The sequence below is a fragment of the Bubalus kerabau genome, chromosome 6 (genome assembly GCF_029407905.1).
Source record: "Bubalus kerabau isolate K-KA32 ecotype Philippines breed swamp buffalo chromosome 6, PCC_UOA_SB_1v2, whole genome shotgun sequence".
In the NCBI taxonomy this organism is placed as follows: Eukaryota; Metazoa; Chordata; class Mammalia; order Artiodactyla; family Bovidae; genus Bubalus; species Bubalus kerabau.
The window spans coordinates 32,961,652-33,033,740 of NC_073629.1; the positions used below are offsets into that span (position 1 = coordinate 32,961,652).

Below are 72,089 nucleotides of genomic sequence, written 5' to 3' on the forward strand. Positions count from 1 at the left end.
GGTTACTTTTAAAGAAGTAACAATAAGCCTGGAGGATGAATTCTTAAGAGAAACGAGAAACTAGAAAACAATGGAATAGTATCTTTAAGTGCTAAAGAAATAACAGTAAAAAGGATGGAATACATATTCCATATGAAGACTAACAAAAACAAAGTTAATGTATGTGTACCAAGGATATGAGGGACAAAGAAAAACTGAGCAATTACTTCAAATTGAGGTATACTGATGAACACAGTGTAATACAACATTTAATCCTGGATAGGATCCTGGGTGAGATAGGAAAGATACATTGTTGGGACAACAAATTTGAATAGGGTGTGTGGATTTAAGAATAGTGTATCAATCTGATTTTCAAATTGAAAGAGCTGTTCTGATCATGATTTATGAGAATCTCAGCGGGGGTAAACAGTAGAGTTTTTAGAGGTGATGGGGAATCATTGCAGAAAAAAAGAAGATATATATATGGAAAAAAATAGAAGCAAAATTTAATAAGTGAGGAATTTGGGTGAATGGGGCTGAGGGAATTCTTCGTACTGTTTTGAAGCTTTTTCTTTAGATTTGAAACTTTCAAAATAATAATTAAAAACATGTCTGTATAATTATGGGTGAGAAAGGAAGCCAAGATATGAGAGAAAATATAAGCAAGTGAAAGTGTTAGCCTCTCAGTTGTGTCTGACTCTTTGCAACCCCATGGACTCTAGCCCACCAGGTTACTGTCTATGGAATTCTCCAGGCAAGAATACCAAAGTGGGTTGCCAATCTGTAACGTACAATAAAATATCCACTACCCATATGTAACTACTGAGCACTTGAAATGTGGTTAGCCCAAATTGAGATGTATGTAAGTATAAAATGCACACTAGATTTTAAAAGCTTAGAATGAAAACAAAGTGTACAAACTATGATTTAAGTGTCATATTGGTTACATGTTGAAATGATAATAATTAGATATATTTGATTAAATAAACATATATTTAAGTTAACTTCATATTCTACTTTTTGCTCTTTTAAATGTAACTGTTAGAAAATTTAAACACATTGTTTGAGTTGTATTTCCATTGGATAATGCTGATCTCTAGAAATAAAACATTTACAGATCAATAAGGAAAAACAACCTAATTTTTTTAAGTTGGTAAAATGCTTGAATGCACACTATAGACAAAAAGAATATCCAAATGACTAGTAAACATATTAAAAACTGCTCAATATCAACAGTCAAAAAGGAAATGCAAATTAAAACCACAATGACATACCCACCTGATGGCTAAAATTATCAGGATGGAGAAGAGTGCTAAGGACGTGAAATAGCTAAAAACCTTTAATACACTTTTAGCATAAGTGTAAATTGATATATTCACTTTTAAAAATAGATAGTATTTGCTGAAGCTGAACATAGACATCTCTATGATCCAACAATTTCTACTCCTTGGTATGTTCTCAGCAGAAATGCATATAGTTGTGTTCCAAAGACATTATAAGAACATTAAAAAACATTACCAATAATACTCCCCAAACTAGAACAACTGAATGTCCATTAACATTAGAATGGAAAAATATGTTGTGCTATACTCATGTAAATGAACACTATACAGGAATGAAAATGAATAAAATCCTGCACATTTAATAATGTAGATTAATCTTACAGAGTTGAATGAAATAATTCAGACATGAATATTTACACACTGCATGAGCAAATTTACATGATGTTCAAAAATGGGCAAAGCTAATGGAGAAGGAAATGGCAACCTACTCCAGTGTTCTTGCTTGGAGAATCCCATGGAAGGAGAAGCCTGGTAGGCTGCAGTCCATGGCGTTGCACAGAGTCGGACACGACTAAAGCGACTTAGCAGCATCAATCTATATGTTAGAAGTCAGGATGGGAGTAGCTTTGTAAAAGAGAGTGGAAGGAATAACTAAAAGGGAACTTGAGGAACACTTGGAGTGAAAGCAATGTTCCATTTCTTTTTTAATTGAGGTATCGTAGATTTATAATATTATATTGGTTTAATGTGTACAATATAGATGCAAAGTTTTAACAATTATACTCCATTTATAGTTATTATAAAATGTTGACTGTATTCCCTGTGCTGTATGACATATATTTGTATCTTATTTATTTTATACATAGTAATTTGTATCTCCCAATCCCCTACCCCTATTTTACCCAGCCTTACCCCGCCCCCTTCCCTCTCCCCACTAGTAACCACTGGTTTGTTCTCTGTATCTCAGTCATTCTTTTTTGTTATTTCATTATTTTATTTTATGTTTTAGATTCCACATCTAAGTGATGTCATACAGTATTTGTCTTCCTCTGACTTATTTCACTTAATATAATACCCCCTCATCTCCATCCATGTTGTTGTAAATAGCAACATTTTGTTATTTTTCATGGCTGCGTAGTATTGCTTCCATACCTTGGCTATTGTAAATAATGCTGCTACGAACAATGGGGTACATGTGTCTTTTCGAATTAGTGTTTTTGTTTTCTTTGACTGTATACCCAGAAGTGGACTTGCTGGATCATATGACAGCAAGTGACTAACCTAAAATTGGCATTTAACAAATATTAATGCATTTTCAACCTACCACCCCCATGCCAGGGCTATATCTAACTCTAAGGGTGCCTTTGTGCAAATTTTTTAATGGTGCCCTTTTATCTGGATGGGTATTACCCCTAGTCAAGGTTCATGACTTGTTGAGTGGAGCACTGACCCTGTCCCCACTGGGATCAAGGTTCCTACCCCATTGCTTTCCAATTAGACTCCAATACTGAAGGAATGAATTTTCATATATGTGCTAGAGTTCAAGAATATGATTACCATTATCGAAGTCCCAAAGGAATGGCTGGGTGATCTGTAGCATAATGTTGTTTTCCTTCAAGCTCCTGGATAGGACAGATGGCATGATCTTTGAAAATCTCCGAGAAGCTCTGGACCATAACTCTTCCCTATAGGGACTTTCAAAAACCCTGGCTCTCTCGTGTATTGACTCCATTAGTGACAAATTTTATAAGTGGACTTTAACCAAGACTTTGGACAGTGTAACTCAGACTGGCTGCTAAGCAACAGCCCCACCCTTGAAGTCACCTCTTCAAGTCATTGTGACAGAGCTTTCTACAAGGCAACATTATGGTGTAGAGGAAGCCAGAAAGGCCCAATTTTGAATATAAGCTCTGCCATTTATTATAACTTCATCATCTTGGACAAGTTTTCCCTCAGTTTCTTTACCTGTAACACCAGGACAATATTCACCATGCAGGAGATAACCTATATAAAGTACCCAGTCCAGTGCTTGGCTTACTTAACTTGTTCACCATCTCCCTTCCTGCCCTCATTGATTTATTCATTCAATAGGTATGTACTAAACTCTTATAATATGCTCTAGGCATTGGGAATATAGCCATGATCAGAGGTTCACAGAGGTTAATCCTCATTGACCTTAATTCTAGCAGGGGAGGCAATAAAAATGATAAACACATAAAATGCATGTGATATCAGGTATTGATAGGAAAAACAGAGGAATCAGAGGGAAGAAGGGAAAAGGAAGTTTCATGGCCAGAAATGGTGAAAGGTAGCTTCGAGGAAAGGCCTACAGGAAGTGAGGTAGAAAGTCAAATGGAAATCTCAGGAAAGAATACTTTAGCTTGTGCAAAAGCCCTGAAGCAGTAACAAGCCTGGACTATTGGAGAAACAGCACAGATGTCAACATAGTTGACGTAGAGGGAATAAGAAGAATCAAAGGAGGTGAGATTAGAGTGGTCATGGGTGCTGGGTTCTGCCTGTCCTCTTCTTGCACATATTAGGTATACAGTACACATTAATTTGAATGACTAATTAATATGTAAATGTACCACAAAAATAGGGGGCTAACCAATTTTTTAGGTTGCCATGATTTCTGCATTCTAGAAATGGTGACAGGATTAATCTTTGCAGGAAAATAGTGGCATTAGTCTAGGAAACCACTTTGATCTAGCTGGTAGCCATTGTGTTGTTCAAAAATGCTTTTCCTCAAATTCAGCAGTATTTTTCATGCTCTTCATGAAAAAGGTCAGTTTTCATTCCAATCCTAAAGAAAAGCAATGCCACAAAATGTTCAAACTACCACACAATTGCACTCATCTCACACGCTGGCAAAGTAATTCTCAAAATTCTCCAAGCCAGGCTTCAATAGTATGTGAACTGTGAACTTCCAGATGTTCAAGCTGGATTTAGAAAAGGCAGAGGAACCAGAGATCAAATTGTCAACATTCGTTGGATCATCAAAAAAGCAAGAGAGTTCCAGAAGAACATCTACTTCTGCTTTATTGATTTTCCCAAAGCCTTTGACTGTGTAGATCACAACAAACTGTGGAAAATTCTTAAAAAGATGGGAATACCAGACCACCTTACCTGCCTCCTGAGAAATCTGTATGCAGGCCAAGAGGCAACAGTTAGAACCAGACATGGAGCAACAGACAAGTCCCAAATTGGGAAAGGAGTACGTCAAGGATGTATAATGTCACCTTGCTTATTTAACTTATATGCAGGGTGCATCATGCGAAATGCCAGGCTAGATGAAGCACAAACTGGAATCGAGATTTCTGGGAGAAATATCAATAACCTCAGATATGCAGATGACACCACCCTTATGGCAGAAAATGAAGAGAAATGAAAGAGCCTCTTGATGAAAGTGAAAGAGGAGAGTGAAAAAGCTGGCTTAAAACTCAACATTCAGAAAATGAAGATCATGGCAACCAGTCCCATCACTTCATGGAAAACAGATGGGGAAGTAACAGAAACAATGACAGGCCAAACTCACTGCAGATAGTGCCTGCGGCCATGAAATTAAAGATGCTTACTCCCTGGAACAAAAGCTATGAGCAACCTAGACTGCACATTAAAAAGTAGAGACATTACTTTCCTGACAAAGGTCCATAGACCTATGGTTTTTCCGGTAGTCATGTATGGATATGAGAGTTAGAGTCTAAAGAAAGTTGAGCACTGAAGAATTGATGTTTTAGAACTGTGGTGTTGGAGAAGACTCTTGAGAGTCCCTTGGACTGCGAGGAGATCCAACCAGTCAATCCTAAAGGAAATCAGTCCTGAATATTCATTGGAAGGACTGATGCTGAAGCTGAAACTCCAATACTCTAGCCACCTGATGTAAAGAGCTGACTCATTGGAAAAACCCCTGATGCTGGAAAGGATGGAAGGCAGGAGGAGAAGGGGATGACAGAGGATGAGACAGTTGGATGACATCACTGACTCAATGGACATGAGCTTGAGCAAGCTTGGGGAGTTGATGACGGATAGGGAAGCCTGTTGTGCTGCAATTCATGGGGTCACTAAGAGTCAGACACAACTGAGCAACTAAACTGAACTGAACTGCATGCTCTTCACCAAGTCTAGTGCTCCACATCTTCACATCCCCTCCTCAGTATTATAGGAAACTCCTTTCAAAAAGACTCCCCCAAATCCCTGTGTTTTCTTTTGCTGTTGTTGAGTTGCTAAGTTGTGTCTGACTCTTTGCAGGCCCATGGAGTGCAACAAGCCATGCTCTTCTGTCCTCCACTATCTCCCAGAGTTTGCTCAATTTCACGTCCTTTGAGTCAGTGATGCTATCTAACCATCTCATCCTCTGCTGCCTCTTTCTCCTTTTGCTTTCAATCTTTCCTAGCATCAGGGTCTTTTCTAACGAGTCAGCTTTTCTCATCAGGTGGAGAACGTATTGGAGCCTCAGCATCAGTCCTTCCAATGAATATTCAGTGTTGATTTCCTTTAGGATTGACTGATTTGATTTCCTTGCAGTCCAAGTGGCTCACAAGAGTCTTCTCCAACACACCACACTTTGAAAGCATCAATTCTTCTGCACTCAGCCTTTTTTGTGGTCCATCTCTCACATCTGTATGTGACTACTGGAAAAACCATAGCTTTGACTATACAGACTATTGTCGACAAAGTGATGTCTCTGCTTTTGAATATGCTGTCTAGGTTTATCATAGCTTTCCTTCCCAGGAGCAAGCATCTTTTAATTTCATGGCTGTAGTCACCATCTAAAGTGATTTTGGAGCTCAAGAAAAGAAAATCTGTGACTACGTCTACTTTTTCCCTTTTTATTTGCCATTACATGATGGGACTGGATACCATGATTTTAGTGTTTTGAATGTAGAGTTTTAAGTCATCTGTTTCACTCTTCTCTTTCAGTCTCATCAAGAGGCTCTTCACTTTCTGCCATTAGAGTGGTATCATCTGCATATCTGAGGTTATTGGTATTTTTCCTGGCAATCTTGATTTCAGCTTGTGATTTATCCAGTCCAGCATTCTTCATGATGTACTCTGCATATAAGTTAAATAAGCAGAGTGATAGCCTTTTCGTACTCCTCTCAGAATTTTGAACCAGTCTGTTGTTATTCCATATCAGGTTCTGTTTTACTCCAGGCTTTAGCATTCTTTGGCTGGAAATGTAATTACATTAATAACCCAATTTTACTGGCTCTTGCCTTTACCTGCTCACTGAGGACACTAGTCCCCCATATCAATGTCTTCAATCTCCAAGGTAAGTCATGCAAGTGCTCAGCTATGATCATCATGAGTGCTGTTTTTCCATGTTCTATAATCCTATCTCAGCTCCATTTAGATCATGATATAATCTTCAAATTACTTCACAGTTCACTTACAATAAAATCCAAACTTTTAACCATGTTTCAACACCTCGCATGATCTGACCCTTCCCTAGTTTTCCCTGGCAACACTGGTCTCCCCCCCCCCTTTTTTTTTTACTGAAGTGACATTGGCTTATAACATTATGCAAGTTTCATGCATATAACATTATTGTTTGACATCTGTGTATACTTCTGCATCCCCACCACCAAAAGTCTTGTTTCCATTCATCATCTCACATTTGACCCTTTCTACCCATTTTTTCCTCCCTTTCCTGCTCTTCCCCCCTGGTAGCCACCAATTTACTCTCTGTGTGTATGTGTTTTGATTTTTATATCCACAATGAGTGAAAGCATACAACATTTGTCTTTCTCCATCTTATTTATTTCACATGGATGAATATCTTTAGGTTTCATTTGTATTGTCACAAATGGCAAGATTTCATTTTTGCTTAATGGCTGAGTACTATTTCATTGCATACACATACCATACCTTCTTTATCCATTCATCTGTCAGTGGTCACTCAGATTGTACCACATCTTGGCTATTGTAAATAGTGCTGCAGTGAACATATGGGTGCATGTATCTTTTCAAATTATGTTTTCATATTCTTCAGATAACTACCCCAAAGTGGAACAGTTGAGTCTCCCAGAGGCAGCATATAATTGAATCTTGTTTTGAATCCATCCAGCCACTCTGTGTCTTAATTGGTGAACTTAATTCACTTGTATTTAAGGTGATCACTGCCAAGTGAGGGCTTAGTACTGCCATTTAATCTTTTGTTTACTGGTTGCTCTGTATCGCCATTGTTTCTTTTCCCTTGTGTTTCTGTCTGCCATTTTAGTTTGATAGTTTTCTATGATTTTTTCTCAGTTTCCTCTTTTCTTACATTTTGTTTCTCTGCTTTAGATGTTTTATGGTTATCATGAGGTTTGTATAAAACATATCACAGGTAAAATAGTCCTTTTTCTGCTAATAGCAGTTTTTTTGCCTGTATGGATTCCGTCCTTTTCCTCTTCCCCTCTTATGTTTTTGTTGTCTCAAATTAACCCTTTTTAAGTTGTGAGTTCATTACCAAATTAAAGTAGGTATGGTAATTTTACTGCTTTTTCCCTTTAACTTTTACTCTATAACTGTTTAACAATCTGTTCTGAAGTTGCAGTTTTCTGATTCCATTTACCACTTTACTCAAAGTTTTGAATTCTTTTGCCTTTTTGTTTGAGTTAGAAGAGTTGTTTTCAACATCTCTTGTAAGGCAGGTTTGGTGATGATGAACTGGAGTGTCTCATATCACCATGATATTGACGTCATCCCTGATCCTTTTTCTAACATTCATCTCCATTTACACCTGAAGGACTTTGTACCTGGTGCATCTCTGTCTGAAATGCACTTTTCCCAGATCTCAAAACAATTGGTTGTCCTGTAATATCAAGGCTCATCTCATATGGGATCTCTCCAGAGAGGCCCTCCTGGAGTGCTCAAACTAAAGTTGGCTCTTCCCTTGGTCACTTTCTATTACTGTTTCATTTTTCCTCTTTTTTATTTTTTGGCTAATTTATTGCTTAAGATTCTTATCAGCAAAGTATAATCCCCATAAGGTGAACTCTTTATTTTATTTACCACTGTGCCTTTAGTACCTAGAACATTATCTGGCACATAATAATAAAGAATCATTGTAGACTCATAAATGAATACTCATTACCCAGAAAGCTGCATGTGCCTCATCATTAACACCAGTACTGCCGTATGCCTTGAGAACACTGAGGTCTGTGTCAAAGAAGGCAGTGAAACATAATAGTTAGGACTGTGACTTCTTTGAATCTGGCTCTGCAATTAATGAGAAGTGAGATGTTGGATGGGTTATTCAGTTTTAGATTAATGTTACCTTCTCTTCCTCACTAAGTTGTTGGGAGAATTAAATAATAAAATACATGTAAAACATTTAGAATAGAGTTTGACTTTCAGCAAGTATGCCAGAAAATAGGAGCCATTATATTCTTATTTTATTAGTTAGGATCCTTTTAGTTGCAAATAAAGAAACAAACAAGCCGGCTTATGTAGCAAAGAGAGATTTATTATATAGTTATAGAGGTGTTTCACAGAACCCAAAGGCAGAAATGCCTCTAGGCCTCAGGAAAGAGCTAGAATCAAGAGTTGGAAAGCCATCAATAAATGTTCTCTCTCCATCTCTCACCATGGCTTTTCTCCATAACCCGCACCCCCCCACCCTGCCTTTAATCTTCTTGCTCTGCATGTGCAGCAACTTTCCCTTCTCCTCAGCTTCTCTCTACAGAGCCTGAACTTACATATTATAGGCAAAGCCACTCTCAGACACTGACAGCCGTTCCTTGTTCTCTGTTGTTGATTCCAAGGGATGATAATCTAATTAGCCCTTGTGAGTCTGATGTCTACCCTGTCAATCAGCCAAGCCAGGGGAGGATGTGATGCAGTACAATTACAGCCGCAAGTGACCACTATATATGGTTTCAAGGAAGGGACCTCTTCTTTCACTCCTGAGAAAAGCAGGCATCCCCAGAGGAGTCCATTGCACAGACCTTCCCAATGCTGACAATTCAGAGGGTTGGACAAGCTCCAGGACTTCAGCAGGCATGGAGAGAATGCCCTGGCTTTCTATTCCTTGTGCAAGTCAAGAGGCCTGTGCCCCTAAGACTCCTAGAATCACTTTGGCTCCCTACCGAGGACCCTCACCAAACTAGAGACCTATCTTCTTCATGACTTCATCCCCTGCCAACACCAAACATGCATAAATTTCCTTCTGACAGCTTTCAACCTTCATAAAGGTCAACCTAAGCAAATAAAAGACTTGTGAGGTTGTTGGTGCCATGACTTCCTCACACACACTCTTCTGCCACTCCAAGCCCATGCACAGCCTATATTTTCACATCTAGAAAGGTCTCCACCGAAATCACTTAAAACCAAGGACACTCATGTTTTAACTGATGCATTTTATTGCAGAACTCTGGGTAGGAACAAGGTGTGCTAGGCAAAGGAGACTTGTACCCTAGGAAATGGAGACACAGGTCAGTTTTATGCCCAGTTGCAGCAGTGACAGCTGGTGTCAAAGACAAGCCCGGTTGGGCAATTTTGCTTGTATGTGATTCCATTTACGCAGTTCCAGAAGGCATTTCTGTTATCCGCCACTGGGTAGAGGCCATCGGCTTTGCCAGCACAGTATCCTCTACCCTCAGAGCTGCTGCTCTTATTTCCACTCCCACTTTCTTTTCCAGGACTGCTGTTGGGCTCACTGGACTGAGTGGAGGCGTTACAGGCTGAAACAGCACAAAAAGCAGACCTGGCAGAGGCTCCCAGATTCACCTAGAGGTGAAGAACTAGCAGGCCTGAGGTGAGGTCTGGAGATGGGTTGCTGTTCGCTCTGGGTCCTGACACCTGAGAAGCTCACAAGGTAACTCCATACTTAGGAATTAAGAGCAGCTCTAATTTCAAGCCAGCCCGGTTTTAAATTTTAAAAGTTCTCTCTTATGATGCTAAAATCATTTAAAAAAAATTTTTACTGAGCAATCAGTATATGCAAAATGCTTTTCTAGGATTTGGGTTTAAGTGGGAAGCAGATAGGCTCTAAAAGAAAATCTGGACAAAATTTAGAGAATTGGTACTTCCCCTGAATTATAGATTTAGAAATATGTCAGTATGGGCTTCCCTCTTAGCTCAGACGGTAAAGAATCTGTCTGCAATGCAGGAGACCTGGGTTCTATTCCTAGATTGGGATGATCCCCTGGAGAAGGAAATGGCAACTCACTCCAGTATTCTTGCCTGGAGAATTCCATGGACAGGGGAGCCTGGCAGGCTATAGTCAGTCCATGGGGTCACAAGAGTTGGACACAACTTAACGACTAAACCCTAAACCCACTCCAGTACTGCTTAGGGTTTGTTATTCAGTCTCCCCAGGCAGGCTGAAGGAGACTTTTAATAAGGGTTTCATAGAAAAGTAAATGCTAATATTGAAGGTCAGCCTAATTTCTTGAGGCTTTTCCACACCTTTAAAACTTAACAGACCTGGAAAACCCTCCCAGCAGAACTGGTTTCTCATTAGAGCATACAATTTCTAACAAGGAAAGAATATAAGTGCCTCTCTCTCAGCCAGGCAACAGCAGTGAGGAGACTCCTGGGGGCAAAGGGCGTGGGAAGATGTTAGGCTGTCTTGAGTTGGAAAAGGAGCATCTATACACCCTGGGCATTCCCCCACTGTCACTTACTTGCATTCTTCAGGCCAAGAGCATCTTTCAAGGTATTTATCAGGGGGAACTTGCCCTGGTTGCAGAAAGTGCCTGTGAAATCATCCAGGTCAATGGCCCAGACCATGGCTCCTCCAAAGTTGTTCTCCTTAAGCCACTGAGCCTATTTAAGGATCGAGGACACCAGGAGTCATTTTTATTTCTTGAGACTCTGGGCTGAGCTGAAAGCATATTGGAGGGGCTGACCTTACCTTGATTCTAAAGCTGTTAACATTGTCATAACCAACCCACTCAGTGCCCTTGTAGGCATAGGGCACGTTCTGAGAATCATCCCATGCCTCAGTGGCTCCATCTTTCAGGAAGGTGCAGATCTTTAAAAAGTCAAGAGATTCAAATCCTTTAAATATGACTCCCATGAAAAATAAAACATACACCTTCCTCTTTGATTATTTTTTTTCTGTCGTGTCTCCAATTGGGGTTTTCCACAGGTTTCTAATTATGGCCTTTTATCTGCAGTAAATAGCAAAAAGTTGTTATTGAAATACTCAGATGTTAACCTTATTCTTAGTGCTTGATTTTGGGAACCCACATCAGTATGGGAGATAGTTACTTAATTCCCTTATGTGTTAATATAAATGACCTTAAGTATGCAGTCTGTTGTTTGAATGGGCTTCCCTGGTGGCTCAGCAGTAAAGAATTCACCTGCAATGCAGGAGATGTGGGTTCAACCCCTGAGTTGAGAAGATCCTCTGGAGAAGAAAATGGCAACCCACTCCAGTTTTCTTGCCTGGAGAATCCCACGGACAGAGGAGCCTTGCAGGCTACAGTCCATGGAGTTGCAAAAGAGTCAGACATGACTTAGCGACTAAACAACAAACAACAATTGTAGTTTGAAAGGATATTGCACGCTATAAATCTTCATACTGGATTAGGTAAATGAATAGGTTACTTATACATCTGAAGCATCTGGAGTAATATTTGTGTTAAAGTAGGTAAATAGTGGACTGAATGAACATTCAAGTTTCTTGCAGGTTCTAGCCCTAAGGCTATTGTGCAGCCCAGGACATGGCATTCCTAGAGTTCCATGTACAGCCCAGCCTACCTACCTCATAGTAGGCCCAGAACCCAGCCTCCCTAGTGTAGGTCCCGGCAGGACCAGCACCAGAAATAGGGGCACCGATGCCATTGTTGGAAGCGTCTCTTAGGATGAAATTGTGTCCATAGGCAGGGAATCCAACGATGAGCTTCTCAGCCGGGGCCCCATTGTTCTTCCAGTAGTTCATGGCGTATTCCTGAAAAGGTAGCAGGTGAGTTAGAGGCCTGCCCAGCTGAAGACCCCACGCTTAGTTATGCTAGTCCACTGGCCTAAGAGGTAAAATTTAATGATGCTCATGACATAGATTAGTTTGTACTTTTTCAAAAATATTTTGGTGAGGTTATAGTTAATGAGAAAAATCGGTCACTTAGAAGATTTATCCAAATGAGACGTTTGCAGAATTTGTTTGTTTTGTCCCTGAATCTGCATGTAATTTACAACATCTCTGGTCTGCATCTGCATCTGTGTGGAGACTCACCACATTGAGGTAAGTATTGCTGCCAGTGTCAGTTGGATATTTGTAGAGAGGGCTGTTCTCTCCAGTGTAGCCTTCCCAGGAGCCATGGAAGTCATAGGTCATGACATGGATGAAGTCCAGGTACCTGAGGTAGAATAAAGGGTTGTAAAGCATTTCCCATGGCTATTTCCCACACTTACGTGGGCATCCCTGGTAGCTCAACAGTAAAGAATCAGTGATTAAGAATCCACCTGCCAATGCAGGAGACACAGGTTCTGAACCCGGGTAGGAAAGATCCCCTAGAGATGGAAATGGCAACTCACTCCAGTATTGCCTGGGAATTCCCATGGACCTAGGAGCCTGGTGGGCTACAGTCCCTAGGGTCCCAAGAGAGCTGGACATGACTTAGTGACTAAATAACAACAGTAGTTATATCCCACACTTAAGTGAGCAAAAGATACCACCTCCAAAACACCCTAAACAAAGTCCCTGGGTAGCAAGACAAAGCACAAGTCTACCTTGCAAGAGTGATGCCTACAGGAGGTTTGAGGATAAGGTGAGTCACTCACTGGGATAGCTGGGGAATCTCATAGCCAGCCTGGATATTGGAGATGCCAGCAGCTACTGCAGCAGTGACCAGCAGCCTGGGCTTTTTGGTTTGCTCGGCTTCCTGTTCAAAAGCTTCACGTGTTTCCTATAGAATAATCAAGTATAGTAAAGCATCTATGAAACTGATTTCAACTCCTTAACTATTATAAATTTATATTTGTATAATGCTTTACTTTTTCAAAATGCTTTCACATATTTTATCTTACTTTTGTTTCTCAATACTCCTATAAAGTAGACAAGATTGATGGTATTGATTGTATAGCTAATATTTGTATAAGTTAGATAATTTCACCAAAGTCTCACAGCAAGTTAGTAGCCAGGTCATGACCAAAACCCAGGTCCCAGATGATGAGTCAGAACTCTACTTATATCACTGCACTATGAAGTTATAGTTGCTGTAATAATTTATATCCAGGTTTTAGCAGTACAGAAATTTGCTTCCCTCTGTCCAGTAAATGAGCTACTTTATTGGACTGACATCCCAATAAATGAAATGTTCAATTGGTCGATGAGGAAGCTATGAACAGCCAGGTGATAGGTTCCCATTCAAGGCTAGAGGTTAATTCACCTTTATTTTGTGTGACTCTAATCTCATCCTGAGTACTGAATTCAGTTTTCATAACTGCATTATTAGGGTGTACCAGAGTGTGCTCAAGTGAAGAATGTGTCTAAAAATTGTCATATGTATGCTTGTTAAATGAACTAGGTTATTTAACTAGAAGAAAATTATTAACAAGATATTATAGCTGTCTTCAAATATTGGACCAACCAATATATTGCCAAAGGGAGAAGCTTTATTCTTTGTTAGTTCAGTGAACAGACTAGAACCAATGATTGGAAGTTATTAATTGTGACTGGAAGTATGTCTTGACTAAGAATATAGATGTTCTTTTTGATCACTAGAGCTGTTCAACAAGTAAGTGGATAGATTTTTCAACCAATGAATTACTTGATATTGAAATTATTGGATACTGGCAGACAATCGGGTATAACAGATGGTATAGGAAAAATCTCTATCTTGGGGGAGGATAAATCTATGAAAGCCTTCCTCAGTGATCAATGCAAAGAAATAGAGGAAAACAATAGAATGGGAAAGACTAGAGATCTCTTCAAGAAAATTAGAGATACCAAGGGAACATTTCATGCAAAGATGGGATCAATAAAGGGCAGAAATGGTATGTACCTAACAAAAGCAGAAGATATTAAGAAGAGGTGGCAAGAATACACAGAAGAACTGTACAAAAAAGATCTTCATGACCCAGATAATCACAATGGTGTGATGACTCACACTCACCTAGAGCCAAACATCCTGGAATGTGAAGTCAAGTGGGCCTTAGGAAACATCAGTATGAACAAAGCTAGTGGAGGTGATGGAATTTCAGTTGAGCTATTTTAAATGCTAAAAGATGATGCTGTGAAAGTGCTGCACTCAATATGTCAGCAAATTTGGAAAACTCAGCAGTGGCCACAGGACTGGAAAAGGTCAATTTTCATTCCAATCCCAAAGAAAGGCAATGCCAAAGAATGCTCAAACTACCACACAATTGCACTCATTTCACACACTAGTAAAGTAATGCTTAAATTTCTCCAAGCCAGGTTTCAGCAGTATGTGAATTGTGAACTTTGTTCACAGCTGGTTTCAGAAAAAGCAGAGGAACCAGAGATCAAATTGCCAACATCCAGTGGATCATTGAAAAAGCAAGAGAGTTTCAGAAAAACATCTATATCTGCTTTATTGACTATGCCAAAGCTTTTGACTGTGTGGATCACAATAAACTGTGGTCAATTCTGAAGGAGATGGGCATACCAGAGCACCTGACCTGCCTCTTGAGAAACCTGTATGCATGTCAGGAAGCAACAGTTAGAACTGGACATGGGCAAACAGACTGGTTCCAAATAGGAAAGGGAGAATGTCAAGGCTGTATATTGTCACCCTGCTTATTTAACTTCTATGCAGAGTACATCATGAGAAACAATGGGCTGGAGGAAGCACAAGCTGGAATCAAGATTGCCAGGAGAAATATCAATAACCTCAGATATGCAGATGACACCACCCTTATGGCAGAAAGTGAAGAGGAACTAAAGAGCCTCTTGATGAAAGTGAAAGAGGAGAATGAAAAAGTTGGCTTAAAGCTCAACATTCAGAAAACTAAGATCATGGTATCCAGTCCCATCACTTCATGCCAAATAGATGGGGAAACAGTGGCTGACTTTATTTTTGGGGGCTCCAAAATCACTGCAGATGGTGAGCGCAGCCATGAAATTAAAAGATGCTTACTCCTTGGAAGGAAAGTTATGACTAACCTAGACAGCATATTAAAAAGCAGAGACATTACTTTGCCAACAAAGGTCCATCTAGTCAAGGCTATTGTTTTTCCAGTGGTCATGTATGGATGTGAGAGTTGGACTATAAAGAAAGCTGAGCGCCGAAGAATTGATGCTTTTGAACTGTGGTGTTGGAGAAGACTCTTGAGAGTTCCTTGGACTGCAAGGAGATCCAACCAGTCCATCCTAAAGGAGATCAGTCCTGGGTGTTTCTTGGAAGGACTGATGTTGAAGTTGAAACTCCAATACTTTGGCCACCTGATGCGAAGAACTGACTCATTTGAAAAGACCCTGATGCTGGGAAAGATCGAGGGCAGGAGGAGAAGGGGACGACAGAGGATGAGATGGTTGAATGGCATCACCGGCTCAATGGACATGGGTTTGGGTAGACTCTGGCGGTTGGTGATGGACAGGGAGGCCTTGTATGCTGCGGTTCATGGGGTTGCAAAGAGTCAAACACAACTGAGTGACTGAACTGAACTGAAATCTAAAAGCCATCCTTGCTTTTCTTACTCCATTTTTCCTCGGTGATCTCTTAATTATTTAACTTTATTGACAATGTCAATAAAATATATCAAATCAAGTTCTTGTCCTGAACACCAGTTACTCATTCATCCAGTGTCTATTGGACATTCTTATGACGCCCTACAAATTCCTCTCACTCATCATGTTCAAAGACAAATTAATGAGTTTTTCTTATTGTTTCAAATCTACCTTCTTCCTGTATTTACCATCTTAGTTAAGAGGACCACAGTCAAATCAATTCTCAAGGACAGAAAACTGGAAGTTCTCTCTTTTCACACTTCCAATTGGTCTCCAAATCCTATTGATTCTACCCTCCTAATATCTCATATACTTCCTCTTTCTGTCCTCTCTGTTAGGATCTTTGTTCAGATCCTCAGCATTTCTGGCTTGAGTTATTGTAATGGACTCCTAACTCTCTCCCTGCCTCCCTACCTCCTTGTAATTCATCCTCCATGGTTAAAGTCAGAGTAATCCTTCTAAAACATGAGTTTTGCCATATGTCTAGATTACTTAAGAATCCTTCAAAAAATTAGTACTCATTAGTACCCATGTAGAACCCAGACTACATAGGTAGTTATGACACCTATTAGTTGTTTGATATTAGGTTACTTAAACTCTTTATATTTTAGCTTTCTCATTTGTAAAATAAAGGTTATTATACTTATAGTATCTTTATCATAGGGTACATATGAAGATGAAATGGGTTATGACTTTAAAAACAGCTTATAAAATTGTGTCTGGCACATAACACATGTAATGTTGTTGTTGTTATCAAATGCTGTTGAATGTAGGCATGATATCCAATAATATTTGTGATGCAAAGATCCAATAAGTCAAAACTCCAGTTTACTTTCATTCTGGAACCACTAGATTCTCCTTGCAAAGAATTCTTTGAATTTTCTTGGGCTCAATGCTGCCACCTTCCTCCTCACCTGCACCAAGACAGTGAAGAGATGCTTGTCCTGAGAAGGGCTTCCACGAGAGCCCGGGTACTCCCAATCAAAATCCAGCCCGTCAAATCCATACTGGTGTAGGAATTTGATGACTGAAGAAATGAAAGTCTTGCGGTTCTCTGGAGTGGCAACCATAGCAGTGAAACTGAGGGAGATTCAAAGAAGGCAGAGTGAGGCCTTGGTGGCCACATCTTGTTGTAAAGTCAAACTCCTATATTTTTGCCTCAAAGCTTTTCATTAGGACCCAAAGCCCAGATAAAAGTATATTGCTGGTTTTCTCCTGTACTTCTTTGTATAACTACTCTGCCAGCCATGGTACCTCAACGTTCTCTTTACTTTGTTATCCAACCAACTGATTTTTCTCCCAAACTGGATCTGTTGCTTTGAACACCTGTCTACCTTGGCTCACTGTGTTGTCTCTCTAAACAGTCTCTGAAGTTCATATGCCCTTAAAAGAGTCTCCTTATTTATTTTCATGACTTTCTCTTCCTTTCTTCCAGAAGGTAAATGGAGAAAAGTGCTATAACGCTCTTCTCAGGCGTTGTGCTTCTGAAATACTTTAAGAAGAGATTGTTTTGAAGTCTCAGTCACTGAATCTCTGTGAATGGAGTCCTGGAATATCCATCTAAATGTAAACATATACAATAAATTGTGTTCTATTTAGTATTGAGATTCTGGTATAGTAATTTATTTAAGTAGCATATTTGTTTAATATACATCCTTAATACCCCATCTTAGGTTATGAAATCTGAAGGAAACGGCAACCCACTCCTGTATTCTTGCCTAGAGAATCCTGTGGACAGAGGAGCCTGGTGGGCTGCTGTCCATAGGGTTGCACAGAGTCGGACACGATTGAAGCGACTTAGCCTGCATGCATGGATTGGAGAAGGAAATGGCAACCCACTCCAGTATTCTTGCCTGGAGAATCCCAGGAACAGAGGAGCCTGGTGGGCTGCCTTCTATGGGGTCACACAGAATCGGACACGACTGAAGCGGCTTAGCAGCCGCAGCAGCGGGTTATGAAATCTGAAGGGACATGGGTCACACTGGGCTAACCTGTTACCCATAGCAAATTAAATGAACATCCAACGCTCTCATAGAGGACTTACGGGGCAGTTCCAAAGTTCCAGCCTCCAATGGCCAGGAGAATTTTCAGCTGGCTGTTCCTGTAAAACAAAGTAGAGAAAAGAAAAACTTCAAAATCCATGAATCCCTCAATTTAAAATAATAATGCTTTGTATCGGGCCTGATTATAAACTTTAATGCTGTCTTGATAAGATATTCTGTAGAACAATTACCCATCACTACAGAACAATTTCTTTATAAAAATTATTTGTGTTATCATTATGAATGCACAGAGTTCTTTAGCGAAATCTAAATTAGAGGACTGCTTTTTTTTCCCTTGAGAATAAAAGAACAGTTTATCCATGAGTTAAAAGGAACATGGGCTTCCCAGATGGTGCTAGTGGTAAAGTATCTGCCTGCCAATGCAGGAGACATGACAGAAGCAGGTCTGATCCCTGTGTAGAGATCTCCTGGAAAAGGGAATGGCAACCCACTCCTGTATTCTTGCCTGGAGCATCCAATGGACAGAGGAGCCTGACAGGCTACAGTTCAGATGATCGCAAAGAGCCGGACACAACTGAAGCAACTTAGCATATAAAAGAGACATATAAGCATACTATAGTTTGAAATATTATAGTAAAAATTTGAGGAAAAAAAATAGGTTGATACTTATGAAACTACAGAGCTTCCCTGGTGGCTCAGAAGGTAAAGAATCTGCTTGCAATGTGGGGGACCCGGGTTCGATCTCTGAGTTGGGAAGATCCACTAGAGGAGGAAATGGCAACATACTCCAGTATTTTTGCAAGGAGAATCCCATGGACAGAAGAGCCTGGAAGGTTACAGTCCGGTGGATGGGGTAGGGTGGGGGTCACAAAGAGTCAGACACGACTGAGTGACTAACACTATTAGGGCAGCCCCTTCGCGTGGGATGGATGTTTCAGGGCAGCACTTAATGGGTGAGCAGGATCTCCTGAATCTTGTCCTGGAAGTTCTTTTCTGCAGCTATCCCTGCTTCAAACTCTCAAAGTTCGTCTTCCTTCTCTGTTTCTCAGGCCTAATGTTGGAAGCCCATTTGCATCTGAAGTTGCTTCCAGTACTCCTGGGCTAAACTGCAGCAAGTAAGTGTCTTATAAAATTCTCCCTCTCTTCATGGTTAAGCTCTTTAAGACCTTCATTTATGAGTTCCTGTTCCATAGGACTAGGTTTTTTAAAAATAGGATTGTACTGGGAATTCTTACATTCTATCCTATCAGCTGAAATGATAAATGTTGCTTGGACATAATTACTTTCTCAGACTCTGTGATAATGAATATGAATCAATTGGCTTAGAATCATGAACATTTTCTGGACTAGTGGTTCTCAACCATCAGCTTAGATAAAAATAGAGTACAAGGACCAGAGTTGAAGGATAACATTAAAATTTCAGGTGTTAAACCCCTTTCTCAAAGACTGATTCAGTTGGATTAGGGACTGAGATTTTTATCAACTGCCTTATATGTGATTTTGATGCAAGATCAATAATAAATCACAGTTTAAGAAATACCACTTTGAAAGGCCTTGGGCTTCCCAGGCAGTGCTAGTGGTAAAAAATCTGCCTGCCTTTGCAGGAGATGTAAGAGATGTGGGTTCAGTCCCTGGGTGGAAACATCCCCTAGAGGAGAGCATGGCAACCCACTCCAGTATTCTTTCCTGGAGAATCCCATGGACAGAGGAGCCTGGTGGGCTATAGTCCATACAGTCGCAAAGAGTGGGACATGACTGAAGTGGCTTAGCATGCACACACACATCATAACTCAAATTCTAGTAGCTACATTCTAGATACTGCCACTATTGATGTTTGCAATAGCCCATAGCCTTACTTCTCCTAGATATAACTAACCAAACAAATTAGAAATTTAAAGATACCAAGATTTTCTTGCTTGTTTTGTTTCATTTTCCCACAAAGTAGAACTCTATTAAAATACAGTAAACTCTTCTGATTTCCTGACCTTTGCTATGTCTAATCTTCAGTGTCCTCTGCCTCCTGCTCTCTGATTCAAGTAGTTAAGATGGTTTGCAGTTTCCTAGGTCATAAAAAAGATATCGAGAAGATGGCGGAGGAATAGGATGGGGAGACCACTTTCTCCCCCACAAATTCATCAAAAGATCATTTGAACACTGAGCAAATACCACAAAACAACTTCTGACGCTGGCATAGGACACCAGGCACCCAGAAAGGCAGCCCATTGTCTTCAAAAGGAGGTAGGACAAAATATAAAAAATAAAAAGAGAGACAAAAGAGGTAGGGATGGAGAGCCGTCCCAGGAAGGGAGTCTTAAAAGAGGAGAAGTTTCCAAACACCAGGAAACCCTTTCACCAGCAGGTCTGTGGAGAGTTTTGGAATCTCCGAGGGCAACATAACCAGGAGGAAAAAACAAATAAATAAAACCCACAGGTTACACGCTTAACTACAACTCCCAGCAGAGAAGTAGCCCAGATGCTCGCATCCACCATCAGCAAGTGGGGCCTGAACAGGGAGGTGCAGGCTGCATTGCTTAGGGTAAGGACCAGGCTTGAATGCCCTGAGGGCAATCTGAGGGAGCTAACGTGAGATAGCAACCCAAACTCTGGGATAGCCAGAAAGAGGGAAAAAAAAAAAAAAAGAGGAAAGAGAACTTTCGGGCGAAAAGCTCTAACCTAAAGCTCTGCAGGCCCGCTCACTGAACAAAGGACTGAGCGAATACCAGAGGAGAGCCAGCTGGCAGTGAACCGGCCCACCCCCACTGGAGGCAGGGAGGCAGGTGGGTGACAGCCAGAGCTGGAAAGGGGCAATCTCCGCCCCAGAGATGGCATCCTCTACCAAACTGAGAGCAGGCTTCCAGTTGTTAACCATGTCTTCCTGGGATCCTGGATGGTTGACATCCACCAGGAGGGTCGCAGCCAGAGATCAGCTCCCCAGAGGAGACACAGACACACCTGAGACAACGCTCCCGCTGCGCACCCAGGAAACCTAGTGACTGGAACAGAGGAGGTGATAAGACGCCCGGCCCCACCTGGGGAGATTGAGCTTGCCAAGCACCTGGTCACCTGAGCTACTCGGACCTGGGAAGGGCACAAAACGCAGGCCCAACCAAGTCTGTACCTTTGTGGAGTACCTGAGAACCTAAACCTGAGTGGCTTAGACCTGGGAAGTGCATACAACCCAGGGCCTGCCTTTGATAGTTCCCTTGCAGAGCAACTTGGAGCCTGAGCAGTGTAGACCGGGAAAGCACACACATGGTAGGCGGGGGAAAACCCAGTGTGGCCCAGACACTGTGAACACTCCCCACACACGCCAGTGATATTTGTTTGTGGTGCTCCTCCCTCCCCGCAGCACAATTGAAAAAGTGAGCCTAAATAAATGGCCACCTTCGCCAACTTGTGTCGGGGCAGAAGTTAGATACTGAAGAGACTTGCAGAGGAAGCCAAAATAAACAAAGAAGAAGGAACCACTTTGGAAGTGACAGGTGCAACAGATTAAAACCCTGTAGTTAGCATTGGCTACATTGGACGAGACCTATAGACCTTGAGAAGAAGTATAAGCTGGAACAAGGAACTATCTGAAACTGAACTGACCCCATACTGCCCTCAACAGCGCCAGAGAAATTCCTAGATATATTTCACTATTATCATATTTTAATTTAAATTAAAAAAATTTTAAGTTCTTTATCACTCCTTTCTTTTTTTAAATTTTATTTTATTTTTTAACTTTACAATATTGTATTGGTTTTGCCATATATCAAAATTAATCCACCACAGGTATACATGTGTTCCCCATTCTGAAGCCTCCTCCCTCCTCCCTCCCCATACCATCCCTCTGGGTCATCCCAGTGCACCAGCCCCAAGCATCCAGTATCGTGCATTGAACCTGGACTGGCGACTCGTTTCATACATGATATTTTACATGTTTCCGTGCCATTCTCCCAAATCATCCCACCCTCTCCCTCCCCCACAGAATCCAAAAGACTGTTCTCTACATCAGTGTCTCTTTTGCTGTCTCATATACAGGGTTATTGTTACCATCTTTCTAAATTCCATATATATGCGTTAGTATACTGTATTGGTGTTTTTCTTTCTGGCTTACTTTACTCTGTATAATAGGCTCCAGTTTCATCCACCTCATTAAAACTAATTCAAATGTATTCTTTTTAATGGCTGAGTAATACTCCATTGTGTATATGTACCACAGCTTTCTTATCCGTTCATCTGCTGATGGACATCTAGATTGCTTCCATGTCCTGGCTATTATAAACAGTGCTGTGATGAACATTGGGGTACACATGTCTCTTTCAATTCTGGCTTCTTCAGTGTGTATGCCCAGCAGTAGGATTGCTGGATCATAAGGCAGTTCTAGTTCCAGTTTTTTAAGGAATCTGCACACTGTTCTCCATAGTGGCTGTACTAGTTTGCATTCCCACCAACAGTGTAAGAGGGTTCCCTTTTCTCCACACCCTCTCCAGCATTTATTGCTTGTAGACTTTTGGATCGCAGCCATTCTGACTGGCATGAAATGGTACCTCATAGTGGTTTTGATTTGCATTTCTCTGATAATAAGTGATGTTGAGCATCTTTTCAGGTGTTTGTTAGCCATCTGTATGTTTTCTTTGGGGAAATGTCTATTTAGTTCTTTGGCCCATTTTTTTTAATTGGGTCATTTATTTTTCTGGAATTGAGCTGTAGGAGTTGCTTGTATATTTTTGAGATTAGTTGTTTGTCAGTTGCTTCATTTGCTATTATTTTCTCCCATTCTGAAGGCTGTCTTTTCACCTTGCTTATAATTTCATTTGTTGTGCAGAAGCTTTTAAGTTTAATTAGGTCCCATTTGTTTATTTTTGCTTTTATTTCCAATATTCTGGGAGGTGGGTCGTAGAGGATCCTGCTGTGATGTATGTTGGAGAGTGTTTTGCCTATGTTCTCCTCTAGGAGTTTTATAGTTTCTGGTCTTACATTTAGATCTTTAACCCATTTTGAGTTTATTTTTGTGTATGGTGTTAGAAAGTGTTCTAGTTTCATTCTTTTACAAGTGGTTGACCGGTTTTCCCAGCACCACTTGTTAAAGAGATTGTCTTTAATCCATTGTATATTCTTGCCTCCTCTGTCAAAGATAAGGTGTCCATATGTGCGTGGATTTATCTCTGGGCTTTCTATTTTGTTCCATTGATCTATATTTCTGTCTTTGTGCCAGTACCATACTGTCTTGATAACTGTGGCTTTGTAGTAGAGCCTGAAGTCAGGCATGTTGATTCCTCCAGTTCCATTCTTCTTTCGCAAGATTGCTTTGGCTATTCAAGGTTTTTTTGTATTTCCATACAAATTGTGAAATTATTTGTTCTAGCTCTGTGAAGAATACAGTTGGTAGCTTGGTAAGGATTGCATTGAATCTATAAATTGCCTTGGGTAGTATACTCATTTTCACTATATTGATTCTTCCAATACATGAACATGGTATATTTCTCCATCTATTAGTGTCCTCTTTTATTTCTTTAACCAGTGTTTTATAGTTTTCTATATATAGGTCTTTAGTTTCTTTAGGTAGATATATTCCTAAATATTTTATCCTTTTCATTGCAATGGTGAATGGAATTGTTTCCTTAATTTCTCTTTCTATTTTCTCATTATTAGTGTATAGGAATGCAAGGGATTTCTGTGTGTTGATTTTTATATCCTGCAACTTTGGTATATTCATTGATTAGTTCTAGTAATTTTCTGGTGGAGTCTTTAGGGTTTTCTATGTAGAGGATCATGTCAACTGCAAACAGTGAGAGTTTTTCTTCTTCTTTTCCAATTTGGATTCCTTTTATTTCTTTTTCTGCTCTGATTTCTGTGGCCAAAACTTCAAAACTATGTTGAATAGTAATGGTGAGAGTGGGCACCCTTGTCTTGTTCCTGACTTTAGAGGAAATGCTTTCAATTTTTCACCATTGAGGATAATGTTTGCTGTGGGTTTGTCATATATAGCTTTTATTATGTTGAGGTATGTTCCTTCTATTCCTGCTTTCTGGAGAATTTTTTATCATAAATGGATGTTGAATTTTGTCAAAGGCTTTCTCTGCATCTATTGAGATAATCATATGGTTTTTATTTTTCAATTTGTTAATGTGGTGTATTACATTGATTTGTGGATATTGAAGAATCCTTGCATCCCTGGGATAAAGCCCACTTGGTCATGATGGATGGTCTTTTTAATGTGTTGTTGGATTCTGATTGCTAGAATTTTGTCAAGGATTTTTGCATCTATGTTCATCAGTGATATTGGCCTGTAGTTTTCTTTTTTTGTGGCATCTTTGTCAGGTTTTGGTATTAGGGTGATGGTGGCCTCATAGAATGAGTTTGGAAGTTTACCTTCTTCTGCAATTTTTTGGAAGAGTTTGAGTAGGATAGGTGTTAACTCGTCTCTAAATTTTTGGTAGAATTCAGCTGTGAAGCCGTCTGAACCTGGGCTTTTGTTTGCTGGAAGATTTCTGATTACAGTTTCAATTTCCGTGCTTGTGATGGGTCTGTTAAGATTTTCTATTTCTTCCTGGTTGAGTTTTGGAAAGTTGTACTTTTCTAAGAATTTGTCCATTTCTTCCACGTTGTCCATTTTATTGGCATATAATTGCTGATAGTAGTCTCTTATGATCCTTTGTATTTCTGTGTTGTCTGTTGTGATCTCTCCATTTTCATTTCTGATTTTATTGATTTGATTTTTCTCCCTTTGTTTCTTGATGAGTCTGGCTAATGGTTTGTCAATTTTATTTATCCTTTCAAAGAACCAGCTTTTGGCTTTGTTGATTTTTGCTATGGTCTCTTTTGTTTCTTTTGCATTTATTTCTGCCCTAATTTTTAAGATTTCTTTCCTTCTATTAACCCTGGGGTTCTTCATTTCTTCTTTTTCTAGTTGCTTTAGGTGTAGAGTTAGGTTATTTATTTGACTTTTTTCTTGTTTCTTGAGGTATGACTGTATTGCTATGAACTTTCCCCTTAGGACTGCTTTTACAGTGTCCCACAGGTTTGGGGTTGTATTTTCATTTTCATTCTTTTCTATGCAAGTTTTGATTTCTTTTTTTGATTTCTTCTGTGATTTGTTGGTTATTCAGCAGCGTGTTGTTCAGCCTCCATATGTTGGAATTTTTAATAGTTTTTCTCCAGTAATTGAGATCTAATCTTACTGCATTGTGGTCAGAAAAGATGCTTGGAATGATTTCAATTTTTTTGAATTTACCAAGGCTAGATTTATGGCCCAGGATGTGATCTATCCTGGAGGCGGTTCCGTGTGCGCTTGAGAAAAAGGTGAAATTCATTGTTTTGGGATTAAATGTCCTATAGATATCAATTAGGTCTAACTGGTCTATTGTATCTTTTAAAGTTTGTGTTTCCTTGTTAATTTTCTGTTTAGTTGATCTATCCATAGGTGTGAGTGGGGTATTAAAGTCTCCTACTATTATTGTGTTATTGTTAATTTCTCCTTTCATACTTGTTAGCATTTGTCTTACATATTGTGGTGCTCCTATGTTGGGTGCATATATATTTATAATTGTTATATCTTCTTCTTGGATTGATCCTTTGATCATTATGTAGTGACCTTCTTTGTCTCTTTTCACAGCCTTTGTTTTAAAGTCTATTTTATCTGATATGAGTATTGCTACTCCTGCTTTCTTTTGGTCCCTATTTGCATGGAAAATCTTTTTCCAGCTCTTCACTTTCAGTCTGTATGTGTCCCCTATTTTGAGGTGGGTCTCTTGTAGACAACATATGTAGGGGTCTTGTTTTTGTATCCATTCAGCCAGTCTTTGTCTTTTGGTTGGGGCATTCAACCCATTTATGTTTAAGGTAATTATTGATAAGTATGATCCCGTTGCCATTTACTTTATTGTTTTGGGTTCGAATTTATACACCCTTTTTGTGTTTCCTGTCTAGAGAATATCCTTTAGTATTTGTTGGAGAGCTGGATTGGTGGTGCTGAATTCTCTCAGCTTTTGCTTGTCTGTAAAGCTTTTGATTTCTCCTTCATATTTGAGTGAGATCCTTGCTGGGTACAATAATCTGGGCTGTAGGTTATTTCCTTTTATCACTTTAAGTATGTCTTGCCATTCCCTCCTGGCTTGAAGAGTTTCTATTGAAAGATCAGCGGTTATCCTTATGGGAATTCCCTTGTGTGTTATTTGTTGTTTTTCCCTTGTTGCTTTTAATGTTTGTTCTTTGTGTTTGATCTTTGTTAATTTGATTAATATATGTCTTGGGGTGTTTCGCCTTGGGTTTATCCTGTTTGGGACTCTCTGGGTTTCTTGAACTTGAGTGATTATTTCCTTCCCCATTTTAGGGATGTTTTCAACTATTATCTCCTCAAGTATTTTCTCATGGTCTTTCTTTTTGTCTTCTTCTTCTGGGACCCCTATGATTCTAATGTTGTAGCATTTAATATTGTCCTGGAGGTCTCTGAGATTGTCCTCATTTCTTTTAATTCGTTTTTCTTTTTTCCTCTCTGATTCATTTATTTCTACCATTCTATCTTTTAATTCACAAATCCTATCTTCTGCCTCTGTTAGTCTACTATTTGTTGCCTCCAGAGTGTTTTTGATCTCATTTATTGCATTATTCATTATATATTGACTCTTTTTTATTTCTTCTAAGTCCTTGTTAAACCTTTCTTGTGTCTTGTCAATCCTTGTCTCCAGGCTATTTATCTGTGATTCCATTTTGATTTCAAGATTTTGGATCAATTTCACTATCATTATTCGGAATTCTTTATCAGGTAGATTCCCTATCTCTTCCTCTTTTGTTTGGTTTTGTGGGCATTTATACTGTTCCTTTACCTGCTGGGTATTCCTCTGTCTCTTCATCTTGTTTAAATTGCTGAGTTTGGCGTGTCCTTTCTGTATTCTGGCAGTTTGTGGAATTCTCTTTATTGTGGCATTTCCTTGCTGTGTGTGGGTTTGTACAGGTGGCTTGTCAAGGTTTCTTGGTTAGGGAAGCTTGTGTCCATGTTCTGGTGGGTGGAGCTGGATTTCTTCTCTCTGGAGTGCAATGAAGTGTCCAGTAATGAGTTACGAGATGTCTATGGTTTTGGAGTAACTTTGGGTAGCCTGTATATTGGAGCTTAGGGCTGTGTTCCTGTGTTGCTGGAGAATTTGCTTGATATGTCTTGCCCTGGAACTTGTTGGCCCTTGTGTGGTTCTTGGTTTCAGTGTAGGTATAGAGGCGTTTGATGAGCTCCTGTCAATTAATGTTCCCTGCAGGAGTTCCCTGGAGTCAGAGTTTGGACTTAGGCCTCCTGCTTCCAGTTATCAGTCTTATTTTTACAGTAGTCTCAAAACTTCTCCTTCTATACAGCACCATTGATAAAACATCTAGGTTAAAGATGAAAAGTCTCTCCACCGTGAGGGTCACCCAGAGAGGTTTACAGCATTAAATGGAGAAGAGAAGAGGGAGGACGGAGTTAGAGGTGACCCAAATGAGATGAGGTGGAATCAATAGAGGAGAGAGCAGGCTAGCCAGTAATTACTTCCTTATGTGAACTCCACAACTGGACTGCTCAGAGATGTTCATGGAGTTATAGAGAGAAGAGAAGAGGGAGGAAGGAGACAGAGGTGGCCAGGAGGATAAAAGGGGGGAATGAAAAGGAGAAAGACAGATCCAGCCAGTAATCAGTTCCCTAAGTGTTCTCCACCGTCTGGAACACACAGAAATTCACAGAGTTGGATAGAGTAGAGAGGGGTTAGGGAGAAGACACAGGCGACCTGATGGAGAAAAAGGAAAGTCCAAAGGGGGAGAGAGCAGTCAAGCCAGTAATCTCACTCCCAGGTAAAAAATGGGTACTGAAGATTGGGTTCTTAAAGGTACAAAAGTGGTAACAAATACCTAAAAGCAAAAATTACAAATCTAGAGTAGAGTTTGGAATTTCAAAAATACAATATTAAAGAAAAGAAGAAGGAAAAGAAATATAGAAAAAGAAAGAAAAAAAAAGCAAAGTCACAAAAATTATAAAGAAAATATAGGTACAAAATTGATAACAAATACCAAAAAGCAAAAGTTAAAAATCTAGAGTAGAGTTTGGAATTTCAAAACTTCAGTGTTAAAGAAAAGAAGAAGAAAAAAAAGAGAAAAAAACAAACAAACAAAAACAAACAAAGTCACAAAAATTATAAAGAAAATATAGGTACAAAATTGATAACAAATACCAAGAAGCATAAATTAAAAATCTAAAGTAGAGTTTGGAAGTTCAGAAATACAATGTTAAAGAAAAGAAGAAGAGAAAGAAAGACAGAAAAAAAAAGTCACAAAAATTATTAAAAAAAAAATAGGTACAAAATTGATAACAAATACCAAAAAGCTAAAATTAAAAATCTAGAGTAGAGTTTGGAATTTCAAAAATACAATGTTAAAGAAAAGGAAAAAAAAAAAGAAAGGAAAAAAAAAACAAGGTCACAAAAATTATAAACAATATATATATGAAGTTTGCTTTTAAAAAAATAGGGTCTTTTTTTTTTTGCAAAAGTAATAGTAGATTATAAAAGTGAAAATTAAAGGATTAATAGAGGACTTAAAATTTTTTTAAAAAACTAAAAAAAAAAAAAAAGAAAGAATGATCGTAAAAATAGTAAAAAATATACCTAGGACTTTCTCTGGTCACCTTGTGGGTATTGTAGGGTCAGTTCATTTTAGGCTAGTTCCTTGGTCCGGCTTATATTTCTCAAGATCTACAGGCCCCTTCCTATGTAGTCGGTACTAATGACAGGGTTTTAATCTATTGCACCTGTCGCTTCCGAGGCGGTTCCCTCTGTTATAGTTTCTTCTGTTTGGTGGTCTCTTCAGGGTCTGATTTCCACCCTGATACAAAGGGGGCTGTGGTGGACACTTTTTTTTTTTTTTAGGCTCACTTGTTCAGTCACGATGGGGGGAGGAAGGGACGCTGCAAACAAATAACACTGGTGTGTGCTCGCAGTGCCTCAGCCACACTAGGCCTGCCCCTGTTCACGGTGCGTGTAGCCTCCCTGCCCACACTGCTCAGGCTCTAGGTTGCTCCGCCACGAACCATCCGAGGCTGGCCCTAGGCTACTTGCACCTCCCAGGTCTAAGCCGCTCAGGTTCAGGCACTCAGGTAAGTCCTCAGAGGCACAGACTTGGTTGGGCCTGCGTTTTGTGCCCTTCCCAGGTCCAAGCAGCTCAGGTGATGAGGTGTTTGGCTAATGCGGTTGCTGCGACTTATCGCCTCCCCGCTGCTCGGTTTTCTGGGTGTACAACTGGCACACCTTCTCAGGCGGATGTTGACCATCCAGAACCCCAAGAAGTCTTAGTTAGCAAAGAAGCCTGCTTACACTTTCGTAGATAATGTCTCTCTGGGGCTGCGATTGCCCCCTTCCGGCTCTGGCTGCCTGTCACCGGAGGGGGATGGTCTGCAGCCGGCTCTCTCTGTTCAGTTCTTTGTTCCGTGTGCAGGCCTGGTGGTGTCTTAGGTTAGGGCTGGCTTTTTGTGTGGTAGATATCCCACAGTCTGGTTTGCTAGCCCAAATAAGTTCGCTCAGATAGCGCTTGGGGCATTCAGGCCAGATCCTTACTCTAAGTGATGCAGCCCTCGCTGCAGCTCCCTGTCCAGCCCCCGCTTGCTAGTGGCAGGTGCAGGCATCTGCGCTGCTTCTCTGCTGGGGGAGTTACTGTTGGTCTCGTAATCTGTGGGTTTTAATTGTTTATTTATTTTTCCTCCCTGTTATGTTGCCCTCTGTGCTTCCAAGGCTCAGCACAGACTCAGCAGTGAGAGTGTTTCCTGGTGTTTGGAAACTTCTCTCTTTTTAAGACGCCCTTCCTGGGACGGAGCTCCATCCCTCCCTCTTTTGTCTCTTTTTTTGTCTTTTATATTTTTTCCTACCTCCTTTCGAAGACAATGGGTTGCTTTTCTGGGTGCCTGATGTCCTCTGCCGTCATTCAGAAGTTGTTTTGTGGAATTTACTCGGCGTTTAAATGTTCTTTTGATAAATTTGTGGGGGAGAAAGTGGTCTCCCCGTCCTATTCCTCTGCCATCTTAGCTCCTCCTCTCCACTCCTTTAATTCTTATGTTTAAAACTTACTATTACCTTGCCAAAAAAACAAACTCTATTTTTAAAGCAAATTTCATATTTTTAAAATAACTTTTGTGATTTTTTTTTTAATATTGTATTTTTGAGAGTCTAACCTCTACTCTAGATTTTTAATCTTTGCTTTTTGGTATTTGTTATCAATTCTGTAACTTTAAGATACCACTTTTCAGTTCTCATTTTTACTTAGGAGTGTGATTACTGGCTGGAGAAGGCAATGGCAACCCACTATGGGGAGACACAACTGAGCGACTTCACTTTCACGCATTGGAGAAGGAAATGGCAACCCACTCCAGTGTTCTTGCCTGGAGAATCCCAGGGATGGGGGAGCCTGGTGGGCTGCTGTCTATGGGGTCACACAGAGTCGGACACGACTGAAGCGACTTAGTGATTACTGGCTTGATTGCTCTATCCCCTTTTGACTCTCCATGTTCTCCCCCAGGTCACCTCTATCTCCTCCCTCTCCCTTTTAATCTCTACTTAACTCTGTGAATCTCTTTGGGTGATCCAAGCTGTGGAGAACACTTAGGGAACTGATCACAGGCTAGATTGGTCTCTCTCCTTTTGACTTCCTCTCCTCTCCTCCTGGTCACCTCTATCTCCTTCCTCCCACTTCTCTTCTCTGTGGAACTCTGTGAAACTCTCTGAGTGTTCCAGATTGTGGAGAGCAAATAGGGAATTGATTACTGGCTAGATTTCTCTCTCTCCTTTTGATTCCCCCTCTTCTCCTTCTGGTTACCTCCTCTGTCTTCTCTTCTCCATGTAACTTTGTGAACCTCGTGGGGTGTCCCTCACTGTGGAGAATCTTTTCACCAAAATCCTAGATGTTTTATCATTAGTGCTGTATGGATGGAGAAGTCTTGAGACTACTGTAAGAATAAGACTGAAAGCCAGAGGCAGGAGACTTAAATCCAAAACTCAAGAACACCAGAGAACTCCTGACTCCAGGGAACATTAATCAGTAAGAGCTCATCCAAAAGCCTCCATACCTACACTGAAACGGAGCACCAACCAAGAGCCAACAAATTCCAGAGCAAGACATTTCAAGCTAATTCTCCAACAGCTCAGGAACATAAACCTAAGCACAAAAGTACAGGTGGCCAAAAGTCACACCAAACCCATAGACACCTCAAAACTCACTACTGGACACTTCATTGCACTCCAGAGAGAAGAGATCCAGCTCCACCCACCAGGAAACCGATGCAAGCGTCCCTAACCAGGAAACCTTGACAAGCCACTTGTCCAACCCCACCCACAGGGAGGACCCTCCACAATAAAGAGGAACCACAAACTTCCAGCATACAGAAAGGCCACCCCAAACACAGCAACCTAAACAAGATGAAAAGGCAGAGAAATATTCTGCAGGTAAAGGAACATGATAAAAGCCCACCAAACCAAACAGAAAAGGAGGAGATAGGGAGTCTACCTGAAAAAGAATTCATAATAGTGATAGTAAAAATGACCCAAAATCTGGAAAACAAAATGGAGTTACACATAATCAGTCTGGAGACAAGGATTGAGAAGATGCAAGAAAAGTTTAACAAGGACCTAGATGAAATAAAAAAAGTCAATCTTAATGAATAACGCAATAACTGAAATCAAAAGCACTCTGGAGGGAACCAATAGTAGAATAACTGAGGCAGAAGATAGGATAAGTGAGGTGGAAGATAGAATGGTGGAAATAAATGAAGCAGAGAGGAAAAAAGAAAGAAGAATTAAAAGAAATGAGGACAACCTCAGAGACCTGTGGGACAATGTTAAAAGCCCCAACATTCAAATCATAGGAGTCCCATAAGAAGAAGACAGAAAGGCCTTGAGAAAATACTTGAGGAGATAATAGTTGAAAAATTCCCTAAAATGGGGAAGGAAATAGCCACCCAAGTCCAAGAAACTAAGAGTTTCTGAAAGAGGATAAACCCAAATTGAAACACCCCAAGACACATATTAATCAAATTAACAAAGATCAAACACAAAGAGCAAATATTAAAAGCAGCAAGGGAAAAACAACAAATAACACACAAGGGAATTCCCGTAAGGATAACAGCTGCTCTTTCAATAGAAACTCTTCAGGCCAGAAGGGAATGGCAGGACATACTTAAAGTGATGAAAGAGAAAAACCTACAACCCAGATTACTGTACTCAGCAAGGATCTCATTCAAATATGAAGGAGAAATCAAAAGCTTTACAGACAAGCAAAAGCTGAGAGAATGCAGCACCACCAAACCAGCTCTTCAACAAATGCTAAAGGATCTTCTCTAGACAGGAAACACAGAAAAGGGGTATAAACTCAAAACCAAAACAACAAAGTAAATGGCAATGGGATCGTATTTATCAATAATTACCTAAAATGTAAAAGGGTTGAATGCCCCAACCAAAAGACAAAGACTGGCTGAATGGATACAAAAGCAAGACCAGTATATATGCTGTCTGGGGCTTCCCTGGTGGATCAGATGGTAAAGCGTCTGTCTGCAATGCTGGAGACCTGGGTTCGATCCCTGGGTCGGGAAGATCCCCTGGAGAAGGAAATGGCAACCCACTCCAGTTCTGTTGCCTGGAGAATCCCATGGACAGAGGAGCCTGGTATGCTACAGTCCATGGGGTCACAAAGAGTCGGACACGACTGAGAAACTTAAATTTACTTATATATGCTGTCTACAAGAGACCCACCTCAAACCTAGGGAAACATATAGACTGAAAGTGAAGGACTGGAAAAAGATATTTCATGCAAATAGAGACGAAAAGAAAGCAGGAGTAAGCAATACTCATATCAGATAAAATAGACTTTGAAATAAAGGCCGTGGAAAGAGACAAAGAAGGACACCACATAATGATCAAAGAATCAAGCCAAGAAGAAGATATAACAATTATAAATATATATGCACACCAACATAGGAGCACTGCAATATGTAAGACAAATGCTAGTAAGTATGAAAGGGGAAATTAGCAGTAACACAATAATAGTGGGAGACTTTAACACCTCACTCACACCTATGGATAAGTCAACTAAACAGAAAATTAGCAAGGAAACACAAACTTTAAATGATACAATGGACCAGTTAGATCTAACTGATATCTATAAGACATTTCACCCTAAAAAAATGAATTTCACCTTTTTCTCAAGTGCACACGGAACCTTCCCCAGGATAGATCACATCCTGGGCCATAAATCTAGCCTTGGTAAATTCAAAAAAATTGAAAACATCTCAAGCATCTTTTCCAATCACAATGCAGTAAGACTAGATGTCAACTACAGGAAACAAGCTGTTAAAAATACAAACACATGGAAGCTAAACAACACACTTCTGAATAACCAACAAATCACAGAAGAAATTAAAAAAGAAATAAAAATATGCATAGGAAAGAATGAAAATGAAAATACAACAACCCAAAACTGATGGGATTCAGTAAAAGCAGTGCTAAGGGGAAGTTTCATAGCAGTACAAATGTACCTCAAGAAACAGGAGAGAAATCAAATAAATAACTTAACTCTACACCTAAAGCAACTAGAAAAAGAAGAAATGAAGCACCCCAGGGTTAGTAGAAGGAAAGAAATCATAAAAATAAGGGCAGAAATAAATGCAAAAGAAGGAAAGGAGCCCATAGCCAAAATCAACAAAGCTAAAAGCTGGTTCTTTGGGAAGATAAATAATATAGACAAACCATTAGCCAGACTCATCAAGAAACAAAGGGAGAAGACTCAAACTAACAAAATTAGAAATGAAAGTAGAGAAATCACAACAGACAACACAGAAATACAAAGGATCATAAGAGACTACTATCAGCAACTATACGCCAATAAAATGGACAACTTGGAAGAAATGGACAAAGTCTTAGAAAAGTATAACTTTCCAAAACTGGACCAGGAAGAAATAGAAAATCTTAACAGGCCCATCACAAGCATGGAAATCAAAACTGTAATCAGAAATCTTCCAGCAAACAAAAGCCCAGGTCCAGACGGCTTCACAGCTGAATTCTACCAAAAATTTAGAGAAGAGCTAACACCTATCCTACTCAAACTCTTCCAGAAAATTGCAGAGGAATGTAAACTTCCAAACTCATTCTATGAGGCCACCATCACCCTAATACCAAAACCAGACAAAGATGCCACAAAACAGATATGAACATAGATGCAAAAATCCTTAACAAAATACTAGCAAACCGAATCCAACAACATATTAAAAAGATCATCCATCATGACCAAGTGGGCTTTATCCCAGGGACGCAAGGATTCTTCAATATCCACAAATCAATCAATGTGATATACCACCTTAACAAATTGAAAGATAAAAACCATATGATAATCTCAATAGATGCAGAGAAAGCCTTTGACAAAATTCAACATCCATTTATTATAAAAACCCTCCAGAAAGCAGGAATAGAAGGAATATACCTCGACATAATAAAAGCCATATACGATAAACCTACAACAAACATTATCCTCAATGGTGAAAAATTGAAGCATTTACCCTAAAGTCAGAACTGGACATGGAACAACAGACTGGTTCCAAATAGGAAAAGGAGTACATCAAGGCCGTATATTGTCACCCTGCTTATTTAACTTATATGCAGAGTACATCATGAGAAACGCTGGACTGGAAGAAACACAAGCTGGAATCAAGATTGCTGGGAGAAATATCAATAACCTCAGATATGCAGATGACACCACCCTTACGGCAGAAAGTGAAGAGGAACTAAAAAGCCTCTTGATGAGAGTGAAAGTGGAGAGTGAAAAAGTTGGCTTAAAGCTCAACATTCAGAAAACAAAGATCATGGCATCTGGTCCCATCACTTCATGGGAAATAGATGGGGAAACAGTGGAAACAGTGTCAGACTTTATTTTTGGGGACTCCAAAATCACTGCAGATGGTGAGTGCAGCCATGAAATTAAAAGACGCTTACTCCTTGGAAGGAAAGTTATGTCCAACCTAGGTAGCATATTCAAAAGCAGAGACATTACTTTGCCAACAAAGGTCTGGCTAGTCAAGGCTATGGTTTTTCCTGTGGTCATGTATGGATGTGAGAGTTGGACTGTGAAGAAAGCTGAGTGCCGAAGAATTGATGGTTTTGAACTGTGGTGTTGGAGAAGGCCCTTGAGAGTCCCTTGGACTGCAAGGAGATCCAACCAGTCCATTCTGAAGGAGATCAGCCCTGGGATTTCTTTGGAGGGAATGATGCTAAAGCTGAAACTCCAGTACTTTGGCCACCTCATGAGAAGAGTTGACTCATTGGAAAAGTCTCTGATGCTGGGAGGGATTGGGGGCAGGAGGAGAAGAGGACGACAGAGGATGAGATGGCTGGATGGCATCACTGACTTGATGGACGTGAGTCTGAGTGAACTCCGGGAGTTGGTGATGGACAGGGAGGCCTTATGTGCTGCGATTCATTTGGTCGCAAAGAGTCGGACACGACTGAGCGACTGAAATGGACTGAACTGAACTGAACCCTAAAGTCAGGAACAAAACAAGGATGCCCACTCTCACCACTACTATTCAACATAGTTTTGGAAGTATTAGCCACAGCAATCAGAGCAGAAAAAGAAATAAAAGGAATCCAGATTGGAAAAGAAGTAAAACTCTCACTGTTTGCAGATGACATGATCCTCTACATAGAAAACCCTAAAGACTCCACCAGAAAATTACTAGAACTAATCAATGAATATAGCAAAGTTGCAGGATATAAAATTAACACAGAGAAATCCCTTGCATTCCTGTACACTAATAATGAGAAAACAGAGAAATAAAGAAACAATTCCATTCACCATTGCAATGAAAAGAATAAAATACTTAGGAATGAATCTACCTAAAGAAACAAAAGACCTATATATAGTAAACTATAAAACACTGATGAAAGCAATCAAAGATGACACAAATAGATGGAGAAATATACCGTGTTCATGGATCAGAAGAATCAATATAGTGAAAATGAGTATACAACCCAAAGCAATCTATAGTTTCAATGCAATCCCTATCAAGCTACCAACAGTATTTTTCAGAGAACTAGAACAAATAATTTCACAATTTGTATGGAAGCACAAAAAACCTCGAATAGCCGGAGCAATCTTGAGAAAGAAGAATGGAACTGGAGGAATCAACCTGCCTGACTTCAGGCTCTACTACAAAGCAAATGGTCATCAAGACAGTATGGTACTGGCACAAAGACAGAAATATAGATCAGTGGGACAAAATAGAAAGCCCAGAGATAAATCCACACACCTATGGACACTTTCTCTTTGACAAAGGAGGCAAGAATATACAATGGAAGAAAGACAGTCTCTTTAACAAGTGGTGCTGGGAAAACTGGTCAACCACTTGTAAAAGAATGAAACTAGAACACTTTTAAACACCATACACAAAAATAAACTCAAAATGGATTAAGAATCTAAATGTAAGACCAGAAACTATAAAACTCTTAGAGGAAAACATAGGCAAAACACTCTCTGACATAAATTATAGCAGGATCCTCTATGACCCACCTCCCAGAGTAATGGAAATAAAAGCAAAAATAAACAAATGGGACCTAATTAAACTTAAAAGCTTTTGCACAACGAAGGAAACTATAAGCAAGGTGAAAAGACAGCCTTCAGAATGGGAGAGAATAATAGCAAATGAAGCAAATGACAATTAGTCTCAAAAATATACAAGCAACTCCTGCAGCTCAATTCCAGAAAAATAAACCACCCAATCAAAAAATGGGCCAAGGAACTAAACAGACATTTCTCCAAAGAAGACATACAGATGGCTAACGAACACATGAAAAGATGCTCAACATCACTCATTATCAGAGAAATGCAAATCAAAACCACTATGAGGTACCATCTCACACCAGTCAGAATGGCTGCTATCAAAAAGTCTACAAACAATAAATGCTGGAGAGGGTGCAGAGAAAAAGGAACCCTCTTACAGGGTGGGAATGCAAATTAGTACAGCCACTATGGAGAACAGTGTGGAGATTCCTTAAAAAACTGGAAATAGAACTCCCATACGACCCAGCAATCCCACTGCTGGGCATATACACCGAGGAAAACAGAATTGAAAGAGACACGTGTACCCCAGGGATCATCGCAGCACTGTTTACAATAGCCAGGACATGGAAGCAACCTAGATGTTCATCGGCAGATGAATGGATAAGAAAGCTGTGATACACATACACAATGGAATATTACTCAGCTATTAAAAAATGCATTTGAATCAGTTCTAGTGAGGTAGATGAAACTGGAGCCTATTATACAGAGTGAAGTAAGTCAGAAAGAAAAACACCAATACAGTATATTAATATGTATATATGGAATTTAGAAAGATGGTAACGATGACCCTATATGTGAGACAGCAAAAGAGACACAGATGTAAAGAACAGACTTTTGGACTCTGTGGGAGAAGGTGAGGGTGGGATGATTTGAGAGAATAGCATTGAAACATGTATATTATCATATGTGAAATAGATTTCCAGTCCAGGTTCAATGCATGAGACAGGGTGCTCAGGGCTGATGTACTAGAATGACCCAGAAGGATGGGATGGGGAGAGAGGTGGGAGGGAGGGTCAGGATGGGGAACACATGTACACCCATGGCTGATTCATGTGAATGTCAGGCAAAAACCACCACAATATTGTAAAGTAATTAGCCTCCAATTAAAAAAAAAAAACTGCCTTGAACAATTAAAAAAAGATATTGATAGAGAAAAGAAGGAAGAAACAGAACTAATTTTTTAATACTAGCTAAAGCAGGCAATGTTCTATTTTATCTATAGCCTCAGTACTTGAAGTTCAGTTCCTGGACAAGAAGCATCGACATCACTGGGAAGCTTGTTATAAATACAGTGTCTTAGTTTCCACCTGAGACTCACTGAACCTGAACTGCATTTTAAGAATCACTTGTTTGCACATTATTTAATGTCTGGGAAATATTGGCCTGGGAGATACTAACTCAGATATCTCCCCTTTCTCTTACTTTTTTTTCAGGTCATTGAAAGAACTGTAGAGAGCCACATCATTCCATTCAATGGTGGTGATCTCACTGTTACTCATCCCAGCGAAGGCATAGATCAGGTGAGTGCAGAGGCAGGGGTCGATCTTGTCAGGCTTGAAGCTTCCCAGGCCTGGACGGTACTGGGCCCAGTTAGAGAAGTAGCATACCAGCTGGTAGGCAGAACCTGAGGATAGTGAGAAGTAAGAACAATGGCCTGAGTTAGGTACCACTGAAATGTGCTATAAGTGTTAGCCTTGACTCTGTTTGCCTCCCTTTCCCTCAAATACCTGTTCCCTGTGCAGGGTTGGTTAGTAGGAACACCTTCACAAATGAGTTCAAAGCTTCTAATGTGGGAACCAGTCACTGACTTGAGGCTGGTTATTTTGAACTTTGACAGATTCACTTTGTGATCTCAGCTAAGCTGGAGAACCACTTAAGAAAAGATGCCTGGTAGTCCTCCTATGAAACCCAGTGAATACCAATGTATACTCAGGTGATTATGCTGAAGAGGATAGTAGTGGCAGCCAATACATCAAACCCATCTGTTTGTGAAGAAGACAGTAGCTTTCTTTCCCGAGTACAGCTTATCTCTTGGTATATTTTTTTTAAGTAATATTGGGATATGAAAAATAGCATTTAATACATTAAGCAGACAAAAATTGCATTTTGTATAATTTACAGAGATTGGAGGTTTATGGTAGGGAAACATTATGTCAAGGATAAAATACAGAGTCCATGACTTACCTAGCTGAGCATTCAGCAGAAAGGCCAGACCTAGAGAGAAAGAAACAACATGAATTCTGAACCAGTTGTCTATATCTTGCCAAATATAATTCTGAGGCCTTGCGTACCATGCTATGGGTCATAGATGTTTACAACCCAAGTGGCACTCAGGGGTTATGCCAAATAGTAGGCTTTTCAAGGAAGGCAAAGGGATTCCCTGGTGGCTCAATTTGCCTGCCAATGCAGGTGACATGGTTTGATCCCTGGGTTGGAAAGATCCCCTAGAGGAAGGCATGGCAACCCTCTCCAGTATTCTTGCCTGGGAAATCCCAAGAACCGAGGAGTGTGGTGAACTATAGTTCATGGAGTTACAAAAGAGTAGGATACAACTTAGTGACTAAACGACAACAAACAATAAAGCTGCAATTCCTTTCTCTTAGTCAAAAATGAGCATGGCTCCCTATTCTTCTACTTCCATGTCAGTAACAAATGTTATTGAATGCAGAGTAGATCTACTTACTGAAACTATCCAAAATTTACTCTACTCAGTGACTACACACCCATCCGTGCTTCACTGTCCTTAACTCAGATGAATACAGCCTTCACACACAAAGCATCTTCTAAATCAGTGAACTCAGTATCTCTGGGAGCCTTGGGATTTATTTAAACCAACTTTAAGAACACTTCGGAGAAGGCAATGGCAACCCACTCCTGTACTCTTGCCTGGAAAATCCCATGGACGGAGGAGCCTGGTAGGCTGCAGTCCATGGGGTCGCTAAGAGTCGGACATGACTGAGTGACTTCACTTTCACTTTTCACTTTCATGCATTGGAGAAGGAAATGGCAACCCACTCCAGTGTTCTTGCCTGGAGAATCCCAGGGACGGGGGAGCCTGGTGGGCTGCCGTCTATGCGGTCGCACAGAGTCGGACACAACTGAAGCGACTTAGCAGCAGCAGCAGCAGTAATAACACTTATAGCAGAAGAGAAGAACTAGGAACTGTGAGGCAAGACTCCAGATGGCATTCCCTGGCTTCTACCAGAGCACTTTTTTTTTTTTTTTTTTTGCTCACAGTCACATTTTTTAATGAAATATATCTTTAAATTATACAGGGCAGTGACACAGCTTCCTGGGCCCTCTAGAGCTTCTTACTCAATGGGTGTGGGATGAAGCCAAGAACTTGTAAAGTTTAACAAGTATGCACAGAAGATTCCCAGCAACAGAGAAGTTTGGCAAACACTGAGCTAGTATTGGCCCTGATGTCCAGCACTCCTCCAAGGACTCTCTGCAGAGGAGGCAAACTTCAGCACAGCAGTCAGCCTCCTGGTCAGTTAATGATTAACTCGTGTGTACCAGAGCACTTTTGATCTGATTGTTTTATAAATTGAGTTGGAGATCTCATCTGGAAAAGCTGAAGCTATAAAAAGTTTGTAAATCTCAGCTCTAGAGCAACTAATAAGCTGTGGATACTGATTGGGTCTAAACAATGTACTGAATCTACCCATTTAAATGATTGAATTTCTGATATTTTTATAATACATCAGCAGCATAATAGAACAGTAAGGGATAAAAGAGGAATAATCCTGAAAACAGTAGGAAAAAAGACAACTTGCATAACTGTATCTGAGTTCCTACTGATGTCCATCTCTGAAAAAGATAGACCAAAAACACAAACATGTAAATAAAAACAATACCAATTAAAATGAGTTGGCGTAGGAAAATGAATAGAGAAAAGGAAACAACCCAACAAGAGATGGGAGAGTAAGACAAGCACTGGCAGAAAACTAGCCTTTCTTTCAGGACTGTGCTCATGGCATCAAAGAAGATAGAAATGCTGCCATAGTCAATTGAGAAGAGAATTAGAAGCAGACATATTTGTGCATGTCAGGATTCCCTTGGAAATTTGAAATGATGATAGAAGAATAGAAAAACGTAGAGCTATGTGTGAAGACTACTTCATGCCTTTCAGATCCAGAGAAGGAAAGAAATCAGGTAAGAATAAGGTTCCCGTGGTGGATTCATGTTGATGTATGGCAAAACCAATACAATATGTAAAGTAATTAGCCTCCAATTAAAATAAATAAATTTAAATTAAAAAAAAAAAAAAGAATAAGGCTCCATCCCCAATTACGGACTCACCTGTGAGGAAAATAAGTTTTGCCATGGTTGCTGTCAATACTTGCAGAGCCTGGATTTGCCTTTTATACCATCTGACAAACAGGTCATCACAAAGGATATCTTCCAAGCAGAGAGCATCTAATCCAGATGTGTATATAGCTAATCAGTAAGTCAACAGATCTCCTCCCCTACAAACAACCACTCATGGACTTCTAACCTGCACTTCCCCCTCCCAACCTCCTCTGCTTAATAAAGACAAAACATCATGTCTCCTAACGGGGTGGTAGAGACCATCACCATGAAAAATACAAGCTTGATAGGTTTTTTTTGGCAGTTCTCAGAGCTGATAAGCATCCATTTAAACATTATAATTAGGTTTTTATGCTGTGGACATTTCGTGCCTGGCATTAAAGCATGTATTTATTGGAAAGTAAACACTAAAAGTCCTTGGAAAGTATTAGTTGTTCTTAAATATTTTTCCTTTGTAGAATTAGTCTTATATAATTTGTACAATCAGTGCCTAAGGAACTTTCATCTTATTCAGTTCAGTTCAGTTGCTCAGTCGTGTCCGACTCTTTGCAACCCCATGAATTGCAGCACACCAGGCCTCCCTGTCCATCACCATCTCCCGGAATTTACTCAAACTCACGTCCATCGAGTCAGTGATGCCATCTAGCCATCTCATCCTCTGTTGTCCCCTTTTCCTCCTGCCCCCAATCCCTCCCAGCATCAGAGTCCTTTCCAATGAGTCAACTCTTCTCATGAGGTGGCCAAAGTACTGGAGTTTCAGCTTTAGCATCATTCCTTCCAAAGAACACCCAGGGCTGATCTCACCTAGAATGGACTGGTTGGATCTCCTTGAAGTCCAAGGGACTCTCAAGAGTCTTCTCCAACACCACAGTTCAAAAGCATCAATTCTTCTGCGCTCAGCCTTCTTCACAGTTCAACTTTCACATCCATACATAACCACTGGAAAAACCATAGCCTTTGTTGAAAAGGCTATGAAAACTAGACGGACCTTTGTTGGCAAAGTAATGTCTCTGCTTTTCAATGTGCTATCTAGGTTGGTCATAACTTTCTTTCCAAGGAGTAAGCATCTTTTAATTTCATGGCTGCAGTCACCATCTGCAGTGATTTTGGAACCCAAAAAGATAAAGTCTGACACTGTTTCCACTGTTTCCCCATCTATTTCCTATGAAGTGATGGGACCAGATGCCATGATCTTTGTTTTCTGAATGTTGAGCTTTAAGCCAACTTTTTCACTCTCCTCTTTCACTTTCATCAAGAGGCTTTTTAGTTCCTCTTCACTTTCGGTGCTACTTTATGAACATTCTACCCACACCTGTTCTTTGAAATGATCTTAGTCATGTGTGCTCAGTCACTCAAGCATGTTTGACACTTTGTGACCCCATGGACTGTAGCCCACCAGGCTCTTTAGTCCATGGGATTTCCCAGGCAAGAATACGGGAGTGGGTTACCAGAAGGAAGTAGGTTCCTTCTCCAGGGGATCTTCCCTACCCAGGTTTCGAACCCCTGTCTCCTGAATTGGCAGGCAGATTCTTTACCTCTGAGCCACCCAATGTGAGGCAATCTTAGTCATGATTATACAGTAATTTTATCTAAGAACATATGGTTCCCAAAATGTACTCTCTGGAGGTCAGTGAGAACTCCCTAATCCACAGGTCCAAATTACATCTAGAAAACGTTCAAAAATATTTTGTGCTGTGGAGAGATGGTAGTGATGATATTTAAGAGTTTCTTTTAATAGAAATATTTGCATCGTGACCTTGTATAGAATTTTTTGCTTAAAATTAATTCCAATCCACCCTCCTAAACATTATGCACTACTATTATCCTATAAAAAAAATTTATGCTTCAGCCAAAATGGTCTATTCTTTGTCCCCAACATGTTTTGCATGCCTTTGCTCACACTGTCTTTCCATACTTTGCATGTAATGTCTTCTCCATCTCTTCACTGCCTACCACAGTATTAGTTCTTTAAAGCCCAGGTCAGATCCTCTCTTTGAAGCTCAATAATCTCTCCTTTCTCTGAAATACTCATATCCTCCAGTGCATACTGCCTGTGCTTGCTTCCATGGTGCTGTCTTATGACAGTACCTGGAAAGCAGTTGGTGAACATATGAGTGCCCATCATGGGATTCCAGCAACTTAGCAGACTTATTGTAGATATAGACTAGTTTTTATTTTTATCACATTTAAAAACTATATTGTGCCGGGGACCAGCCCCGGCTGATCCAGGGTATTCGAAGGAGAGACGGCTAGGCGAGGGTCAGGGAATAACTGCTTAATTACACTTTAATTAAGGATACAAAGAGTAATAGAATAAGGATAGCTCAGTGAGGAAATTCAGTGGAGAAAAGCGGCTGAAATAAGGATAGCTCAGTAGGAAAATTCAGTGGAGAAAAGTGGCTGAAATAAGGATAGCTCAGTAGGAAAATTCAGTGGAGAAAAGAAGCTGAGTGGCTTGGTTTACGCGGAAAATCAATATAACCCGTGACACCAGGTTAGCTCTGACCACGGAGGCCGCAGGCGCCCTCTCGAATAGCGGAAGGTGCCCCACCTTAGACACCTTCTCGAGTGGGTCTTAGAAGCCCAGGCAAATAAATGGTCGCAGAGGACATCCACGCTCCAGATGGACGCTCAGCTGGAAGTTAAAGGGAAGAATGACATGGGGAGACCAAGTTTCAGTGAACAAGGCCCGCACTTTATTTTCCAAAGTAGTTTTTATACCTTAAGGTATGCATAGAGGATAATGGGGGAAGGGGTAGAGTCATGCAGCAAGCCAGGCTTTCTTCCTGCAAACTTATCATATGCAAAAGTTCAGGTGATTGACATCATCTTCTGGCCCGGAGGCCTGTTAACATTTTAAGAAACTTATCTTTCTCTAAAGGTGATTATTCCAAAGTCAGGCGCCAGCCTTCCAAAAAGCATTGGACAAAGCGGCATTTTACATTTCTATACACCCATTATATCAATCAATACACTGCCAAGGACACAGTAGGTAAGGAGTATGGAGACTTAGCAGCAAACATTGGCCCAACAAGTGAAAAACCCTTCACCAATACATTTTCTAATCAATCTTTTAACTACTCAAAGGAATCTGTGTTTAGGCAGTTTAGAACATCTCCTGCCTCTCACAGTTGGGAGGCTCTGAACAATCACATGTGGCCGGAAAAACCTATTCAGGCAGGCTAGAGGATTTCCAAAGGAGTTTGTAGGTTGAAACACTGTCACATCCAGGAATTATTAACTGGAGCTGTGAGCTAACTCTTTTTTCAGAGAGAGGTAGTGGGGGACAGCCCCCCGTAAAGTCAGAGGTGTAGGTGAAAGCACAAAGCAGAAAGTAGGCAGACTCTGGTTTTGGGGGTAGATGCTCGAGAATTTCCAGGGGGACTCCTGAGGCTCGATCCCGCCTTTGCGTATGCCGAGCCTCCTTCCTCATGACCTTTGTCATGGGCGGAGTGCCTCACGCTGGCTCCCGGAAGTGATAGAATTCCAGTTGAGCTATTCCAGATCCTCACTCAATATGCAATATGCCGGCTCCCAGCAATATTGTATCCATTCACCCAGTGATAATTAGGTTCCCACTCATAGGACCAAAGAAAGTTTGGTAGAAGTTCTGCCAGGGATTTCAGTTATAAAAATAATGTCAACAAACACTACAAGCACCTATATATGCCAGAGATCATGCTTGATGTTTATATTATTAAGAATTTATTTTTTGCAAGTGAATAAAACCAACTTTGGGCTTCCCAGGTAGCTCAGTGGTAAAGAATCACCTGCCAATGCAGGAGACAGAAGAGATGTGGGTTTGATCCCTGGGCCAAGAAGATCCCTTAGAGAAGGAAATGGCAACCCATTCCAGTGTTCTTGTCTAGGAAATCCCATGGACAAAGAAACTGGAGGGCTACAGTCCATGGAGTCACAAAAGAGTCAGGCAAGACTTAGTGACTAAAATAAACAAACAAACAACAACCAAAACCCCAACTCTAACAAGCACAAAACATTATATTAGAAGAATATGAGGAAGCTCACAGAATCAAAGATAAGAACATGGGATGTGCCACTGATGACAACAAATATCACATTTCTTAGGTTAGCAAAGTAGAAGGTGGGCCTAGGACCAATAAGCTCCGATTTTATTTTTTATTCATGTGTCAGTCCACACAAGAATCCAAGTCCTGGGAGAAATAGTCTGATTGTGTAGCTTTGAGATTGAGCCACTCTTTTGCTTAAGGAAAGAACAGGGCACTTGGACTTAAAGTTCCATCTGGATTGGCCACAAAATGAAATTCTAAAAGAATGGACAGTGAATACTGCAAGACTAAAAAACAGTGTTCGTCAGAGGGCTCCACATAATTATTTTATTTAACCTATGAAAGGATTATTACTGTCACTTCAATTTTGTAGATGAGAAAATTGATCAAACAAATCTTAAGCACCAAGTCCTGGATTCAGTGCCAAGGCTAGGGGTGTCCACAATGGAAATCTCTTAATATTTACTCTGCATTGCTTCCTTATATAAAGTGGTTTAGTTGGTGTCCTAGGTTGAACTGGGAAAGGAGATTCTTTCAGTTCAGTTAAGGTTCAGTTCAGTTCAGCCACACAGTTGTGTCTGACTCTTTGTGACCCCATGGACTGCAGCACACCAGGATTCCCCATCCATCACCAACTGCCGGAGCTTGCTCAAACTCATGTCCATCGGGTGGGTGACACCATCCAACCATCTCGTCCTCTGTCTTCCCCTTCTCCTCCTGCCTTCAATCATTCCCAGCATCAAGGTCTTTTCCAATGAGTCAGGTGGCCAAATATTGGAGTTTCAGCTCCAGTATCAGTCATTTAAAAGAATACTCAGGACTCATTTCCTTTAGGATGGACTGGTTGGATCTCCTTGCAGTCCAAGGGACTTTCAAGAGTCTTCTCCAACACCACAGTTCAAAAGCATCAATTCTTCAATGCTCAGCTTTCTTTATAGTCCAACTTTCATGTCCATACATGACTACTGGAAAAACCATAGCCTTGACTAGATGGACCTTTGTTGGCAAAGTAATATCTCTGTTTTTTAATATGCTGTCTAGGTTGGTCACAGCTTTTCTTCCAAGGAGCAAGTGTCTTTTAATTTCATGGTCCAAGTCACCATCTGTAGTGATTTTGGAGCCCCCCAAAATAAAGCCTGTCACTCTTTCCACTGCTTCCCATTCTATTTTCCATGAAGGGATGGGACCAAATACCATGATCTTAGTTTTCTGAGTGTTGAGTTTTAATCCAACTTTTTCACTCTCCTCTTTCACTTTCATCAAGAGGCTCTTTAGTTCTTCTTCACTTTCTGCCATATGGATGGTGTCATCTGAAAATCTGAGGTGATTGATATCTCTCCTGGCAATCTTGATTCCAGATTGTGCTTCATCAAGCCTGGCATTTCACATGATGCACACTGCAAATAAGTTAAATAAACAGGGTGACAATATACATCCTTGACGTACTCCTTTCCCGATTTGGAACCAGTCTTTTGTTCCATGTCTGATTCTAACCGTTGCTTCTTGACCTGCATACAGATTTCTCAGAAGGCATGTCAGGTGGTCTGATATTCCCATCTCATTAAGAATTTTGCACAGTTTGTTGTGATCCACACAGTCAAAGGCTTTGGCATAGTCAATAAAGCAGAAATAGATATTTTTCTGGAACTCTCTTGTTTTTTCAATGATCCAGCTGATGTTAGCAGTTTGATCTCTGGTTCTTCTGCCTTTTATAAATCCAGCTTAAACATCAGGAAGTTCTTGGTTCACATACTGTTGAAGCCTCGCTTAGAGAATTTTGAGCATTACTTTGCTAGCGTGTGAGATGATTGCAATTGTGTGGTAGTTTGAGCATTCTTTGGCATTGCCTTTCTTTGGGATTGGAATGAAAACTGACCTTTTCCAGTCCTATGGCCACTGCTGAGTTTTCCAAATTTGCTAGCATATTGAATGCAGCACTTTCACAGAATCATCTTTTAGGATTTGGAATTCCAAATTGGAATTCCATCACCTCCAACTGGAATTCCATCACCTCCACTAGCTTTGTTCATAGTGATGGAATTCCATCACTATGAACTCAACTGGAATTCCATCAACTGGAATTCCATCACCTCCACTAGCTTTGTTCATAGTGATGCTTCTTAAGGCCCACTTGACTTTGCATTCCAGGATGTCTGCCTCTATGTGAGTGATCACATCATTGTGGTTATCTGGGTCATGAAGATGTTTTTTGTGTAGTTCTTCTATGTGTTATCGCCACATCTTCTAAATATCTTCTGCTTCTCTTAGGTCCATACCATTTCTGTCCTTTATTGTGCTCGTCTTTGCATGAAATGTTCCTTTGGTATATCTAATTTTCTTGAAGAGATCTCTAGCCTTTCCCATTCTATTGTTTCCTCTATTTCTTTGCATTGATCACTTAGAAAGGCTTTCTTACCTCTCCTTGCTATTCTTTGGAACTCTGCATTCAAATGAGTATATCTTTCCTTTTCTCCTTTGCCTTTAGCTTCTCTTCTTTACTCAGCTATTTGTAAGGCCTCCTCAGACAACCATTTTGCCTTTTTGCATTTTTTTTTTCTTGCTCATTCCCTCTGTACAATGTCATGAATCTCCATCCATAGTTCTTCAGATAGAGTTATCAAATCTAATCCCTTGAATCTATTTGTCACTTCCACTGTATAATCATAAGGGATTTGATTTAGGTCATACCTTAATGGTCTAGTGATTTTCCCTACTTTCTTCAACTTAAGTCTGAATTTTGCAATAAGGAGTTCACGATCTGAGCCACAGTCAGCTCCCAGTTTTGTTTTTGCTGACTGTATAGAGCTTCTTCATCTTTGGCTTCAAAGAATATAATCAATCTGATTTGGGTATTGACCATCTGGTGATGTCCATGTGTGGAGTTGTCTCTTGTGTTGTTGGAAGAGGGTGTTTGCGATGACCAGTGCATTCTCTGGGCAAAACTGTTAACCTTTGCCCTACTTCATTTTGTACTCCAAGGCCAAACTTGCCTATTATCCCAGGTATCTCTTGACTTCCTAGTTTTGCATTCCAGTCCCCTATGATGTAATGGACATATTTTTTGAGTGTTAACTTAAGAAGGTCTTGTAGGTCTTCATAGAACCATTCAATTTCAGCTTCTTCAGCATTACTACTTTGGGCATAGACTCGGATTACTGTGGTATTGAATGGTTTGCCTTGGAAGCGAACAGAGATCATTCTGTTGTTTTTGAGACTGCATCCAAGTACTGCATTTCAGACTCTTCTGTTGACTATGAGGGCTACTACATTTCTTCTAAGGGATTCTTGCCCACAGTAGAAGATGTAACAGTCATCTGAGTTCAATTTACCCATTCCAGTCCATTTTAGTTCACTGATTCCTCACTCTTGCCTACTCCTATTTGACCACTTCCAATTTACCTTGATTCATGGACCTAACATTCCAGGTTCCTATGCAATATTGTTCTTTACAGTATTGAACTTTATTTCCATCACCAGTCACATCCACAACTGGGTGTTGTTTTTACTTTGGCTCTGTCTCTTCATTCTTCCTGGAGTTGTCTCTCCACTGTTCTCCAGTAGCATATTGGGCACCTACTGACCTGGAGAGTTAATCTTTCAGTGTCATATCTTTTTGCCTTTTCATACTGTTCATGGGGTTCTCAAGGCAAGAATACTGAAGGGTTTTCCATTCCCTTCTCCAGTGGACCACATTTTGTCAGAACTCTCCACCATGACTCATCTGTCCTTGGTGGCCCTACATGGCATGGCTCATAGTTTCACTGAGTTAGACAAAGCTGTGGTCCACTTTATCAGTTTGATTAGTTTCCTGTGATTGTGGTTTTCTTTCTGTCTGCCCTCTGATAGATAAGGATAAGAGGCTTATGGACAAGGTATCCAGGAGAATACTGTTGGGATGAAGAGCTAGAATTGTATCAAATTGAGGTCATGTCAAAGATATGCAAAACAAAACAAAACAAAAAAACAGCAAACCACTAGTCCCAGATTTATCCTATTAGTATTTGACTCTATCAAACCTAACTCCGTTTAGATTTAGTGAGATATTTTCCATTGAATATTGTTCTCCTGGCCCTATATAAAGACCTGAAGATGTAACATCCCTTCTTAATAGCTACTTGGGAGATCTATATGAGTCTCTGTCAAACTTTCCTTCCATCTAAGCACTTGAGTGTTGGAAAGAATTACCATGATCATAAGATTTGTAGAATAATAAAGGTTTAAAAGTGTTGGTATTGTATATTTCCTCATATTCAACTTTTTTTCAATAAGCCTATATTATGTTTAGTCTCCCTCAATTTTACAGTGCAATGTAACATACACTTGAGTTTAGGTATACACCTTAAAGAAAAATATTAAAATGAAACACCTATCCCACCACCCAGGCTTTTTTTCAGCTCCTTCTACCCCCCACCCCCACCCCAGCTGTGCTGGGTCTTCATTGTGGAGTGCAAGTTCTTAATTGTGGCACAAATGAGCCTAGTTGCCCCACAACACGTGGGATCTTAGTTCCTTGACCAGGGATCTAACACTTGTCCTCTGCTTTGGAAGGCAGATTCTTTACCACTGGACCATGAGGGAACTCCCCCAACACCTAGTTTGAAGGAGATAATATTACCTTTGAATATTATTCTGTAATGTTCTTCCCCATTAGATGCTTCTTACTCCCCTGGAGTAAGTAACTATCCTAAATTTTATGCCAACTATTTCCTTGCTTTACTGATAATTTTATGATGCATGCATATGTATCCCTAAGAAATATGTTAATTTGTTTTATAATAATCACTACAATTAGTTTATTATTCAGTTTTAATATAGTCATTAAATTTGATTTAATGTAAGTGAAGTAGTATCATATATATATTCTTCTATTTCTCATTTTTTGCTCACCATTAAGTTTCTGAGATTCATCCAAGTTGTTACAAGTGCAAACTGTTTACTTATTTTCACAATTGTATGGTATTTCATTATATGAATATGCTGCAACTTCCTTATCCTTTCTGTTTAGAACAACATGTGTTTTTGTTTTTTTTTCCATGTTCCTCCCTTACCTGCTGCTGTAAGCATTCCTCTACCCGACTCTGGGTGCACATTTTCAGATTTCTTGTGTGTGCACCTGGGAATGGGATTGCTGAGTGAAACAGCACATGCATCTTAAACTTTCAGTTCAGTTCAGTTCAGTCACTCAGTTGTGTCCAACTCTGCGACCCCATGAATCGCAGCACACCAGGCCTCCCTGTCCATCACCAAATCCCGGAGTTCACTCAGACTCACGTCCATCGAGTCAGTGATGCCATCCAGCCATCTCATCCTCTGTCGTCCCCTTCTCCTCCTGCCCCCAATCCCTCCCAGCATCAGAGTCCTTTCTAATGAGTCAGCTCTTCACATGAGGTGGCCAAAGTACTGGAGTTTCAGCTTTAGCATCATTCCTTCCAAAGTAATCCCAGGGCTGATCTCCTTCAGAATGGACTGGTTGGATCTCCTGGCAGTCCAAGGGACTCTCAAGAGTCTTCTCCAACACCACAGTTCAAAAGCATCAATTCTTCGGCACTCAGCTTTCTTCACAGTCCAACTCTCACATCCATACATGACCACAGGAACAACCATAGCCTTGGCTAGATGGACCTTTGTTGGCAAAGTAATGTCTCTGCTTTTGAATATGCTGTCTAGGTTTGTCATAACTTTCCTTCCAAGGAGTAAGCGTCTTTTAATTTCATGGCTGCAGTCACCCTCTGTAGTGATTTTGGAGCCCAAAAACATAAAGTCTGACACTGTTTCCATTGTTTCCCCATCTATTTCCCATGAAGTGATGGGACCGGATGCCATGATCTTCATTTTCTGAATGTTGAGCTTTAAGCCAACTTTTTCACTCTCCACTTTCACTTTCATCAAGAGGCTTTTTAGTTACTACTTAGCTGAACATTTCTTTTCCAAAGCAGTGGTATCATTTTGCTCTATCAACAGCAAGTTGCCGGTGCCAGCCGGCAAAGTTGATCAGGTCCCGAGAATGTGCACGGCGGGGCTGAGAAAGGAAACTAAAGCAAGAGAAATCTACAACAAAGATGGGGTCAAGAGGTTCAGACACGTCTCCACGAAGGGACGCAGTCTGACACCAACTTTATTCAGCATCTCATATTTATACAGAAGAGCGTGAGAAAGACAAGACAGTTAACATTTTCTTTGTTGACCTATACATCTTACAAACAGTCACAAGAAATCTTGAGAGCATGGGAATGGCACCCTGTTATTATTTCTTACACCAGATAACATTTCTCTGTGCGTGAGAAGTTTGCACAGAACTCTAGGTGCCTGCAGTAAATAAGCGCCTAATCTCTGGGGTGGCGGGACAGAGAGCTATGTTTGCAAGCAAACCCTCAAGGACTGAGGCAGCTCCCAGAGCTGTGTCCTTTGGACAAAGGACCCCGTTCTCACGGGCAGCTCCCCGAAGCAAGTAGGGAGGTAAATTAGACTTCGTTGTTTCTTTATTGTTCCTATAAATGGATGGGGAAACTGAGAAGAGAATTTGCTGAAGTTACACAGTAAAATACATATCCAGCACTTGGGCTCAGAGCTTCTGATTCCTAGTTCTGTGTTTTCTATTTACTTATTTGTTTATTGTTTTGCTGAATTCAATATTTTTACTAATGCAGCTTAAGACTTTTATCTCTTGCAGCAATTTTACCACAGTTTTGCTTCATATGGAACCTGTATATGAAATGGACTCAAGTAAAATGGACTCTTGCTCATATGTACTTGGGAAACTGACTTTTTGTAACCTTATGCAAAATTTCATTGTACACAGCTTTGTGTTTTGTGTCATTTCTTTATAGCCCACATCTGCTGACAGGTAAGTTCCTTTTTATTCATGTCTACGTCTCTAGTGACTAGCAAAGTTCTTGGCCTTGCAAGGAATTAATCAACTAATGTATAATGATTTCAATTTAATATAAATGAAATACAGGAGCTGATGATTATCTATTTAATTTTGTTTCATCTCTTGGGCTGCTGTTCCATCTTATCAATATCTTCTAGAATTACTACTGCCATACATCACATTAAGTTAACTCTTCTGCATTTTATCATCCAAAGATGAGACTACAAGTAAAGGTGAGGAGCATTATGACTTCTACCTCACAGAAAGGTGACTTCTTTGAATCAGGAGAAATAATGGCCACAGAGTCCTGGAAAGCTAAGAACAATTGGGTGAATCTTCTGCAGGGTGCAAGTCTCATTTGCCTGAGGCCAATAGAGGAAGATGTTCATTCACAAGGAAGAACCCCTGATGGGCACATTACATAGAACAGAAATTGTCATGTATATCCAGAATCGTTCTTCCCCGGTGGCTCAGAAGGTAAAGAATCTGCCTGCAATGTGGGAGACCTGGATTCGATCACTGGGTTGGGAAGATCCCCTGGAGAAGGGAATGGCTACCCACTCCAGTATTCTATCAACCAGTCAGTGACTATTTCCTTACTAATGGACATAAGCATTACAGGGACTGAATAAAGCCATCATTGGAAGATGCAGTACAAAGGTCAAGAAGTAACTGACTAATGACTACAACACTGGTCCCAAGTCAGTTCCAATGATCATATAGCCAGTACTATCCCAGAAGGAAGAAAATTTCTGCTCTGAGGACTACTTGGCCTTGGGACACAGGATCCTTCACTGACACTCAGTTATATTGGCAGGTAGTGAGTGGTGTAACCCAATAGAATCTTTTAGAAGGATAGTAATATTAGGAGACCCTAGAATGGCTTGCTAGCTCTCCCTGACTGCATTGTATTCTAGACAGTAGATGTAGTATCATAAAGATTAGCAGAGGCATCCACAACCTATGAGAGTTGCACCAAAGAACTCATGGCAACCTAAGTGATAACTGTCCTGGGAGGATCTAGTGAAAGTGGAAACGCATCACATCCAGCAGCTCAGGTTTCAGATGCTTCCTTCCCAACTAGCAAGGGGTTTTCTTCTTCCATAAATATTTATGTTATTTTACCCATACCTAGGTAGGAATCCTGCATCAACACTTGACCATTCCCGTGAGTCATGGAATAATTGAAGGGTTTCATTTGTACCAGCACCAGGTAAGAATGGCTACCCAGTGTCACACAGTAAGTTTTGGACCCAGAGCAGGGTAAAGGCAATGGGCACAGCTGCAGTTGGGTAGACCCTCAACATCCAGGTAAAGATAGCAGTAACCCAGGTTAGCCTCTACCAACTCTTTAGCAGAGAGTGCAGTCCTGATTCTATAGTTGTCTAGAATCAGTGTTGGGGAAATAAAAAGATTATGGAATATGTGGGAAGGGAGACCTGGATTGGGTTCCCAAATTATAGTTGTTCAGCCCCAGAAAGCTTCCTGTCCTTGGATTCCTAGGTTCCTACCAGACAGCTGGAGAATAGGTCAGCTATTTCTGGGACGGCTCTATTCAGGACGTTTATAACACTGGGCAAACAATCCACTTAGTCTACCATTTGGAAGTAAACAGCTGGCTTAAGCAGTTTGTGTTAAGCGCATTCCCTTGACCCCATCCTCTGTGGGTAATAAGACATGAAATAGTATCAGATTATGTTTGAACATTGTCTTAGTCTGCTTGGGCTGCTATAACAAAATACCATAGGCTGGGAAACTTAAAATAGCAGAAATTTGTTTTCTCATGGTTCCTGAAGCTGGAAAGTTCATGTTTCTGACAGCGTTTAGGTTCTGATGAAAGCTCTTTTCCTGGCTTACAGACAGCCACCTTCTGGTTGTTTCTTTTTTTTTTTTTTTTCGTGTTGACAAAAACAACCCTTTTTGAACTTTAATTTCCACACAAACTATCTGGGGATCTTGTTAAAGTAGAGACTCTGGATTCAGCAGGTCTTGGGTGGGTCCTGAGATTCTGCATTTCTTTCTTTTTTTTTTTTTAATATTATTTTTTAATTTTATTTTATTTTTAGACTTTATATAACTGTATTAGTTTTGCCAAATATCAAAATGATTGTTTCTTTGGTGGAGAGAAAGAGAGATCTCTGGTGTCTCTTCTTCTTCCAGTTCTATTGGATTAGGGCTCCACCCTTGTGACCTCATTTAACCTTAATTCTCTTCTTAAAGGCCCTATCTCCAATACTGTCACAGGAGGCTTAGAGCTTCAACATGTGAATTTAGAGGGACACAATTCTGGTCACAGTAAACATTGCAATAATAGAACTATCCCTTTAATGCTGATACATGTGGACACTAATTCTAATTAGAAAGCAAATGCTTCCAAATCATCAAGTCAGGAGGTGCCAGGGAATTCCTGACTATGACAGCCCCTGAGCGCTACTTCATTTGATCGAACATTTTACAGCCAATCTTTTAGAAACAAATTCTGTCCAGTAAATAGCCCCTTATCCACAAGGGATAAAATCCAAGATCTCCAATGGATGTCTAAAATTGCAGATATTGCAAATCCTAAATATTGCTGTTGTTGCTACTCAGTAGCTAAGTTGTGTTCACTCTTTGTGACCCCAAGGACTGTAGTACACCAGACTCTTCTGTCCTCCACTATCTTCCAGAGTTTGCTCACATTTATATCCATTGAGTTGGTGGTGCTATCTAATGATTCATCCTGTGTTGCCCTCTTCTTCTTCTGCCCTCAACCTTTCCCAGCATCAGTCTTCCAATGAGCCAGCTCTTAACTTCAGATGGCCGCATTAGATGGCCACTCAGCTTCAGCACCAATCCAACAGAATATTCTAATGAATATCTAGGGCTGATTTCCTTTAGGATTGATTGGTTGGATCTCCTTGCTGTCCAAGGAACTCTCAAGAGTCTTCTTGAGCACCACAGTTCAAAAGAATCAATTCTTCAGCGTTCAGCCTTCTTTATGGCTAAATTCTCACATCCATACATGATTACTGGAAAAACCACAGCTTTGACTATACAGACCTTTGTCTGTATAGTCAAACATTGCTTTTTAACTGCTTTTTAACACACTGTCACTGCTTTTTAACACACTGTCTAGGTTTGTCATAGCTCTCCTTCCAAGGAGCAAGCATCTTTTGATTTCATGGTTGCAGTCACCATGCACAGTGATTTTGGAGCCCAAGAAAAGAAAATCTGTCACTGCTTCCCCTTTTTCCACTTCCACTTGCCATGAATCTTAGTTTTTGGAGTGTTGAGTTTTAAACCAGCTTTTTCACTCTCCTCTTTCACCCTCATCTAGAGGCTCTTTTGCCGGGGTCCAGCCCCGGTGGATCCAGGGAATTCGAAGCGGGGACGGCGTCGGCGAGGATCAGGAAACAACTGCTTAATTAAACGTTAATTAAGGATATAAAGAGTAATAGAATAAGGATAGCTCAGTGAGGAAATTCAGTGGAGAAAAGAGGCTGAATAATTCAGCCAGAAGGTGAGAGAAAGGACGACATGGGGAGACCAAGTTTCGGTGAACAAGGCCCGCACTTTATTTTCCAAAGTAGTTTTTATACCTTAAGTTATGCATAGACGATAATGGGGGAAGGGGTAGAGTCATGCAGTAAGCCAGGCTTTCTTCCGGCAAACTTATCATATGCAAAAGTTTAGGTGATTTGCATCATCTTCTGGCCCGGAGGCCTGTTAACATTTTAAGACCCTTTCTTCAGAAAACTTATTTTTCTCTACCCTCCAAAAGCATTAGATAAAGTTGCATTCCTACAGAGCAAAGGTGTGATGGGCTATAACAAGACAAAGAATTAACTCAAGGGTCCAAGGTTACAAACACTGCCAGGGACACAGCAGGTAAGGGATATGGAGACTTAGCAGCAAACATTGGCCCAACAAGTGAAAAACCCTTCACCAATACAATTTCTAATCAATCTTTTAACTGTTCAAAGGAATCTGTATTTAGACAGTTTAGAACATCTCATGCCTCTCACAGTTGTGAGGCTCTGAGCAATCACATGTGGCCAGAAAAACCTATTCAGGCAGGCTAGAGGACTTCCAAAGGAGTTTGTAGGTTGAAACACTATCACACCCAGAAACTTTATTAACTGGAGCTATAAGTTAACTCTTTTTTCAGAGAAAGGTAGTGGGGGACAGCGCCCCCCCCCCCATAAAGTCAGAAGTGTAGGTGAGAGCACAAAACAGAAAGTAGGCAGACTCTGGTTTTGGGGGTAGATGCTCGAGAATTTCCAGGGGGACTCCTGAGGCTCGATCCCGCCTTTGCGTATGCCAAGCCTCCTTCCTCATGACCTTTGCCATGGGCGGAGCTCCTGCTCCTGGCACTCTTTAGTCCCTCTTCACTTTCTGTCATTAAAGTGGTATCATCTATATATCTGAGATTGTTGATACTTCTGCCACAATCCTGATTCCAGCTTCTGATTCATTCAGCTCAGCATTTCACATGATGTACTCTACATAGAAACTAAATAAGCAGGGTGACAAAATACAGCCTTGACTTACTCCTTTCCCAATTTTGAACCAGTCCGTTGTTCTATGTCCATGACCAGTTCTAACTATTGCTTCTTGAGCTGCACACAGGTTTCTCAGAAGACAAGTAAGGTGATCTGGTGCTCTCATCTCTTTAGGAATTTTCCACAGTTCGTTGTGATCCACACAGTTAAAGGCTTTAGTGTAGTCAATGAAACAGAAGTTTGATGGGTTTTTGTTTTTTGGGGGAACTTCCTTGCTTTCTATATGATCCAATGAAAGTTGGCAATTTGATCTCTGGTTCCTCTGCTTCTTTAAAACCTAACTTGTGCATCTAGAAGTTCTTTGTTCATGTACCACTGAAGCCTAAATTGAAGGATTCTGAACATAACCTTACTAGCTAGCATATGAAATGAGCCCATCCTATATATATTGGGTTTTTTTTCCTATACTTACATCTCTATGGTAAAGCTTAATTTATATTACACACAGTAAGAGATCTACAACATTACTAAGGAAATAGAAAGTTATAGCAATATACTGTATTCATGGGGTTGCAAAGAGTCAGACATGACTGAGTGACTGAACTGTAATAAAAGTTATGCAAATATGATCTCTCAAAGTATCTTACTGTATTCATACTTTTTGTGATGGTGTGAGATGACAAAATGCCTATTCGATGAGTTAAAGTGTGTTGAATGAAATAACATTAGACTATTCTTGACCTTCTGATGATATGTCAGAAAGAGGATCATCTGCTTGGGGTGATCCTAAATCCAAAGCCATGACAATGTCCATATTTGGATGTCAGGAGAAGACAATGTTGATCTTGGGGATCCTGAGCAGAACAAAGAGAAATGGCACAAGAGTTCATTACTCAAAGAGGAATGGTGCACAATTTACAACTTATGAATTGTTTATTTCTAGAATTTCCCATTTAATAGCTTTATACCATGCTTGACCAGTAGTAAACTACACCACGGAAAGAGAAACAACAGACAAGGAGGGAATACTGTATTCTGGATATGTTGTCCCTTATTTTTCTTTCCATCTTACTCACCAAGTGATCAGCCCAGTTGCACTCATCCCTTTGGTAACAAATTGTTATTTTCTTCCATAAACTAGGATAGGTACTGAGATAGTCAATTCCTAGTCAGGTTGATAAGAAGTCCGGGGGTCTCCAAGGAGAGAAGGGTCTGCAATTCTCAAGGAGGAAGAAAGGACAAACTTCTTTTTCCCCTTTACATTCTTTCAGTTCAGTCAGTTCAGTTGCTCAGTTGTGTCCGACTCTTTGCAACCCCATGAATCGCAGCACGACAGGCCTCTGTGTCCATCACCAACTCCCAGAGTTCACTCAAACTCATGTCCATCGAGTCAATGATGACATCCAGCCATCTCAGCCTCTGTCGTCCCCTTCTCCTCCTGCCCTCCATCCCTCCCAGCATTAGAGTCTTTTCCAATGAGTCAACTCTTCGCATGAGGTGGCCAAAGTACTGGAGTTTCAGCTTTAGCATCATTCCTTCCAAAGAAATCCCAGGGCTGATCTCCTTCAGAAAGGACTGGTTGGATCTCCTTGCAGTCCAAGGGACTCTCAAGAGTCTTCTCCAACACCACAGTTCAAAAGCATCAATTCTTCGGCACTCAGCTTTCTTCACAGTCCAACTCTCACATCCATACATGACTACTGGAAAAACCATAGCCTTGACTAGATGGACCTTTGTTGGCAAAGTAATGTCTCTGCTTTTGAATATGCTGTCTAGGTTATTATCCAGGATATATACAAAACTATACGTTGCTCATAACTTTCCTTCCAAGGAGTAAGCATCTTTTAATTTCATGGCTGCACTCACCATCTGCAGTGATTTTGGAGCCCAAAAAAATAAAGTCTGACACTGTTTCCACTGTTTCCCCATCTATTTCCCATGAAGTGATGGGACCAGATGCCATGATCTTCGTTTTCTGAATGTTGAGCTTTAAGCCAACTTTTTCACTCTCCTCTTTCACTCTCAGCAAGAGGCTTTTTAGTTCCTTTTCACTTTCTGCCAGAAGGGTGGTGTCATCTGCATATCTGAGGTTATTGATATTTCTCCCAGCAATCTTGATTCCAGCTTGTGCTTCTTCCAGCCCAGCATTTCTCATGATGTACTCTGCATATAAGTTAAATAAGCAGGGTGACAATATACAGCCTTGACATACTCCTTTTCCTATTTGGAACCAGTCTGTTGTTCCATGTCCAGTTCTAACTGTTGCTTCCTGACCTGCATATAGGTTTCTCAAGAGGCAGGTCAGGTGGTCTGGTATTCCCATCTCTTTCAGAATTTTCCACAGTTTATTGCAATCCACACAGTCAAAAGCTTTGGCATAGTCAATAAAGCAGAAATAGATGTTTTTCTGGAACTCTCTTGCTTTTTTAATGATCCAGTGGATGTTGGCAATTTGATCTCTGGTTCCTCTCCCTTTTCTAAAACCAGCTTGAACATCAGGAAGTTCACAGTTCACATATTGCTGAAGCCTGGCTTGGAGAATTTTGAGCATTACTTTACTAGCATGTGAGATGAGTGCAATTGTGCGGTAGTTTGAGCATTCTTTGGCATTGCCTTTCTTTGGGATTGGAATGAAAACTGACCTTTTCCAGTCCTGTGGCCACTGCTGAGTTTTCCAAATTTGCTGGCATATTGAGTGCAGCACTTTCACAGCATCATCTTTCAGGATTTGAAATAGCTCCACTGGAATTCCATCACCTCCACTAGCTTTGTTCATAGTAATGCTTTCTAAGGCCCCCTGGACTTCACATTCCAGGATGTCTGGCTCTAAGTCAGTGATCATACCATCGTGATTATCTGGGTCGTGAAGATCTTTTTTGTACAGTTCTTCTGTGTATTCTTGCCACCTCTTCTTAATATCTTCTGCTTCTGTTAGGTCCATACCATTTCTGTCCTTTATCGAGCCCATCTTTGCATGAAATGTTCCTTTGGTATTTCTAATTTTCTTGAAGAGCTCTCTAGTCTTTCCCATTCTGTTGTTTTCCTCTATTTCTTTGCATTGACTGCTGAGGAAGGCTTTCTTATTTCTCCTTGCTGTTCTTTGGAACTCTGCATTCAGATGCTTATATCTTTCCTTTTCTCCTTTGCTTTTCACTTCTCTTCTATTCACAGAAGATTGTGCTGCAATTCATGGGGTCGCAAAGAGTCGAACACGACTGAGCGACTCATCTAATCTGATCTGATCTGTGAGAACACAAGCGTGGGCGGTTGCGACACCGCACAAGCAGGGCCGAGAGGAGCTACCCCCACTTCCGAGGCCAGGGGCGGCGGCCGGGAGGAACTACCCCACACAACAATCTGCTGCTGCTGCTAAGTCGCTTCAGTCTGTGTCCGACTCTGTGTGACCCCATAGACGGCAGCCCACCAGGCTCCCTGTCCCTGGGATTCTCCAGGCAAGAGCACTGGAGTCGGTTGCCATTTCCTTCTCCAATGCATGAAAGTGGAAAGTGAAAGTGATGTCACTTAGTCCTGTCTGACTCTTAGTGACCCCATGGACTGCAGCTTACACAACAATCTAATAGAAAGCAAATCTAGGTCTAAGAGGGAGACCCTGGACTTTGGATGTTACGGTTTTTTAACTTTTTAGTTTTTAAAAACCAAAGTCTTCCTAGTGAGATTAAGGAATAGGACCTAATAGCAGAATGGTGTTGCTAAACCTTGGCTTTCAGCTCTACCCACTATCTCACTGTTAATTGATTGTGAGAACACTTGGCCTTCCCTTGGTGTGATATATATAACCCTTAGGATTACAGCACTGCTACTTGGTGGAAACTTGGCTGAAGCCCTGGTCTAACATGTCAGCTTTTTGCCAAGATAGACTGTGTCAAATCCTAGGCTACATCTGGTTTTCAGAGGCATCAGGCCAAATTTCTTTCCAGGAAACTAGTCTGCAGGGTATTGGTTAAATTAACCCTTTCCTTTCAACTGTCTTCTAGGAGCAAATGATTAAGAACCATCATAATCAAAGTGTATCCTAGTTGAGTTATGGAACTTCAAGGATAAATAAGTCACTCCTCAGGCACTGGAGAGAGAAAGGTATTGATAATTAGAAGATATGGGTTGATAAAGGCATAGTAAGTATCCATTGGCCTCAAACATCCTCACTACTATATTCAGTGCCAGAACACAATGGACCAATACCTACCATCTAAAACCAAGTTTACCTGAAAGCAGATCATGTGAGAATAAATTATTTGAAAGTGGAATTTGGAGCAGGAGGAATAGATGGAGGAGTGAAACAGGAAGAAGGAGGGCCAATACAAAAGTATATTTTGAGTTGCCCACTAATTGGGACAACTGAATGCTCAGTCCCTTGGGACTCTCTTAGGAGTCCTTGAAATGTGTTTTAAGACTATCAGGGAAGAAAGATGGAGACAACATGGTCCCCTGATCCCCAGGAATGACATTAACTCCTCTGAAGTCTAGTTTGTCCATGTTTCAGTAGAAGTCTGTATCTGAGAAGCCCCAGGATGGGAAGAAAGAAGTGCAACACACAGGTCTACAACTTCAAAAGGTGACTGAGCTTATGCATGATTGCTGCCTGAGTTGCTGAAGTAAAGGGTAAAGTAGAGAGAATAGTTTTGAGGAAAAGAAGGTATTAGCCTGTCTTATTGGACTTTACCAGAAAGTTTTCAAGTATAAAGTATATGTTCTCAAATATGAATGAACTCAAGGATTGTTGCAGCCACAGCACTATTTGAAAAAACTATTCACTGCAAAACCAGTAAACAACAACAATAACAAAAAGTAAATGAAAAAAACCATAGGCAAAAAAACTAGTTCAATATGCAATGCTGGGGGGTGGGGGTGGGGGAGTAATACTTACAAAACTTGTGAAAAAAATTTGGAAAAAAGTGAGCCACAACTTTTATGTTCAACAAGCTAATGATCAAGTATGAAGACAAAAGTCAGGCTTTTTCATACATGCAAAAAAAATGGAAGGCAGCATAAGCCCTTCTCAGCAAAGAAAGACAAAACGAAGGAAGAGTTCAGTGTTAGAGAAGCTGTAATGTAAGTACTGGTGAAAGCTTAGTTGCTCAGTCACGTTTGACTCTTTGTGATCCCATTGACACAGGGATCCCACCAGACTTCTCTGTTCATGGAATTCTCAGGCAACAATAGTGCAGTGGGTTGCCATGCCCGCCTCCAGGGGATCTTCCCGACCCGAGGACTGAACCGTATCTCCTGTTTTCTCCTGCATTGGTAGGTATATTCTTTACCTGCTAAGCCCCCAGGGGACAACACATTAATTCAAATATGACTTTAGCTCTACTATAAAAAGGCGATGTTAAATTTTTTTGACTGAATGATAATAATAATGTAAAAATCGGGAGGTGAGAGGTGAGAGCTATTGAAAAAGTTTTAAATTAAATTTTTATTAAAAAATTATTAAAAAGTTTAAAATTTTTATCTTTCATATGTCTAAAACTGAGTTAAATCAGTAAGTTCAGCTTCTAGTGTGCATTATCTTTTACTTCTAACCTCTTCCCTTTGAGACACACTCAGACAGGTTTGTGTATTCTGTCTATTATCCTTTTACCTTCATCCTCTCTTAAACCTAGTCTACTCAGGCCCAAGGCATGTAATAAACTGACTCTTACTGATGACCTGTGTGTGTGTGTGTGTGTGTGTGTGTTAGTCGATCCATTGTGTCTATTTGCTGCCCCATAGACCGTAGCCCGCCAGGGTCCTCTATCCTTGGAATTCTCCAGGCAAGAGTACTGGAGTCAGTTGCCATTTCTTCCTCTAAGGGATCTTCCCTACCCAGGGATAGAACACAGGTCTCCTGCACTGCAGCCAGATTCTTTACTGTCTGAGCCACCAGGAAAGTGCCCTATTGACAACCTTCAGTTCATTTCAGTTGCTCAGTCATGTCCGACTCTTTTCGACCCCATGAACTGCAGCACTCCAGGCCTCCCACTCCATCACCAACTGCCGGAGTCTACCCAAACCCATGTCCATTGAGTCGGTGATGCCATCCAACCATCTCATCCTCTGTTGTCCCCTTCTCCTCCTGCCCTCAATCTTTCCCAGCATCAGGGTCTTTTCAAATGAGTCAGCTCTTCGCATCAGGTGGCCAAAGTATTAGTTTCAGCTTCAACATCAGTCCTTCCAATGAACACTCAGGACTGATCTCCTTTAGGGTAGCCTGGTTGGATCTCCTTGCAGTCCAAGGGACTCTCAAGAGTCTTCTCCAACACCACAGTTCAAAAGCATCAATTCTTCAGCACTCAGTTTTCTTTATAGTCCAACTCTCACATCCATACATAATCACTGGAAAAACCATAGCTTTGACTAGATGGACCTTTATTGGCAACGTAATGTCTCTGCTTTTAAATATGCTGTCTAGGTTGGTCATAGCTTTTCTTCCAAGGAGTAAGCGTCTTTTAATTTCATGGCTGAACTCACCATCTGTAGTGATTTTGGAGCCCAAAAAGATAAAATCTGACACTGTTTCCACTGTTTCCCCATCTCTTTCCCATGAAGTGATGGGACCAGATGCCATGATCTTGGTTTTCTGAATGTTGAGTTTTAAGCCAGCTTTTTCACTCCCCTCTTTCACTTTCATCAAGAGGCTCTTTAGTTTCTCTTTACTTTCTGCCATAAGGGTGGTGTCATCTGCATATCTGAGGTTATTGATATTTCTCCCAGCAATCTTGATTCCAGCTTGTGCTTCCTCCAACCCAGCATTTCTCATGATGTACTCTGCATGGAAGTTAAATAAGCAGGGTGACAATATACAGCCTTGATGCACTCATTTTTCCTATTTGGAACCAGTCTGTTATTCCCTGTCCAGTTCTAACTGTTACTTCCTGACCTGCATACAGGTTTCTCAAGAGGCAGGTCAGGTGGTCTGGTATTCCCATCTCTTTCAGAATTTTCCACAGTTTATTGTGATGTTGTTAAATCTAATCGTCAGTTCTCAGACCTCATCTTACTTAAATATCATTTAAATATCTTACTTAAATATCAGTAGAATTTGACACAATTGATCACTTTCTTCTCCTGATACATTGGTTTTCCAGAAACCTGACTCTGCTGGTCTTCTACCACACACATCCCTCCTTCTTTGGCCTCTAAACCTACACAATGTTATGTGTCGATGATATCTCAATAAAAAAGAAAGAAGTAATAAAAGCATTCAAATTAAAAAGAAAAATTAAAATTATTTGTTTGCAGATGCACAATCTTATATGTAGGAAAACCAATATTTCCACCCAAAATATTCCACGTGCATTCTGTGTGTGAAATCACTTCAGTCATGTCCAACTCTTGCGACCCCATGAGACTATAGCCGACTCTTACCATGGTCTGTAGTCTGAAAGGCTCCTCTGCTCTTGGAATTCTCCAGGCAAGAATACTGGGGTGGATAGCCATTACCTTCGCCAGGGTTTGAACCTGGGTCTCCTGTATTACAAGCAGATTTTTTACCATCTGAGCCACCAGGGAAGTCCAATAGCTTTTTGGCGCTTATCTGCTGGGAGTGCTTGCTAAGCAGCTTCAGTCATGTCTGACTCTTTGCGACCTTATGGACTATAGCTCACCAGGATCCTCTGTCCATGGGATTCTCCAGGCAAAAATACTGGAATGGGTTACCATGCCCTCCTCCAGGGGCTCTTCTTGATCCAAGGATTGAACCTCAGTCTTTTGTCTCCTGCATTGGCAAGTGAATTCTTTACCACAAGCACCACCTGGGAAGCAACCCGCCCACCCCGCGCCCCCCCCCCCCCCACACAAATAGCACTAATAAACCAGTTCAGCGATGTTGCAGGATACAAAATCAATGTACAAAAATCAGTTACATTTCTATACATGAACAATAAACAACATGAGTAAATTAAGAAAACATATCCCATTTACAACAGCACCAAAAAGAATAAAATATTGAGGAATAAACTTAATCCAGGAAGCTAAAGGCTTGTACACTGAAAATTATGAAACATTGCTGAAAGAAATTAAACACAAATAAACACATCTGTGTTCATGAATTGGAAGAATTAGTAGTATTAAAATGTCTGCACTACCTAAAGCAACCTACAGACTCAATGTAATTCCTATTGAAATCTCAATGGCATTTTTTTTAGAAATAGGAAAAAATACCAAAGCTAATTTAGGATTTTGATTCTTTCTCATATTTAGATTGTTTTTTTTCACTTTGGGGAGAAGTTCTCAAATCAAAGAATACCTTGGCAATTCCTTAGAAGTATCTATAAGTTGATATAATCTCATTGATTATATCTTTTTTTCTTACTTTCTCTTATTTGGAATCCAGCCTATGAGAGCTCTTAGTGGGGGGTCCAAATAGAGCTGCCAATATGAGTGCTTATCTAGCCTCCTTGCCAAATAATCATGAGTGTCCACTAGTAGCCCCACTAGTTATATGAACCAAGAAGTGTTGAATATTGTTTATCATGTTAAATTTATGGACCAAGAGAAACCCACCTATCCCCTTCTTTCTATGGTTTCCAGGAGCATACCTCATAGTAGGCCCAGAACCTAGACTGCCTGGTAGAGGACCCAGGAGAGCCAGGGCCAGTAGAAGAAGCATGAATTTTGTGGTTGTAAGGGTTACTCAGGATTATGGTGTGTTCATAGACTGGGAATCCAACTATGAGCTTCTTAGCTGGGGCCCATTGTCCTTCCAGTAGTTCTTGGCATAATCCTGCAATCACAGGCAGCTTAGCTTGAGGCCCCACCCAACTGATGGCCTAATAATTAGGTATTAACTAGACTTTTTGGTAGGGTGGCTATGTTATCAAAAGAAGCCTTTTGTGATAGAGACATACTATTTCAAAAGAGCTATATCAGTAATGCTCTAAAATGCATTGCAAATATTTTATAGCAGGTAAATTTGTACAGCAAGTAAAACCATACCAAAAAGTTTGGTTAATACCTAATTACTAGGCCATCAACTGGATAGGGCCTCTAGCTAAGCTGCCTGCCATTGCTGGATTACCTCAAGAACTACTGGAAGGACAGTAACATACCAATATATAGGCTTTGGGGCTTCCCTGGTGGCTCAAGACAGTAAAGAAACTGCCCACAATGCAGGATACTTGGGTTTGATCCCTGAATCAGAAAAATCCCCTGGAAAAGGGAATGGCTACCCACCCCAGAATTCTTGCCTGGAGAATTCCAGGGACAGTGGAAACTTGTGGGCTACAGTTCATGGGGTAGCAAAGAGTTAGACACAACTGAGCAATTAACACACACACACACACACACACACACACAATTTTAGGTATAACCTTCACACCAAAAATATATGACAGAAGGACTTGGTTCATTTAACTAGTGGTTGAGGCTAACTAGTGGACACTCATGGTTATTTGGCAGTGAGGCTAGATAAGCACTCATATTGGCTGCTCTAGTTGGATCCCCCACTAACGGTTGTTTTTTTGTTTTTAGTAATTTTTCTGGTATGAGTCATTGGTGAATGGTGAATGGCTGAAATTCTGTACCATGTACGTGTGCAAGAACTGGAATGGCATGAAATAGGCAAAGCAGAAAGGGAATAGAAAGAGGGGAAAGGTGGAAGAAACATTCTATAATTTATGAAAAAAAATGAGTAATTGTGCTTCATTTTCTTTTATTAAAAAAGCACTGGCTGTTTTCTTGTCCCTTATCTAATACAATTGTCAGTACAGGGTAATTAGTTGGTGAATTTTTAGTAAATAAGAACTAGTTAATTAATTATAAGCGCTTAATTTCCCACTAAGGGCTTCCCAGGTGGCACTAGTGGTAAAGAACACTCCTGCCAATGCAGGAGACATAAGAGACGTGGGTTTAATCCCCCGATTGAGAACATCCCCTGGAGGAGGGCATAGCAACCCACTCCAGTATTCTTGTGTGTAGAAGCCCATGGACAGAGGAGCCTGGTGAGCTACTGTCCATAAGGTCACAAAGAGTCAGACATGACTGAAGCTACTTAGCAAGCACTCCCAGCAAATAAGCACCAAAAAGCTATTGGACTTCCCTAGTAGCTCGGATGGTAAAGAATCTGCCTGTAATGCAGGAGACCCGGTATTCTTGCCTAGAGAATTCTAAGGACAGAGGAGTCTCTCGGGCTACAGGCCACGTAAACCAAGAGTTGGAAATGACTGAGCAACTGGCGCACGCGGTGCGTGCGCGTGCACACACACACACACACAGACTTGAGATATACCCTTCCTACCAGAAATATATGGGAGAGGGGCTAAAGGTTTTTGGTGTTTTTTTTTTTTTTTTTTCATAATTTTTCTGGTATGATTCATTGGTGAATGACCAAAAGTCTGTACAGCATACATATCCAAAAGTAGAATAGCAGAAAATAGGCAAAGCAGAAAGGGAACAGGAAGAGGGGAAAGGTGGGAGAAACATTTTATAATTTATGAAAAAATGAGTAATGGACTTCATTTTCTTTGATGAAAAATGCACTGGTTGTTAATCTTGCACTAAATATATGATCCCTTTTGTCCCTGTATCTCCATGTAGTTGATAACATCCCTGGGCTGTATTTGGTCTGTGCAGGGACTCATCACACTGAGGTTGGCATGGCTTCCGGTTGGGTATTTGTAGAGACAGCTGATCTCTCCAGAGTAGCCCTCCCAAGATGAGTGTCTCTTGCATAAGCAATACCCAGAGAAGTTATGGGGCATGTTATTGCTCACTGGGACAGGTGGGGGAATCTCACAGGCTGACTGGCTGGTGAGGATGCCAGCAACTACAGAAGTGGTGACTATCAGCTTGGGCTTGTTGATCTACTTGGCCTTCCATTCAAAAGCTTCACACATTTCCTGTACATGAATAGAAGAAATTCTATAAATTTCAACTCTAAGCTGACTTGCATTACTATTTTTTGAATTACATTAATCTCTCCCACCCTTCATTCTTCAGCATCCTCACCAGAATGGAGTCTCCAGATCCTTCATTTCCAATTGAAATTGTAGGGATTTAGGCTTTCTATATGGTCTCAGTGATCTTTCATAAGTGACTGATTGTGTGCTTTCCAGTCAAAATGATATGGAACATAGTTCGCCTGCATCAGGACAGTGAAGAGATTATTATTCTAAGGAATACTCCCACAAGAGCCAAGGTGTTTCCAAAGTCCAGCCCATCACACTTGTAGTGGAGCAGGAATTTGGTGACCCAACCAATAGAAAAGTCTGAGTGGTTCTCAAGAGTGGATACCATGGCAGCAAAACCAGGAGAAACACAAAGAAGGCAGAGTAAGACCTCGGTGGTCCCAACACCTTGTAGTAAAATCAAAGAAAGTCATCTTGAAAAATTAATGGAGCAATTCCAAAGCCCCAGTTGCCAAGAGCCAGGAGAATGTTCATTTGTCTATTTCTGAGGGAAAAGAAGCAAAGTGCTGAATCAGAACAAATGGAAAGATTGACTGATCATTTCAACATCAGATGTTGGAGTAACTGGGAGGCCAGGAGTCTCACACTGCCTCTATGCTGATTTTCTTTATTCTCATCCTTATTTCCTAAATTTGAGAGTGGTTGGAGTAGGTGACCTCAAGTTGCTATGTTTCAGTGTCTCTACTGTTCTAATTACTCCCCTTGGAGAGAAGTCCATGACTAAGGATACAGTGCTTCATCAATGCCAGCTTTGGATGGATTCTGAGTGGAAGATTGTTTCCATCTGGGTCCACAGGAATATGGACTTTCCTAAATTTTCCTTGGCGATGGAGCTGTGTTTCAATTGACAACCACTTCCTATGAGCCAGCGATTTCCCTTATGTTAGAGTCATCACTGTGCTGGAATTATTAAAAATCTGTGTGCTTCTTGTTGGCCTGTTTAGAATTTCTGCCTGTGAGCTGCTGTGGAAGGTTTTGTTCAACCTGTTCTTGAAGGTAAAAAGATTTTTATTCACAGTCCTTTCCTCATTTACGTGTCTTTCAGGCCAATGAGAGCTTGGTAGAGAGTCTCATCCTTTCTTTTGATGGTGTGATTTCATTTCCCACATTCCAGCAAAGGCATAGATCAGATGAGTATGAAGGCAGAGGTGAGGCCAGGCTTGAAGTGTCCCAGAACTGGCAGGTACTTGGCCTATTTGGTGAAGTACTAGGTCAGCTGGTGGGCAGAACCTACTACCCAGAGGAATAGACTGGGAAACTCTCACTGAGAAAGCTCCCTGGGAGTTGCAGATTGCTTAAGAAACCACAGATTTCCAAATAACTTTTATGTTTAAATCTGAAGAGGGAAGGGGGAGGATCTGAATGACTTCCTTGTGTGTTACAGCAAACCTGTAATTTATAGGCAATTCAGGGCTGATGGTATCTTTGTTTCTCCAAGAGGGAATTTTAAACTTTATCAATTGATGGTTTTTGCTAAAATGAAACCTTAAAACTGGAAAACTCTGATTTAAATGTACTCTATTTCCCTTACATGCTAATATTAGCAATTACTAATGCTTACTCAGCATGTGCTGTGTTCCAAGCAGTGTTCTGAGTCAATCATTAATAATTAAATTCACTCATTAACTCTCACTAAAACCCCATGTGGTCGGTACTGTATTTATTCCATTACTCCCATTTTACTTATTTGGAAATGGAAACAGAAAGGATAATAGTGTATGTCTATTTAATACCTGTAGCTATCTCCCTGAGGAGTAATTTCACTCAGGGCAAAAATGAACCATCCAGTAGGAGTTGAGAGTCCTGGCTTCAGGTATAGATTCTGCCATGATAACTTCATGAACTCCCTGTACTTCCAGGGTCAAGTTATCTGACTCATCTTTGCCTTTTGTTGTTGTTGTTGTCACTCAGTCATGTCTGACTCTGCAACCCCCTGGACTGCAGCACACCAGGCTTCCCTGTCCATCACCATCTCCCAGAGCTTGCTCAAACTCATGTCCATTGAGTCAGTGATGCCATCCAACCAATTTGTTCTCTGTCATGCCCTTCTCCTCCTGCCTTCAACCTTTCCCAGCATCAGAGTCTTTTCCAATAAGTCAGCTTTTTGCATCAGGTGGCCAAAGTATTGGAGCTTCAGCTTCAGCATCAGTCCTTCCAATGAACATTCAGGGTTGATTTCCTTTAGGATTGACTAGTTTGATCTGCCTGCAGTCCAAGAGACTCTCAAGAGTCTTCTCAAAACACTGCAGTTCCAAAACATCAATTATTCAGCACTCAGCCTTCTTTATGGTTCTACTCTCACATCCATACATGACTACTGGAAAAAAACATAGCTTTGACTCTATGGACCTTTATTGGCAAAGTAATGTCTTTACTTTTTAATATGTTGTCTAGGTTTGTTATAGCTTTTCTTCCAAGGAACAAGTGTCTTTTTTAAAAAATAATTAATTTATTTTAATTGGAGGCTGATTACTTTACAATATGTGGTGGTTTTTGACATACAGTCACATGAATCAGCCATGGATGTACATGTGTCTCCCATCCTGAACCCCCTTCCCACCTCCCTCCCCATCCTATCCCTCAGGGTCATCCCAGTGCACCAGCCCTGAGCGCCCTGTCTCGTGCATTGAACCTGGACTGGAAATCTATTTCACATATGATAATATACATGTTTCAATGCTATTCTCTCAAATCATCCCACCCTCACCTTCTCCCACAGAATCCAAAAGTCTGTTCTTTACATCTGTGTTTCTTTTGCTGTTTCACATATAGGGTCATTGTTACCATCTTTCTAAATTCCATATATATGCATTAATATACTATATTGATGTTTTTCTTTCTGACTTACTTCACTCTGTATAATAGGCTCCAGTTTCATCCACCTCATTAGAACTGATTCAAATGCATTCTTTTTAATAGCTGAGAAATATTCCATTGTGTATGTATACCACAGCTTTCTTATCCATTCATCTGCCAATGAACATCTAGGTTGCTTCAATGTCCTGGCTCTTGTAAACAGTGCTGCAATGAACATTGGGATACACGTGTCTCTTTCAATTCTGGTTTCCTCAGTGTGTATGCCCAGCAGTGGGATTGCTGGGTCATATGGGAGTTCTATCTCCAGTTTTTTAAGGAATCTCCACACTGTTCGGAGAAGGAAATGGCAACCCACTCCAGTATTCTTGCCTGGAGAATCCCAGGGACAGAGGAGCCTAATGGGCTGCCGTCTATGGGGTCGCACAGAGTCAGACACAACTGACGTGACTTAGCAGCCACACTGTTCTCCATAGTGGCTGCACTAGTTTGCATTCCCATCAACAGTGTAAGAGGGTTCCCTTTTCTCCACACCCTCTCCAGTATTTACTGTTTGTAGACTTTTTGATAGCAGCCATTCTGACTGGTGTGAGATGGTACCTCATTGTGGTTTTGATTTGCATTTCTCTGATAATGAGTGATGTTGAGCATCTTTTCATGTGTTTGTTAGCCATCTGTATGTCTTTGGAGAAATGTCTGTTCAGTTCTTTGGCCCATTTATTGATTGGGCTTATTTTTCTGATATTGAGCTGCATGAGCTGCTTGTATATTTTTGATATTAATTCTTTGTCAGTTGCTTCATTTGCTATTATTTTTTCCCATTCTGAAGGCTGTCTTTTCACCTTGCTTATAGTTTCCTTCATTGTGCAAAAGCTTTTAAGTTTAATTAGGTCCCATTTGTTTATTTTTGCTTTTATTTCCATTACTCTGGGAGGTGGGTCATAGAGGATCCTGCTGTGATTTATGTCAAAGAGTGTTTTGCCTATGTTTTCCTCCAGGAGTTTTATAGTTTCTGGTCTTACATATAGATTCTTAATCCATTTTGAGTTTAGTTTTGTGTATGATGTTAGAAAGTGTTCTAGTTTCATTCTTTTACAAGTGGTTGACCAGTTTTCCCAGCACCACTTGTTAAAGAGACTGTCTTTCCTCCATTGTATATTCTTGCCTCCTTTGTCAAAGATAATGCATCCATAGCTGTGTGGATTTATCTCTGGGCCTTCTATTTTGTTCCATTGATCTATATTTCTGTCTTTGTGCCAGTACCATACTGTCTTGATGACTGTAGCTTTGTAGTATAGTCTGAAGTCAGGCAGATCGATTCCTCCAGGAGGAACAAGTGTCTTTTAATTGCATAGCTGCAGTCACTGTCCTCAGTGATTTTGGAACCCAAAAAAATAAAGTCTGCCACTGTTTCCATTTTTTCCCCATTTATTTGTCATGAAGTGATGGGACTGGATGCCATGATCTTCATTTTTTGAATGTTGAATTTTAAGCCAGCTTTTTCACTCTCCTCTTTCACCTTCATCAAGAGGCTCTTTATTTCCTTTTCACTTTCTGCCATTAGGGTGGTGTCATCTGCATATATGAGGTTATTGATATTTCTCCCGGCAATCTTGATTCCAGCTTGTGGTTCATCCAGCCTGGCATTTCACATGATGTACTCTGCATAGAAGTTAAATTAGCAAGGTGACAATATACGGCCTTGATGTACTACTTTCCCAATTTTGAACCAGTCTGTTGTTCCATGTCCAGTACTAACTGCTGCTTCTTGACCTGCATACAGGTTTTTCAGGAGGCAAGTAAGGTGTTCTGGTATTCCCATCTCTTAAAGAATTTTTCACAGTTTGTTGTGATCTACACAATTAAGCAGAGCTAGATATTTTTCTGGAATTTTCTTTCTTTTTCTATGATCCTACAGATGTTGGCAATTTGATCTGGTTCCTCTGTCTTTTCTAAATTCAGTTTGTACATCCAGAAGTTCTCAGTTCATGTACTGTTGAAGCCTAGCTTGGAGGAGTTTCAGCATGACCTTGCTAGTATGTAAAATGAGCGCAATTGTGTGGTAGTTTGAACATTGTTTGGCATTGCCCTTCTTTGCAAATGGAATGAAAAGTGACCTTTTCCATTCCTGAGGCCACTGCTGAGTTTTCCATATTTGCTGGCATATCAAGTTCAGCACTTTCATAGCATCATCTTTTAGAGTTTGA

The 72,089-nt window shown here is 40.5% G+C and overlaps 1 protein-coding gene across 1 annotated transcript; it reads right to left on the minus strand.

The window, feature by feature from the left end:
• Positions 1-9,686: 9,686 nt before the first annotated feature.
• Positions 9,687-40,800, minus strand: CHIA (chitinase acidic). The gene is made up of 11 exons (XM_055586876.1): positions 40,776-40,800; positions 38,658-38,687; positions 37,896-38,097; positions 17,927-17,983; positions 16,797-16,962; positions 12,975-13,099; positions 12,427-12,550; positions 11,959-12,144; positions 11,104-11,223; positions 10,874-11,015; positions 9,687-9,928 (listed from the first exon to the last, which is right to left on the minus strand). Exons 1-11 carry the CDS (start codon positions 40,798-40,800, stop codon positions 9,687-9,689), a joined length of 1,419 nt encoding a protein of 472 aa, XP_055442851.1.
• Positions 40,801-72,089: the final 31,289 nt, after the last annotated feature.

Bases quoted from the DNA above. Each gene is read 5' to 3' on its own strand.
- CHIA (XM_055586876.1), bottom strand. From the start codon at position 40,800: ATGGCAAAACTTATTTTCCTCACAG. The intron at 12,145-12,426 runs GTGAGTCTCCAC...CTACCTTTTCAG, and splicing joins GCAATACTTACCTCAATGTG to GAATACGCCATGAACTACTG. The intron at 11,016-11,103 runs GTAAGGTCAGCC...ATCCTTAAATAG, and splicing joins TTAACAGCTTTAGAATCAAG to GCTCAGTGGCTTAAGGAGAA.